The sequence below is a fragment of the Chenopodium album genome, chromosome 8 (assembly GCF_948465745.1).
Source record: "Chenopodium album chromosome 8, dcCheAlbu1.1, whole genome shotgun sequence".
Lineage (NCBI taxonomy): Eukaryota > Viridiplantae > Streptophyta > Magnoliopsida > Caryophyllales > Amaranthaceae > Chenopodium > Chenopodium album.
In genome coordinates this window covers 57982221-58054309 of record NC_137841.1, presented here as the reverse complement: position 1 = coordinate 58054309, position 72089 = coordinate 57982221, and the positions used below count along the sequence as shown (strand labels likewise).

Sequence of the window (72089 nt, the reverse complement as noted above, 5' to 3'; positions counted from 1 at the left end):
ATCACTCGGCCATTATGCCGAGCAAATGCTTAAGGGTGAGCAACTCGGCCACCACGCCAATCAGTGATGCTTGTGAGAGGGAGCTTGCTCCTTTCACTCGGCATTCATGCTTATCAACCATGGTCTGAGGTTGTAGGCAGTAGCCATGATCGGCATTCAAGCTTGTAAGTTTAAGACAAATGATGTTGAATTGATATGCTCTAAGCAACCATGGTTTGCATTTTCGTTCGGCGTCGATGTCATCTCAATGTACCAGGCCAGCTTGCTCTTAAATTGTTGTACGACCATCAAAAGCCACTTATTTTTTTGAGGTCGAAGCCTTTTAATTTAACTCGGTGGCGTTGAGGCCTTTTATGGGCTTTAATTTGGGCTCTTTTCTCACGGCCATGGAGACGGTCAGTCGTTCCCTTTATTTCACAAGAGCTTAATTTGCTCACATGAGATAAGCTCTCTTGCTGGCTGAATGTAGAACAAAGCTAGGATGGTAAACTCTTGCCTTTTGTATACATACGTATATATGTTGGATACCCAACATTCTATAATTTTAAATGCATTTCATTGCTAGAGAAAAAAGATTGAGATACATAATATAGATTAATAGTATGATGTGTAATTACCTGATTGAGAGCATGCTTCATACATTCCTTACTGCCGCATGCATTTCATATATATGCAATACTTCATGAGTATGCTGCTATTAAAATTAAAGTAGTATATAAAGTATTATATATACATATATTATTGTAGCCATGCACATGTATATATATGAATACATATATTTAGATGAATGTAGTTGGGCAGCTTTCTTTTTCTTTTATTTTTTTTTTTTTTTTTTGTATTATTACAATAATACAACTATAAGTCATATGCATGGCCTAACAATTTTTTGTGGATGCATGCTAGCTGCCCATTCATCTTTTATACACGCGTAGGCTTAAGTATTGAACTTTGATTTGTATACGGTTTTAGTGAAGTCGTCCACTTGTGTACACAATTTTTTCTTGTTCAATATTCTTGGCCATTCGGCTTATATATATATATATATATATATAATTTTTTTAATTTGTATGGTATTGAGTCGTCCTTTGACGCTATCTCTCGGACGCACTCATGAAATTTCAAGTATTTTCTCAACTTGTAAATTTCTAAGGGCTTGTACGCCTAGGAGTGTCCTTGCCCTATTTAGGTAAAATATACCTTGGGCGATTTTTAGGAAGTCCTGATGTTCATCCGTCCATCCGTTATAAGGCCGGATGGATGAATCGACCGTGTGGTCTTCATAGCAGAGTAATTTAGCTAGGGGGTGCCCCTGCTTGACATTCTACTCGGCCTGTATGAGTAGCTATACTTGTGTAAGCAAGCTTTTCAATTTGGCTCGTACAGGCTGCTTGGCTGCCCTGTACGAGTAGCTATGCTCGTGTAAGCAAGCTTTTTAATTTGGCTCGTAAAGGCTGCTTGGTTGCCCTATACGAGTAGCTATGCTCGTGTCCACGAGCTTCTCAATTTGGCTCGTACAGGCTGCTTGGATGCCCTGTACGAGTAGCTATGCTCGTGTCCACGAGTTTCTTACTTTTCCTCATCCATTTGACAAGTCATTTGACTATCTCGCGGGCACACATCAAACAATGTAGGCTGACGAAAATTTTATTTGAATTTTTTTTTATAATCATAATAATGATCATGACTTTGGGTTTTAGTGCCACCCAAGTCTTATCTTCATACAAGAGTTCGTCTCATTCTCTTCAGAATGACGATGATCTAAAAGAATTACAACTTTGCCCTCACAATGGGTTACATTTGTAAGGAAGAGTTCTACTTCATGATTTGGTGTTCGGATATGGCTAAGTGTCATTCCAGATGTGTCTCCCCACAGACGGCGCCAAATGTTTCAGGCGTTTTTTGGATAACCCGAAAGGGGGGTATGGATTCCCGCGGGAGACAGATCCGGAACGCTACACTCGTACGGCCCGAACACCTACAAAACAACGGAACTCCGGTTGACCGGAGATCCGCCTCCGACGATCAAGTTAGTGACCGGAAAACGGAATTTTAGAGAGAGAAAGTGATATGAATTTTGATGGATATAACCTTCAATCGCAGTTGAAAGGTTTGGAATCTTGAGTCTCGGTCAAGAAACGCTAAGCAACACGAGCTTAAAACCTAAACTAGGCCAAGAATACACAAGCACAAGCTTACGTAAAACTTTATAAATTTCAAATCAATCAATCATACTTTTCGTTAAACACCATCACGTATTTATAAGCTAGATAATTAGCCTAAAAATCGGTAAAACAAATTCTAATCTAACTAGGAAACTAACTCTAACTTGTAAAGATAATATTTTGCAAACATGATCTTTAAAGTTAAGCTTATCTTATACTAACCGAATTAAACTAACAAAAATATCCTAATAAATTCGGTCATCTAATAATAAACTAAAAATAACAATAAAAATAATTATAATAACAATATTGATGCCTTGGAACCGCATCATACTCCCCCTCTTGAAAAAAACTTGTCCCAAGTTTTAGCAAATCATGGAACCAAGATATCATCCAAATTAATCGAACATGAGCTAAAAGAATATGTCTCCATCCAACCACGTCATGCTTATATTTTACACCAATGAATGCACCACAAACTTCAATTGAATGCTCCAAAATTTTAATTGATGACACACCTTTGTCAATGCAATCAATATAATGGAAATAATACGTGAAAATATTTGTATCCCAATTATCACCATAAAAGGAAGTTGTAGAAATTTGACTTTTTGCTACCAACTTAGATAGTTCAAATGTAACCTCCTCGTCAACAAAACTAGACAAATATACACTTTTGTGCTCCATAATTTCTTTTTCTTCTACTAGTTGTTCATGAGATTGCTCTAAAATTGGATTTGTAAGATTATCACTCGGTAAAGATACAATCTTTTCCTCGTATATAGCCTCAACAATTGGTTGCTCTAGTTTCTCTTTCTCATAAGACATATCTTGTACACCACATCTCACGTCACGAATTTGAAAACGAGCATCAATTCTATCCAAACATTCATTCATTTTCTTGATTTCCATCATAAATGCTTGAAACGAATTTGATATGAATTTTGATGGATATAACCTTCAATCGCAGTTGAAAGGTTTGGAATCTTGAGTCTCGGTCAAGAAATGCTAAGCAACACGAGCTTAAAACCTAAACTAGACCAAGAATACACAAGCACAAGTTTACGTACAACTTTATAAATTTCAAATCAATCAATCATACTTTTCGTTAAACACCATCACGTATTTATAAGCTAAATAATTAGCCTAAAAATCGGTAAAACAAATTCTAATCTAACTAGGAAACTAACTCTAACTTGTAAAGATAATATTTTGCAAATATGATCTTTAAAGTTAAGCTTATCTTATACTAACCGAATTAAACTAACAAAAATATCCTAATAAATTCGGTCATCTAATAATAAACTAAAAATAACAATAAAAATAATTATAATAACAATATTGATGCCTTGGAACCGCATCAGAAAGTAGAGAGAAGTGAGAGCATATTTTGGGCATTGTGCCTTTGGGAATTGTGTGTTGTGCTTTCCATCATGAAATGATGGGGTATTTATAGGGAAGTGGGAGATCATGCTCCTAGGGTTTCACAACCTAGGATGATTGACTGCCCTATACGTGGTTGACACGTGTATTAGGGTTTCCTTCATGTTAGGCATGTTTCCTTAATGGGCTTTAAGCCCTTCATTTTCTAATATCTCTCATTAGGCCACGTGTCATGCTCTTATTGGCCTTTATTTAGCTGAGCAGGATGCCACGTGTCGGCTTATAACTGGGACATTTGTTGGCCTCTCATTTGTCTATAAAAGGGGGTAAAAATACCCCGAAACAAAAAGACTCCTAGGGAATAATCACCTCCTAGAATACAACCAATAATCACAAATTAATACTTAAACAAATTTCGAGCAATATAACTTTAATTAAAACCCCTTAAAACTTCATTAAAAACATGTTTTTATGCTTAATTAAACAATAGAAATCCAATAGGAACAAAAGCCTCAAATTAATAGATCATTAGAACCCTAAAATCCCAATTTAAACAAATTTAAACCCTAGGTTTTAAAATTATAAAATCTGAAAATTTATAACACAATTATAATCTGAAATTATAACTTTAAACTATCAAAAACATGCTTTTGATACTAAAAATATAATCTTTATACTACAAAATCAAAACCCAAAATAATTAAATAAACATTAAGCAAAATAATGAAACAAAGGAGGAAGGAGGAGAGGGAGGACAGCAGCCACGTGGCTGCAGGTGGCACGCCGGCGGCAGCCGGTAAATGGCGGTGGTGGCTGGCGGTGAACAGTAGCAGCCGAGGAATAGTGAGCCATGCTCACGTAGGGAAGGAGAAAAGGAAAAGAAAGAAAGAAAAGGAAAAGAAAAAGAAAAGGAAAAGAAAAATAAAAATAAAAATAAAAATAAAAGAAAGAAAATAAAGGAGAAAGAAAATTAGACTAACCTTTTATGTGGGGAAAATTTTGTGGATGTGTGGGCTATTATAGGAGAGAGAATTCTAGAGTATGAAGGAATATTGGGCCTCATGAAAATTATGGGTCAAATAAATAAGTAAAGTGGGTTAGACTTTGTTTGTTGGACATGAATTGTAGAATGATGGTTCATAAAAAATCATAATGTAATAAAAATAATTTTCCACCCAAAATAATTTGAAACTTTTTAAAATAAAATTCTGAAAAATACTAATAAATATTATAAATAAAGTAAAATTTCATTTATAATATATTTAAAAATATGGGGGATTACTGTAACACCTCCGATTTACTAGCTAATAATAAACAATAAATAAAGGAAAAATAAACACCCTTTAAATAAAATTGCGGAAGCATATTCCTAAATCGGAGGTATTACCGCCACACTCGACAACCTGTCAAGTGTTAAGGCTTACAAAATCCCAATAATTACAACTCAATAAACTAGGTGAGCTATTTATACAACTTTATAAACTTGTTATAAACAAACTAATCGATCACTTGAGCTCCTTTAGCTACGATCACTTGTTCAACCTGTTTAGACAAACTTGACTGCTCACCATTAAGGACAAATTCCAAAATAGATCGTTGCAGGGCCACCATAAGAAAAAGACATGGCCGCAAACACAAGTAACAGAACAAAAACAAACACACACGTCAGCAAAAGCTGAGTAATCACCACATATCAGAATATAGTGTATAATATAATAATTAACATTAATATATCAATTAAATAATGTAGTTCGAAACTACATTACACATTGGACTCTGAAAATAACCTCTGTCAACTCAACCTCGAATAATAACACAATCCTTCACTCAATTAACTCATAACCAATTAATGTGCCATGCTCTTTGTTTTATACCTAGCATTGGACATGGGTAATTCGAATAAAACCAACAAGTATAAAAACTTGAATACTCCCAATAACCAGAAAACACCTTGAACCAGACCACATACGGGCCAATTCCCACTGTAGGGAACCATAGAAAAATAATTAATAAAGATTGTACCTCATTCTTAACTTATGATCATTATCTCATTACCAACATGTCAAGGACTAAGGTCTATAACGCCGAGCCTCAAACCAATAACAAAATAATTTTCAACCTTTTGATCTCATACATCAATCAAGTAACCATTTACAAATTAATTAATAATATCTCAATAATGGCACAGGTTCCCAAAAAAACATAAGAATTCGATTCAAAAACTTCTCAACTCTTAGGAAAATAATACTAGTTCCCAAATATAATCAAATCTCAACCCAAAAATAACACTCTGCATTAACAACCCTAAAACCTTGATAAAACAATACTCCCTATAACAACAACATTAAAAACCCTAGCAATAACACAATCAATCAATGCGACAATTAAATCATATAATACCACACACTAATCAAATACAAATAAATCATGATGATCATATATAATTCACAAATTATAAAATTTATACATAACAATACGGAGTACAATTAATACTAACAATTTATAATCAAACAAATCAAAAAAATTAATTAAGGTAGTGTGATTACCTTTAAACGAATCACAATATATAAAAGGGATGAAATAGCTCGGCAACAACACTATTCAAGGCCGTCAATCAACATTTAGACCAATGTGATGTTGGGGATTATAGAATAAACCAAGAAACATTATATAAAAAATAAAAAAAAATCAAATTTGGGTTTACTGGTTTATGAAACTAGCGCATAAGATAAATACTCCAGGGTTAATAAAACTAGCGTTTGCCGTTTGTTTTAATAAAATAATAATGTAGGGTTAAAGGATATAAATAGTTTATCATAAAAATATTCTAACCAACATAAGATATATATTTTAGATTTCATCAAATAAGATAAGAAAATTAAATTTTAAAGTATACAACTCTAATTTTATAATTTGTAAAATCATAAAATATACGGGTATTACAATTACAGATCAAAATTTGGTGTCTAAACCAAACACATGGTATTAAGTATCAAGTTCCAATCCGATACCACATTAACCCTAAACCTGATTCCAAACATATACACTTTGCGAACCAAACGCCCAAAATAAAAGGGAGAAATAAAGGGAATGGTTAACCCTTAAGGGTAGGATTTTTCATCATCTTTCATCTTCCATTGAAGCTGCTCATGAGGGGTTTAGAGTTTTTATTTTTAGGGAAGGAGATGAAGATGCAGAAACATGGAAGAAGACAAAGTTTTGCTCACCAACTGTAAACTTTAACTCATGGCAAGGCTAATATCGTTACTTGAATTTTTCAGACAAAAATATAGATAATGTGACAAAATTTTCCTTATTATTCACGATTAAATAAATAGTCCAATATACCCTTTGGTAAACAAATCATGTTATCATAGTGATAAACTTGAATCTACTTAACACATATTGAATATTATTATTCTACTATATTGACGTAGGGTGGAGACTAGGTCGTTATCTAATCTTCCCTAGAGCCAAACAAAATTTTTAATCACTTAACAAACCCTAATACGAATATAGAGGTAAGTGATCAAGGGTTGAACCGCTAGGAATGGGGAGCAATTTGCTACGGTCTATGTCAAGCTACTTCGAAGTGTTAAAGGGAATGTAACGTAGGTAACCTTAATTCAACTAAATAAACAAAGTAATTCAATATATCAAAACACTAGGGATTAGGATCCACATGTACTTGCAATGGACACACACTAATCGGGTTGGAGATTGATTAATTCGAGGAAAGATAGACAATGCAATCAAAAGAGCTCAATAAGCTATCTCCTAGAGGTCTAACTAGCGTCAATTACGAAAGACTCTAACTAGGAACGTCACTAACCAAACTTGATCGACAAATGCGAGCTACAAATCAATTGTCCGTATCAAAGTAGACTCACAATGCAATCTAGTAAGTCAATCAAAGTTAGCTACTCTTTAATTAATCACACACATGCACAAAATCAATCAACCAATTTAATCACAATGCTAAATCAATCAATTTCCCCCAATTAGTATTGATCCATCACTCATACATGCTTCACCATTTCCCTAGCAAGCAAACTACTCAAAATCCATTAAAGAAATCAAGATCAAAACTACACTAATCATCACAATCATCATCATCATATCAATCAAACAAATTGAAATCAAAAACTAAAGATTGCATTAAAGTAAGGAAAATCCTTATAAACTTTGATCAAATCAAAGGATATGTGCTTGAAATCAACAATCATCAATCATCAACCTTGAGTTTCTCTCTCTAAAGTCTAAGAACAAGTATTTCTCTCTCTAATTGCTTCCTAATTGTTCTCTAATTGAATTCTCTAATCAACTTCTCTCTCTAAAAATAGAAGAAAAATCTATAAATAGTAAAACTAACAAAGAGAAATTAGTTAGATCATCCAAGATAGACCCGTAGAGGCGCGGCCATCTTCAAGGAAATGCGCGGCCGCGCAAAAGAGGGTACGGAAAAGAGACCGGTGCGGCCGCGCGCGCCCGCACCAGGGAGCAGGACAGCTTCCTTCCTCTTCATATTGACGCTCCTTGTGCGCTCCACTTGGTGATCTTGATGAACACGGGACATGGCAGATTACAAGAGGCTTCTATATATGGTGGGTTCAACACCAAAATTGGTGCCCCCACAGCTTGAATGCACGCCCTAAGGAAACTTGGAACTTGCACATCTCCATACTTGAGCTTCAAATGGAAGACGCTAAGCATCCCAATCAATGAAAAACCCAGGAAGGAACCTCGGGAATCCTTGGACAACGATGTTTATCCTGAAAATGAAATAAAACGAACAAATAAAAGGGAAAAAGGCAAAATAAATCAAGAAATACAAGAAAGTGGAAAACCAACTAAGGAAAATGTAAACTAAAGAAAGGAATAAAAAGAGCTACAAAAGAGAATGAAATTCACCCTAAAAAGGATAAAATGAGTGCCATAAATGACACTCATCATATCTATAACATAATACTAAAGGTGAATCTAACATGACACTTGTCATGTTCTGACTAAAAATTTTCCCGCCATTTTTTACTTTCCTTTTTTTTTTTTTACAAATCTTCGTAAATATTAATTTATATATATTAGAATATTTAACCTTCAATTTAATTGGCAACTATATTATATACAAAGTATATTCTATATGCATTCAATCAATAACACATAATACTAAAGGTGAATCTAACATGACACTTGTCATGTTCTGACTAAAATTTTTCCCGCCATTTTTTACTTTCCTTTCTTTTTTTTTTTTTTTACAAATCTTCGTAAATATTAATTTATATATATTAGAATATTTAACCTTCAATTTAATTGGAAACTATATTATATACAAAGTATATTCTATATGCATTCAATGATAATAATATTTTAACCTATCTTTCATTATTTTATAATAGGTATTTTTTTCTAAAATAAACAAACATATAATATATTACAATAATAATGCACTACTCCATATCATTTTCTATCATATTTTTTTCTTTTGAATTTTTTTTTTTTTTTTTTTTGCTCCAACTTGGATTGAGTCTTTAACTTTTATTACAAAGTATATATTTGTTGATTTATTTATAATAATAACACTAAAATTCAATAGATAAAAATAAAAAACCTTGATTATTAATTATCACAAAAAAAGTCAATTAAATTTGTATAAAACATTATATCGGTCAAAGTAAGCTAAAAAAACATTGTGCCGGTCAAAACATGCCAACAAAATTGGGATGTTGAGGTATGTACATTACACATGTTCCTCTAAAAAAAAAAAAGTACGTTGCACGGGTTATAATTAACATAAAATTTAATTCTTATGTAAAATCCTATAATCATTAAATTTGTGTATTTTTTTTTTAAAAAAAATAAAATGTTAACGATCAATAACTTTTGACATCAATATAATATTAAAATCAAGTTTTGTTTTGCTTTTTTTTATTATTATTATTTTTTAAAAAAGAAATTCAAGTATCTATTTCAAGTTTTTGTTAAATTAATATTGTAATTAAAAATTAGGTTAAGTAAAAACCGTGCATTGCACGGGACTTAAACTAGTATCTTTCTAATTATCAATTGGTGTTCAATCCCATCATGCCACGAATATCTGCATCAAAAAGTTATTACTATGCATAAGAAAGAAAGAAATTATAACAAACTATTGTTAAATAGTCATAATTTAATGAATACATCGATTGTATGAGAGGCAAAATTAAGACCGCTCACAAATTAACTAACGACCTCAACCGTACCATATGTTCATCACAACTAAAAATTAAGATATTTGCAACCACCTCGAACGATCGTTGAAAATAGGAAAAACATTTGCGACCGTCGACGATCGTAACATGATGGTCGTTGTTCACTTGGACACAAACATACATTTTTACGACTAATTATTAGTTTTATTGACGGTCGCAGAGAAACGATCGCAATATGATCGAATTCTAATACTCCCTCCGTATTTTAATAAGCGTTACACTTCCTTTTTTGGCAAATAACTACATTTTAATATTATATATCTCTCCTCTCGCGGTCCCTACCTAAACCAACTGTTACTTTTTTATTATTTCCTTACTCTCAAATTCATTACTTTTCAATTCAATAAACTATTTATCCCACTATTTTTTTTTAAATTTTTAATACTCTAACTACCCACTTACCTCTTATTTTATTTAAGTCAATTAATTTGCCTAAAACTATGTGCTGGTTAAAGTGTAACACTTATCATAACACAGAGGGAATAGTGCATGCTACTATTTAATAATTGAATACACTACATCCATCTAAGTGCCTTACCCCATTTCCCTCTCCAAATATACATTATGTACACTCGATATTCAAAATAATACACACAAATAATCCCCATAATAAACTCAGGCCAAAAACCTAGTTTAAATTAATTTGGTAAACGGTTATTTCTAAACATTAGGAATGTAACATAGTTATAACAAAATTATATGGCGCCATCCCAAAAGCATAATGCATATGTAATTATCAATTCCCACTCAAATGTGTTTTGTTGTTAAGTTAAATTCATTAGGCAATCTATCTCTATTACATACTTCGTATTACATAAGCCAAGGGGAGAGGATAAGTAAAATGTTAATTGGTTTCTAACTTATAAACTACCTAAACTATTTCGAAAAGCTAAACAAAAAAATGTACAGTAAAACTTTTCACCAACCCCGTTACCCCTACCCCACATCGGCTCATGAAACCCTCTACCCTACCCTTCACGTGCCCCAAAACCCGCACCCCACCCATTCTTTAGCCCCAAACCCTACACCTCCTCCATTATTGAAACCCTTTCAAACGGGGTTGGGGTGGAGGAGAGTTGAGTCGGCCAGTTGGGTAGGGATTGGGGGAGAGTACGGTTGGGGTCAAGGGTGTGCGAGAAGGTGTAGGCTTAGGGTGGGGGAGGTGGGTTGACCACAGTGGTTGGCAGAGGAGGCAACTGAACTTAGAATGAGTTTTTTTTAAAAAAAAATTTTTTAATGTTTTTAAAATTTAAACAAATTATTTAATTTTTTTTCTTAAAATCAAAATTTTTATATGACGACATGTACAATGGACAACTTGTTGTCTTGTTTAAAGTTAACCATCAAGTTTGCATTATTTTTGACAAATTTTTCCTTTTGTTAATTAATTTGTCCATTATTTTTTTTTAATACATTAATTTGTCCATTAGTCTAATATATTTTTTAAAATGCTTGTTTAAGTGGTGTGTTGCAAATAAATAAAAATGGAGGAAGTAGATATTATGATAGGATTTATTAAAACAATTCAAGTAAAATCTTATATGACTATGTTTTATCTTAGGTATAGATCTTAAAAAAGGACAAAAACGAGTGTGTAAATAGCGTAAAAGTCAAATTAGACGGAGTAAAAAATAGGAAAAATACAGTTTAATAATCCCAACTATGGGCGATTTACCTACAATAATCCCAATTATCGTTTATTCTACAATAATCCCAACTATTAGGTGAGTTTTCCTCCAGCAGTCCCAATAACCGATTACCTGCTGAAAGGGTAAACTTTTTTTTTTGTTTCTTAAATGACACATGTCAGTACATGAGCGGCCTAATATTACAATAAAAAAAATAAAAAAAAGGAAAAAAAAAAAACAAAAACCATCCCAGCCACCCCTAGCCCCCCGGAAACCGCCACCAACCCTGAGCCAAACCTCCAGACCACCGGAAAATGGTCGGCGAACCCGTAGACCACCGGAAAACAGCTGGCGGGCCCTCCCAATTGTAATCCCCCGTATTTTTAAATATTTTATAAATGAAAATTTATTTTATTTATAATATTTATTTGTTATTTTTCATAATTTAATTTCAAAAGTTTCAAATTATTAATCTGGGTCGAAAATTATTTGAACAAATTATTTTATGCACCTTTATTCTACAATTTATATTATGTCCAATCACACAAGCCTAACCCATTTGTTTACTTAATCGACCCATTATTGTTATGAGGCCCAATCTTTCTTTTAAACCTACAATAATTCTCTCCTATAAATACCCCATGAATCTCCAAAAATTTCCCACACAAAAAGGTTAGTCTTATTTTCATCCTCCTTTGTTTTATTATTTTGCTTAATGTTAATTTAATTGTTTTGGGTTTTGATTTTAGTATAAAGATTATATTTTTAGTATCAAATTATATTTTAATGGTATAAAGATTATAAATTTCAGATTATATTTATGTTATAAATTTCATATTTTATGAATTATAAACTTAGGGTTTCAATTTATTGAAAATCATGATTTTAGGGTTTTTATGAATAATTGATTTAGGGCTTTTATAGTAAAGATGTTTTGAAATTTGGTGATTATAACTACTGATTAGTTTAACTTAATTCCAGATTATTTTGAACACGTAGATTCGTGTTTTAATTTTTAGATTTTCGTTCGTTAATATTAATCCCGTTTTAATCCCGATCAGATTCTGAAATCATCCGATTTTGATGAAAAAGTAGTGTTTTCCATGTGTTTTTGATTTTCGGGCAGTTTTTGATTTTAACGAAGTTTTTTTATACTTAAAATATTATCCTTGAGTTTGATTAATAAAATTAATTATGTTTAAAGTTAATTAAGCATAAATATATGTTTTTATTGAATTTTTAAGTGTTGGAAATAGTTTCTAAGTACTACTTTTGATGTTTTATAAAGAGGGTTTAATCACCCATTAAAAAGGGAGATTATTAGGGGTTTTAAAATAATTTTCAGATTTTTATTAGACTATAAACTTGCTGTAATTTCATGTATAAGAGTGTATTTTAAGGTTTTTATGAATAAAATTTAAAGAACTATATATAAGCCTTTAATTTTAAACTAAAGGGAAGGTTTTAAAGTGTTGTTTGATTTGGATTTTAAAGGTTTTAAAGTAAGTTAGTATTGCTGTAAATTTGATTGATTGGATATTGATTGAGATGTTATTATTTGGCTTAGGAGAGGAGTTTATTGAAGGTGATTTCTAGTTAGTAAAGTGGCATACCAATTTGTTTGCTCAAGGTACGTACAAGTTACGAAACCTTTCTTTTAGGTGCATGTTTAAGGACGACGGATCGAGAACTTAGTATCATGTATAGGGATGACTGAGTTAAATTGTTTGGTTATACATTGTGAATTTCGTATGACGTGCACTATTTTATATTGCAAGTATTATTTGTGCTCTAATTATGCAAGGTGTGCTTAGAGGCAAAGGTATATGATTGGTGTAATGATTAATTTATTACTCATTCATGATTATGCAAGCAGGATGAGTAAAGGAAGAATTTAAGTCTTTTAAGACGAGGTTAAGGTTTTGGGGTGCCTTATGCACTCAAGGTGTTTATACACCGAGGTAGTAAAGGAATAAATAATAAATGTTGCTTGCCACTAATAAATCAAGAATTGAAATTGAAAAGTTGTTTACTTGATTGAATTGATATTGGATTGATTGTATTGTTATGCATATGAGTCATCACCAAGTCTAAACCTGTAAATCACGTAAAGTGCAAGATGGATGAGCAATAAAACTCTGGATTGGTGCACTTCTGGAGTAATGACAATCAGGGGTTGGGGTACATGGGGTATTAGCCGTGTACTTTTCTCGAGGCCGTCTGATCTACGAGTCTCTTATTTCAAATATTTTTCAAAACTAGGAGTTAGGTGAGATCTCATACTAACTACGGTCACGGAGTCGCGCCCGTGGTCGTTGGATGTTTATTGATGTTTCCGAAAGGAGACATGGGGTTTTTTTTTTATTGATGTTCCAAATGGAGCATGGGTTGGACAACCTTGTCTATTGCGTAATCCAATGAATAAAAATAATGATTTACCTATTATTAATTAATGGAGTCTTAGTAATATAAATAGTTGAGTCGTGTGTTGAGTCTATAATTTAATGGTGCATGATGATTGATTATTAGTAGCATGTTATGGATTTCTTAATTTATTTTGCAGCTTGTATGTACTCAGCTTTGCTGATTTCGTGCTTTTGTGTGTGTCTTTCTTTGGTCATGGCCTTCGCCTTTCAATGACCCTGTGACGATCCAATTTCTACACTTGTAATATTGGGGAGCAGAATTACCACAGGTTCTTACACATGCATCATTCATCAGGGTTGTGGGATCTTGAGTAGAGAGTTGGTTGTTTGCATTTTATTTCTTTTGCAAGTTTGAATTTATTTTAATTCGATTTTATTCGACACTATTTCTTTTGGGTTTGAAATTATTTGAACACTGAATTTAATCACTTACTACTTTTATTGGGTTTTGAATAAGGGCCTTAATGGTTCCAAGTTGTATGACTTAATTTGGTTTCATTAGTTGGTTTTGAAACTTATTTAGTTTTTCCGCTGCTATTTTCTGATAAAGCCTTAACGTTTGAACACGTGGCGGTAGCACGCCAGTAATTCTCTTGAATATTGTTCAGGGTCCTCACAGGTTTAAAGAGAGAATTATTGGGGTGTTACACCAATCCCCAACAGCACCAACCACGATCCACCCCAACCCCAATTGCTCCTCCCGCACGGCTAGCGACGCCAACTACTCCGATCCTCCCTCACGGCCAGCAACGCCTACGCAACCACGACCCCTCCTCACCACCTACTCGCTGCCAGATCGGCACCAGCTTGCCGCAACTACAGCCTCACAAACCCACATCGGCAATCGCAACCAAATCCACCACCTCTAATCAAAACCACCGCGCTATCCTCCGCCTCCAAAATTGACCTTAATAGCCACCTTCTCCACCCCAAACGCCACCTCCACCTCTCGCCTCAAGCCCCAAACACCACCTTCTTCGATTTCAGACGAATTTGGGGGACTTTTTCAAGCATTTATGTCGGTTATTTTGGTGCGATTTGGGGCTGCTGGTGGTTTCTCGGGCAAGGGTTAGGTGTTTTGGCCGATTTCGGGGGTGCGGCTAGTCGTGGGAGTCGTTTCCGACTTGGGTGGCCGGTGAAAGTGGTGTTTTAGGGTTGTGGCAGGAGGTGGAGGTGGTGGTTATGGCTGGCAAGGTGGCTGCCAGAATTTCTTTTTTGTTTTTTTTTTAATTTTTTATTTTGGAACCACTCACACGCTGACACGTGTCAAACAACCTACAATAACAGGTTATTGACTTTTGTTGACCGGTTTGGGACTACTGGAGGAAAACTCACCTAATAGTTGGGATTATTGTAGAATAAACGATAGTTGGGACTATTGTAGGTAAATCGCCCATAGTTGAGATTATTAAAGTGTATTTTTCCTAAAAAATAACGTTGGAAGTGAGTAAGCTACAAAGCACAATATTTATTTGATTTAAAAAAAAAAAGATAAATTTGCCACCAAAAACAATTTGGGTCCAAAATAGGAGCGCCAAAGAGTAAAACCAAGTCAAAAACCCGCATTCAAACGGGTCGGGGATTCGCATTTGTCAATTGAAGGAAAACGCTGAAATTGTCTCATTTCTCCAAAAATTCCCCCAATTTCTCCTCTTTCTCAACCAAAACCACCATTTTGACCTTCAAACAACAATTCAAAATCCCTGATTAATCATCGAATTTACAAATCAAAGCTACAAAATCCCCCAATTTGTTCGTAAAATTTCTATTCGATTTCTTTGGTAACCGCCATTAACGATTTCTGCAAGAAATTCGGATCATTTTGGTGAAGAAAAATGTCGTGGCTGAGGACGGCGGTGAGCAGGGCAGTGGAGGTTGGAAACAAGAACAATATCACTCGCACCGTCAAAAATTACGCCGATTCTGTCGTTCAGCATGCTGGTCAAGCTGTTGCTGAAGGCGCCAAGCTCCTCCAAGATCGTATTGTTAGTTTTCCCTCTTTTTTTTTTTTTTTTTTTTTTTTTTTTTTTTTTTTTTTTTTTTTTTTTCTGCCAATTGCATTTTATTGGAGTTTCTTAGCTATTTAAATGATAATGTGTTGGTGATTATTGTATGTTATTTTTAATTAGTGCAGCATTTGGAAATTTCACTTCTTAGGTTATTGAATATGTGTGTTTCGATACTGAATGTTTGTTTAAGGCATATGGGACCGGAATTATCCGAAGCACTGCTGTTAAATATACTTGTAAAGTTGTACTACCTCCGTTTCATACTATGTGCAACAAAGGCCTTGAGACGGGCTCCTAGACAAAATTTGTTTGTGAGTATTAAATGGAGAGAGAAAGAGATAAATGCATGTGATTAGGAAAGAAAATATTTGTTGCACGTAATGTGTATCATCAATTTTTGGTAAATTTTGCACATACTAACATTATAATTGTATGAGTCTAAAAGATACCACAATACCGTAGCACCTTCTCGTTCTACCTGAGTTCGGGTTAGTGTCCCTAGTGCTGAATTGGTAAACATTTTTGTTGTTGTTTTTGTGAAGCCATTGGGGTTATGTTTTGTTAATGGTGATTCATGACGTTGATTGTATTGTTGGAAATCAAGCCTATTTGAGTCCAAGTGAATGTAATTGTTTGAAGCCAACTTTCGTTGGATTAAGAATGTGGAATATGCTGAAAATTGATGGAGGAGAAACCCTTTTGTTAACCATTTTTGTTTCAATAATCGAATATAAGCAAATTGCTATTGGTATCGGTTTTAAAATAGGCATTTTTAGGCTCTTAGGGTGGAAATTGGTGAAAATATGTTTATTGTAAATCTATACAACAAGCTCCAACAATGGCGCATACTAAAGTAAGGGCCTGTTCTTGATTAAGTTTTTATTATTTATTTGTTTATTTTATAAGTTTTAATCTTTTAAAATAATTAACAGCACATTAGCTACTAATGGAGTTAAGTAGACAACAACATCAAAATGAACTAGGATAGAGAATAACAGAAAGTTTATAAACAACGTTATTTTAATGCAAGTCTTCTGGGGCTCACAATGACATTCACTCATTTTTTTGGTGGACTAGAAAAGCGAAGGCATTTTCTTAACTCTACATGAATCCAAGGATGTTTATTGATGAGAAACCTAATGCACTCTTAGGATGTGTTATATTCACCTTTTTTTCACTTATATGAACTTATTCAAACTTACTTAAATTTATTTGAACTTAACCGAACTTATTATCTGAACTTATTAGAACTTATTTAAGTTGTAAATTAAACTTGGGTAACCCTTATCTTATTTTTCCTGTGAACTTAATTGAATTTATTAGACCTGAAATAAGAGAAAATTATGTGAACAAAACAGGCCCTTACTCCTCTAAAGGTGGTGAAATATTTAATGTTGATTGCTTTTGGATTTTAATGTTGATCACAAGTGAGATTTAAGTTTAGGAACTAATCATATTTTTCAAACTTGCTTTTGGATTTTACGCATTTTGCTTTTAAAAATTTAATCTATTTTGGTGTGTAAATGAGTGCATGTGCTTGCTTGAATACCACATTAAGCTAACTTGCGTAATTATAGTCGCATCTCAAAATAATGAATAAGGAGTAGTAATTTTTGTTGGAAACTACGTACTCCGATGGAAGAGCTTATAGTTAGACCATGAATCTTGACTAGTATTCATGTGGTGTCTTATCTGAAAAGTGTGAAAATAAAAGCGGGTACATGAATACATCAATAACATAGTCATGTGGTATTTCAATATTAAACTTTTGTTTATATTTTGTTTTAATTAAACTACTTTTAAAATATCATTTTGGCTCATGTCATGGGATGTGACAAAATTTTACACTGATTGTCATTGGTCTTAATCCCCACTTATTGGATTAAAGCTTTGATTGATTGATTGACTGATATAAACTACTTTTAAAAAAACAAAAGTTTCGGTAACATTACCTAATTGTGGTTTGTGTAACATTTTTATATGAATTTGCATAGCTATGGATTGATTTAAGTAATTAAATGAAAGAATTTAGCAAGGAGGAGGCATTTAGCTGATATAAGTTAAAATCACAAGTAAAGGATAATTTCACTTTTCAGAGGTGGATTCTCTTCCAAGGCTCTCTCTCTATAATTCACAATATTCATCGTCTCTAATTAGCTAAATATATATAGCTCTCCTTCTAATTAACTATCTTCTTATTCAGCGCTACTAACACATAATGCAAACCAAAATTTTCTACCCCCTAAATATTGATTTGTAGCACTTTTTTCCTTCTAAGGGTTCCACTTTTTCACCTCCATCTATTTTATACCAGTTGAAATGTCATATATGCCCCTATATATTGTCTTCATCATCCTTATTCCATTTTCTTAATATCCGCGTTCAATTCCTTCCTCACTTCAATTTTCTTCTTTTCTTAAATTTTCAGTATCTTCAACACTCATTTCCCACTCATAATTATCATCAATATGTTCTTTTTTTCTCACAATGCTCAGCACAATAATATTAGAAATCAAATATAATGATTGCCTCACAACAAAAATATAAAATATGAACATTAGAGTTTTCATTCATTGAAAATTCAAACGTCTCCCTTATTCAATACTCTTCTCAATCATCAATTATAAACTAGTTATTTCTATCCAGTAACCATAATCTGCAAACCTTTTAATGAACTAAAAACACCCAAATTGAAACCCTAATTTTTAAAATAAAAATGGGTATAAAGTTAACTTAAGTAAAACCCTAGATTTTCAATTGCACATCAATCATTAATTTAAAAATTAAAGAAAAGTACATGTTAGATGTAAGCTCACTCAATTTTGAGTGCTCATTGTAGCTAAACCTTTTAAAGTGTGAATTTTAGAGTTAGGTTTTTGTAAAAACAATCTCAAATACAAAAAATTCTTCACAGAACAAAAGTTTTTGTGAGAAAATTGAAATGTGGGTCCCATAGATGAAGAAATATGGGAAGATATTTAGATGAGGTTGTGCTAGTCAAACTTTTATTGCTTTTAAAGTACTAATTTTTTTAATAAAATATGTCATTGTTTCAAAAAGTGCCTCATCTAGTATTTGACAATTAATCTTAGAGAGTATGATATATCTCTTCATTGTGAACATTGGTGCATTGCCCATCAAATTCAGGTCCGTAATGCGAGGATTGTTTGCCAGAGAACTCTATCTGTAATGCAATTGGTCTTTAATCAACTGGTGGGAGCACACAAAAATGGAGCTTTGCAGACAAATGTTCCATTTTTTTTGTTTAAAAAGATACTCTTTCTGTGAAATTAGACAAGAATACTTTGTTTTCTATTAAACTTAGAGGTGCATAGATTTTAATACTTATAACCCACACCACTGATGTAAAGGCTGATAATTTGATTAATGATTTGCTCTATCTGATAAATAAAAGGTTTAACATTTTATAAACTCAATATGTACTCCTATGTGTATCTGAAATTTGGTTTGTGTACCTCAAAACAATGAAGATGTCATTGTGTAAGTTCTTTGTTTCATTGAAGTGGGATCCTATTGGGTGGTTGGAGTTTACTTGGTGTTTCTGTGATAACAAATGGTTATTTGTGTAGCATATGCTATTGTCTTAAGTATAATTTACCTGTTTTAAGTTTCTGAATCTTTTGCTTTGAAGGCTTTCTAAATCTTCTAATAAAACTCAATTTCAGGGAACTCGGAACCATAAAAGCTTTAAGCTTGCTGTCAAGAGATTGGAGGAGGCCTCTGTCAGCTGCAAAGGGCCAGAAAGAGTTCAGCTGTTGAGGAGATGGTTGAATCTTTTAAAAGAAATTGAGAAGCTATCGGGAGATTCGACTGAAGATACTGTAATGACTCTTGAGCAGCATCTTGAATATGATGAAACCAATGATAATGCGAGGAAACCATCTTTGGTAAGTAAATCTGTAATAGATTAACTTGCTGGAATTGTAATTTAATTGTGATTAAGGAAATTAACGGCTGAAAGCTTGAGTATTTGATTTACTGATGGTTGAATTACAAAAGGATAGGCATAACTTGAGGTTATGAATCTCACAGTAGCTTGAGGCTACAAGTCTCTCATGTGTTTTCTCTAATTTCTGGATAAATCCTACCAACAGCTAAACTACACTACTTATACTCAAGAGTTAGATAATACATGTGACAATGATTAACTAAAATGGAAACCCACAACATTGATGATTAAAGGCAGCTTCTAACTTTCCCTCACTTCTCTTTAATTAACCTTGTCCTGTTGCTCATTGTTGCTTCTCACAATTGACCCTTGCTGCCTTTGTGTTGCTCTGTTTTGCGCGCCTGCTATACACCAAAATGGGTGGCTGACTTGGTTCCTTGGGTTCATTGGCCTTGTTGACTTGCTCCATTACAAAATCTGTGCTAGCACACACACACACACACACACACACACACACACACATATATATATATATATATATATATATATATATATATATATATATATATATATATATTTCTTTTCTAACTATAGTCTTTTGTAGCACAGTTGTGAGGTATGAGGAGTGTAGGTGTGACTGTGAGGCAGTCCCTCACTTCTTCATGATTGCCACATGTATATATAGTTACATTCACATTGCTTTAAGATGTGTGCAAATTTTGGAAATTTTGTCAAAAAGTACTTTTGGTATAGATTTGGAATGAAACTTGTTTGGTAAGATTTCTTTTTTCTATGATATAACTCTCTCTGACTTGTTCTTGTTAATTACTATCTATATTTTAATCTTTTAAAACCCTAAATTGTCCCTGAATTTATCACCATGTGAATAGTTGACCATTGGAGCCATGCCATCACCATTTTTCTATCCTTACATTTTCTGATTAGACTCTAGCACTTTTCCTGCTCACCCTTGTTTGGAAAAATGGTGTTCATTTAATGGTTGGAATTGATCATGCTTTCTTAGGCCGTGCTGCCTTAAATATGACGAAAAACGAGAAAGAGTATGTAAAAGGTAGTTATTGTAGAACTCTACAGACTGTAGTTAATTTCAAAAAATTCTAATAATATTACACTTGATATTTGAACTTTACATGATCCCATTCTAACAGAAGTCCTCTAGTATTATGTAAGCTACATTCATTACGCTCCTTTTCTAGCCCCTCAAATTATTATACAAGTACAAACAACCCTCAATGTTTACTTCCCCTTTTTAACCTATCTCACCTGTCTACTCGAGTAGAACAAAGTGAAAATTCAAGACTTATAAATTAGCCTATGTTGTACATGATACAAACACTAAGAGACAAGGGCTTTAGATGGCACTCTTGGAGTCTTGGCTAAATATTTAACAAGAATATATTGAGAAAAAGTATATTTCATCTATTCTTTTATAATTGTAACATTGAGGGTTTCATGCTTGTCATTGCACATTTAGTATCTTTAATATCTTTTAGTGAGAATTATAAAAAGTTGATATTTAGAAAATAGAAAGTATAGATTGAGATGTATCTAACATGATTCCTCATGAATATATATTTTCCCAACTTATAAATCACAGTAGAAGGTGAAAGGTGTCAAATTCCAAACGTTGCGATTAAAAAAAGAACAGAGGAAGTATATGATTAAAGATTGTGGGTACTGTTTTAATTGTGAGATGGAAATAGTAGATGTGATGAAAGGTAGTTTATATTTTAATATTGAAATGTGAATAAAAGTAGGTGACTTGAGAATTGAGATGTTTTCCTAGCCCAAAAAAGAAATAGGTTATATTTTAAAACATCTCTAAATGGTAAAATTGGTAAAGCGGTGAGTGATGGAGGTAGTGAGAATTCAAAGGAGCAATGTGTTTTTTTTATTATTTTTTTTAATATAATTTTGGAATTTTTTATTTTATATTTTATTTATAATTATTTATTATTATTATAATTATTATTATTATTATTATTATTATTATTATTATTATTATTATTATTATTATTATTATTATTATTATTATTATTATTATTATTATTATTTTTATTTTTTATTTATTTATTTATTTATTTTTTTACATAGGTTTGTTTCCCTTATACTCCTTATTCCCAACTAAATTAATGCTAATTACGAGAATGTGGGGTTTTTATATATAGGCTTGCAAATTTTGAGGGCATGCTTCTTTCTTTCCCTTCTAACTCCGGTTCCTTTGTAGAATAGCCCTTTTTTATTTAATTTATTTAATTCTATTTTTATCTCTTTATTTATTTTTTATATTAAACCTCTATTTAGTCCTGTGCTTGGTCCAGTTGAAGCTTGGTTCTTCCATCTCTTATATTGATGAATATATTCTTATCTTTAAAGTATAATATAATGGTCATCTTTGATTTCTCGAATTGTTTCTTCATGATAAGTACATTATATGTTGTTGCTTTGGTAGATAAAAAATCAAAGTCACATTGTGTATCATTATTTTCTCTTAAACTGTAAGTCTAGTCACTTTCTTGTATGCTAAACTAATACTTGCAATGTTAACCTTGGTTTACTCACCTTGTTTATCAAGTCTTGCATCAGTGTAATGCTGTTAACCTCGTTCTCTTTGTGTGTAATGCGGTGTAATTGTTCATAAAGGCTTGACCTTGTATTTCAGATGGTTAACTTTTCAGAACATACATCCTTTCAAGTTTCTAGAATTTGTGAATTTTCTGCTTTATACCCTTGAACTTGTGTTTTTACTGGTATTTGTATATTTCAATCCATTATATTTATGTTGAGTTGTGATAGTATTATTGTGTATTCATTTTGAGCATCAATTCTGACTGTCTTGCTTCCTATAAATGGGCAGGTTCTGTTTTATGATTCTGATGATCAGTATGAACCTATGAACTTCCGGGATGTTTTTCTTCACAGTCAGGCTCTTGAGGGCATAACTCTGTCAATGGTATGCACTCAGTAAATTTGCTGTATAACTGTTATATGCCTCTTGTCTCTTATTCAACTCAGACTAGGTGTGTTTATATAATTAATTTTTAACTCCTTGAACTAAAAAGCTCCTTTAAACTTGGATTTATGTTGTCTTTTAGAACAAAAGTCAGTAGATTATTGAACTTTGCTTTTCTTGATGAAAGATGTTAACAGCTCAACCTTTTTTATGATCCAGATCCTTGAGGCACCAAGTGAGGAAGAGGTCTCCTTACTTTTGGAGATGTTTGGGTGAGTTGTTAATCTGGAAAATTTAAAAATCTTTTGAGTTAAGTCAACCCAGATTCTTCCTAGATTTAAACTGTGTATTATTGATTTGGATAGACATCATTTTCTGTGGAAAATATTAGGATTAAGACAGAGCAGTCAGGAATTCATGACTAAAGCCTGTTCTCTTCACTTGATTTTAACTGAACTTTGACATTATTTTACTTGCTCCATATTTATTTATATAGATGTTTACATAGTTGGACTTATTTTTGCCAATGTATTTTAATTGTTACTCACTCACTATTGACGTGCTCTATGAATTTTTAAATCTTAAAAATAGATCTTTATTGGATAAGAAGCAAATGAAATTATTTTGTATTGATTGAAATTGATTTTTTTAGGTGAAGAGAACAGAGTCTAAGCTATATTAAGCTGTTTTTAGTTTGTATTATGAGTTACTGTGTGGTGAGTGTAATGTGCTGTACTATACTGCATTACAATCGGACATTTACCAGCTTTGTATCTGCTCTATATCTAGAACTGAAAAGCCAAAGTCAAGTACGAAGTACTATTCTTTAATTACAAGTGCATATAAATTTAGTTTTAAAAAGCCCTTAGGTGCCAGGTGAATTGAGGTGCAGGTTAATACGCCTTGACCTTGTCAGGCGGAGTGCTGAGCGCATTACAGAAGGTGACAAAAAGCGCTTGACTTTGGCCACCTCAACCAACTCGCAATGTGCAGAGCTTGTGCTGCCCGTGACAGAAAGAGTAGATTAGATTTAAATTTACAATATCACGAGTAATATATAATTTCTGTATTCTTTTGAATGTATTCAAATTTAGGATTGTGTCTCTAATCCCTATATCCATAAATTTCAGAATTACCATGTTTAACTCAGATCCGCACTTGTGTTGGATACTCGTACCTGTGTTCATGGAATATAGCCTACTTGTGAATATTTCAAGTATCTAGGATGAAGTTTACAAAGAAATGAAGATATTAGGGTAATTGAGATTTCAAAAGGAGTCAAGTGAAGATGGGTTAGATTGAGGGAGTTAAATATGACATGAAGAAAGGGGGATTGTAGAATTGCAGTTGCATATAACACTAGATAGAAATGATTGGAGAAAGAGAATCTTTTTGGGTTCCACAAGTGATAAATTTTTGTTCATGCAGACAACCCCATCCTTCTGGTAACAAAGCTATGATTTTGTCATTGATATAAAATTATGCAGTATTTAATAAGTGTCTGAATGGAACTGTTTGTGAATGATTAAGTATGTTTTGGTTCTTACTACTTTGAATCATGATAGCCTATATTTGATTACTTCCATTAGGCATTACATTTATAAGAATAGGACAGAATTGCCGGGAAAAAATCTGTGACATTCTTTGAAGAAAATTTCTAAGATTTTGAAATAATTAAGGATCACTATGAGAGTATGAGGATGCTATTACTCATAGGCGGCTGAATGTTACATGCTTTCAACTTTAGCAGTGGATCAAATTTTGTTCTAGTGTGTCAACCAAAGGCTATCTATGTTACTCAGATTCAATTGGCTGTGTCAGACTTGTGTGTGTGTGTGTGAGTGTTTGACTTGGCTATGTAATAAATATTTTCCATGTTCTTGGTAAAAAAAAAAAAAAAAGTCAAGTTTCCACACCTATGTTATAGTGAGTACTGAGTAGGGTCTACTTTTGGGTAATAGAGGAATTAAGAGTCTTTGTAATATGGAGGAAATTTTTTGATTCTAGGTCTACATTGCTTAAGACTTATGCGTGCTACTATGCAGTCAAATTTTTGAAAACTTGGTGATCATATGAAAAGTGAGAAGTTACTGTCCACAGGGATCTTGATGTTACCCAGATTTGAGCTAGATCACAATGCCAGTATCATTAGTCTCATCTTATACCCTTGGCAGTGATGAGCTCTATACATTCAGGATGCTTTAATGAAGGTGGTAGATGTTTGAGATGGTAATAGGGATGCCCTTGCTGCACATCAGAAATTGAAGTGTTCTCAATTCTCATATTAGTGCTTAAGTTTTAGCTTCCATCATCACAGAAACAATGAAAATTTATCCACAGGGCTTTAAATGATTGTGCTTCCATCTGGTTTGGAATTGATTGGTTAGTTATTTGTCAATTTCATGTTTGTAAATATTACCAGTGAAGCGTTCTGCTTGTGAATATATAGTTGCTTATAACTACCTCTTCCACCCCTGCCCTCACAAAAGTGCTTGTGGGTTTCCTTTTGCATGAGACTGCAAGTGGAACTCATTTAGCCTCTTCTCCTTCTTAATGACAGTTATAGAAAACATAGAAACCAATATTGTTTCCTTTGTCCTTATATTTGCAAGAATATCCCTATGGACACAATTCATTATTCTCATGTAGGTAGTACTTATGCAGAGACATGTTTGATCAGCTGAACTCATGATTCTATCACCAGCTTTTCATGTATCTCTCTGTCTTGTATATAATTTTGGTGTTTAACTTAATTTTTATGCTCTAGCATTTTGATCATGAAATTTGCTTGCTTGTTGTCGGAGATGATTTGAATAAAAAGCAAATGAATGCAGGCTCTGTCTCACTGGTGGAAAAGAAGTCCATCATGCTTTAGTAAGTAGTATTCAGGATCTGGCACAAGTTTTCTCAAGCTATGAAGATGAAGTATTGGTAAGAATGCTGATTGATGGTAATCTTTTTTCTTTTCAGTGATTGATTTAGATATATTGATTAATGTGTTACAACAAATTTTTACCAGTGACAAGCCTTGCTCTCTTTAGTGGCTGACCTGATGGTAGAATATTGATTTTCTACATATTTTACTTCCTGGGTCTGATGCCAGGGAAATGTATGTATGTTTTACTTTCATTATTTTTCTGCTTTGCAGGTAAAACGTGAGGAGTTGCTACAGTTTGCTCAAGGTGCAATTTCAGGGCTGAAAATAAATGCAGAACTGCTGAGGTAGTTGATAAACTCAGGCTTTTCATTTAACATTGCATTAGACTGGCTCATTTATTATTTTGATTCTTATAGTAGTAAATAGGTAGTTCTCTGGATAGATGGCAATATGGCATTTATCTCTTGTCAAAATTGACAAGGGAAGGTTTGCCCCCTATACAACCTTGTGTGGGACCCTTCCCCGGACCCTCGCCTAGCGAGGACACCAATGTGCACCGGGCTGCCCCTTTTTTTTTTTTTTTTAAGCTTATTCGTCTAACTGTCAGAAAGTTATACTGAATAATAATGGGCTAGATACCCATTAAGATATACTACCTGGAAACTGCTAATGTAGCATGCTGGAAACTAGTTAGTTTTTGATTCCTAATGTAATTCTTGATAATCTTCTTATTGCTAACTGTGATCTAAGGAGTTACACTTTTCTTCCGTCCTCCCCCCAAGGTGGCTGTTTGGGTATTGTCCGTGGAACAAATGCGAAGGGTGACAAAAGTTATTGTGCTTGGCGCATGTGCTTCTACAACTCTAAGGGGGAGAATTTGGTTGGTGGGATAGTAATTGTTTGATATGGGGTTGGAATCACCTGAATCCTCAGTGAGTCAGTGCTGCTAGGTAGAAAAGGAAAACCAAAGAAATGCCAGAGGTGGATCTGCTTAACATACATCTTCCCTTGGGGTTGATATTGGATTATAGATCTAATGGATTCAGTAAATTGAATAAAAGGGAAAAATAAAAACAAAATACAAGTAAGTTTTGGTCCAAGCCTTTAACCATCTCTTCGAGTCTTCCCAAAAACCAACTTGTTTCATTGCTGTCCCTCATGGCATCATTGTCGGCTTGTCGCTACCCCAACCGGCATGATCTCCACCTACCCACCACCTCATTCTAACCTTTCTCTTAGTCTCTTCTGCCCTAACTTCTTCTATGAATCTGTGGAGTTCTGTATACCCCTTCAAATCTACCAGTTTCAGCTTTCCCCACCTAAAAATATGCAATCTGCGACACTCCCCAATTAAAATATACTATTGCCCTCTCTACCAAAGAGATGAAAAATGCAGATGGAAAGATTGGTGCTAGAGTCGCAATTTTTTTCTTTGATCATTTAGCCTTGCACCAGACCTTTTTCTTGCTTGTGGTAGAGATTATCATTAGAGGTTCAGTTTTGAGTGGCATGAGTGATTAGTTGGTTATAATGGAAAAAGGAGGTTGTAGTTGTCTGCAGAGGGGAGATAGGAAGAAGGAAGAAGTAGAGGGAAAAAGTTGGTTACCTTCTTGCTTCTAAAGGAGATAGTTAGGTGGTGAAGTGATAGACAGAGCACAGAGGGAGGTGGCGGCTGTTGAACTTTGACTAATACCTTTAGGGGTGTGAGGTTAGGGAGATAATATTTGTTGGTTTGTTTCCTAATTATTTAGAGTTTATATGGTCGAAAAATTAATGCTGTTTCAAATTGTTATGACATCCGTACAACCTTCTTTAAAGAGTAGGCTGTTGGCATCCTCTATTTTATACCTACTACTTTCATTCTCAAGATTCCTGATATTTAGAAGTCGACTGTCATTTGGATTATTTTAATACAGTCTTTCTTCCTTTTGAAAAATTTAAGTGGTAGCAATGTAGAATGGTGCATGAATGCATGGGCTCTCAGAAGAACTGGCTGTGTTATGAAACTATTGAATTACTCTGGAAATAGAATACTTTTATTTGGGGAAAGATTACATGATATATTTCAAAGTTTTCTTCAGTGTATCCTTTTATATATATTTTCTTAATATATAAAAAAGCTATGCTGATTGATTTTTACTTTAATATATATGAATGCAGAGTAGAAAATCAAGTTTCAAATCTCAGAAAAAAACTTGATGAGATGAAAAACTCGCCAGAGCTTTCAGGTCAAGGTCCTATCCAGCCACCTGTAACTGATTCTGCTACTGCTACGATAGAGGTATTCCATTGTCAAGTCTCTTTCAATTGCAAACTGATGATCTGACATGGTACTTGATTTCTAATCTTATTTTTTCTCCTTCTTGTTCCTTTCACCTCTCAATCTTTTGTGATATAAGCATTTAGTTAAATGATTTTAGTTGCCTTGGGTCAAAAAAAAAAAAAAAATGATTTTAGTTGCCATGATACTATGCCATTATTAGAATTGGTAGCTGTTCCATATGTTGTCAAACTTTATCTTTCACTAATTTTGTACGATTTAGTGTGAGGGAATTGAAAAGCTTTGATGCTGTAATCGTGTGGATACATCGTCACTTGTGCTTTTCTTTTGCCTTTGATTTGTTTTTGTCACGATTAAGGTTCTTTTGTCTCTCTGTTTTATTGTTTTTGTCATGATTTGTTTCCATGTATCTTTCACTAATTTATCCAATTCGTGTTTGTATTGATTTCTTTTGTTAAAGTCTTCTCGATCCTTGTGTTTTTTACTCGCACGTTTTACCACTCTGTTACAACTTTCTTGAGTTTTATTCTTAGCTCTCTTGTAAAACTCTTTTAATTTTTTACTTGGATGTTCTTTCTTTTTCTCACTTTACACACCTTTTTTATACTCCTTCAACTTATTATCTTGTTATGTCCCTTTTTCTATATCGGACGGTTCCTTATGATGATTCATATTAGTCGACCCCAAATCATTTTGGGCCTAAGACGTTGTTGTTGTTGTGGGGCGGGGGGGGGGGGGGGGGGGGGGGGACTGGGGGATGACTTTGTAAGTGTAGGGCGAGTGGAAGTATTCTCATCTGTAAAGTCTTGATATTATACAATAGGGAAAAGTGATATTTGGCATAATCATGGCTATTTCATGTATTTATTTACACCATTATACAAGTGCAAATCTATTCGTAAATGCTGTCTTGTATGAAAGGATATATCATTCTAGCATCAGGGATCGCCAAACATCATGATGTCCATATGTAGGTACAGAATATTAGTAGCAAGGTTGGAAAATTGGATTTGATTGTGAAGGATCATGTTGTAGATATTTTCTGATTTAAAGTGTGTTGGAAATATATCTTGGCAGCTTTGGCTTGAGTTGGAATGATAAAATCTAACAAAGTTCATGTGTAGGTCTGAATTAAAATTTGATCCTTTACTAGGTATTTACCTAGTAAAATATCTTTTGCCCTAGTTTTATCTTTATGCGGTGACAACTGCTGATGAGGCAACCCTTGAGAGTTGAAAGTTAGAGTTACAATGTGTTAGTGGGCTTCTTTTGGAGCTCATGGATGGCATATTGCTGGCACTCTGGCAGAAATGAGTGTGAAGTTTATCAGACATATTTGATTCTAGTCATCTAACAGTAATAGAGTCAATAAAGTTGCTTAGTGTATATGTACCATGTTTTAATGTGTTGAATTACAATTTCATGGAACATGCATTTTGGATTTTTAATTAATTTTTTTTTATTGGACTTGAATTTTATGCACTTTTCATCTTGGATGTGGATTCAAGTTGTTTGGATTTGAAGTGAAAGAAGTGCCAAATGAACTGAATTTTTATTTCCCCTTTGCCATCCACGTTGTATTCATACCAATTAGTAACCCAAATGGTACATACATAGTAAATTGTACCAAGTATCAACTCTCTTATACCCAAATACCCAAATAGAAAAAGATAAAGAAAACCTAACTTCATCTGTGGTAATTTTAACTGTTTTATCTTTTATAATTAATACTCCCATAAATTCTGTTTAAGCAAACCAGCATTGAATAATCCGGCGTGGACATTTTAGATTTTGTTTTCAATTTTGGATTGGATTTGGACATGGTTTCAACAATGGAAATCATTTTTGGCACCCCCTTTACTTGGTTTTAAAAAGCGCGCCTCATGTGCGCCTCACTCCCAGGCTCTGGGAAATGTTCTTTAGCTAGGCGAGGCTCGGTCACCTACGGAAGGCGCGCGCCTCGTGCACCTCAAAGCGCCTTTGGTAAGGTGCGCCTTTGCGCCTCAAGGAAAATAACTAAGATTTAAGTTATAAATTGAAGAATGGTGGACATTTTTTCAAATTCAGACTACCTTAGTTTTACATATATCATTATTTAATTTATTATGAATCTTTTTAATTGGTATTAAGTACAATCTAAGTAAAAAATAATTTGAAATAAATATATAAATACATGCGCCTTGCATACAAAAAGCGCGTGCCTTCGCCTTGCGCCTCGCGCCTAGAAGAACCATTTGCGCCTTGGTGCGTCTTGCGCCTTTTAAAACTAAGCCCCTTTACTATCTTGCGTCTTTAACCTTACAATATTTACACCTTTCCATTCTTGCTCTCTTATTTTATATACCTTTTTTTTTCACCCATCGACTTTTTAACTCATTCTCTCTACCTTTTGATTACACCCTTTTTTAAAATTTTGTTAATCTACGTGTCTACGTTGTGTAGAACCCAAAAAAAAAATGATAAAAAAAAAATACAAAGGTAAAATACTTCTTAAGATAGTTTCCCACAAAATAACTTTTTTTTTTTAATTGTGAAATTTAGTTGGACCCATGCTAGGCCTCTTAACTGGTTCATTAAATTTCAAGAAGGTTGTATAGGGGTGATGGGTGTTTTAATTTAGTAATTATAGCTACATATCTATTAGAAATTTTTATATATTATTGCTGAATAAGCATATAATAAAAAATGAGATGAGTAGACTTCTATATTCCAGAGAATATAAATTAGCCAAAAAAAAGGGTCTATTTTTCTTTGCTTGTTCGAAACACTTGCTATGCGTTTTAAATTTAAAGCATAAATGCTCAACCTCCACTATCAATCACCTTAATAAGGTAAATGGTTTCATGAATTTATTTATCCTCGCTCATGTACTTGACGTGATTTTGACTTGAAAGAATCAAAACAATAAATTAATTCGTGATTGATAATATGACAATTTGAAAGTTTGTTGTCAAAAAGATATAAATTGAAAGTTGAACATGTAGATATTCTTGGATTGTTTGTAAACTTTTTTTTAACTCATCTAAGCATTAGGCAAGGTTTTTGTAGTTTAAAATATATGTGTGGTTATCTTATTTTTTTCTTATAATTGTGTGAATTTGGTGAGTGGTTTTGGTTCAAGAACAGTTATGGAATATTCTAAACTTATGGTACTAAGTATATTATCATTTGGATCTCAAGTAGAGCCCTTGCTCTCAATGTTTTTGTTATATTTTGCTAGTGGTGGGAGTGAGACTACCTATTTCTTAATATTGCTTGTTTTGGTGTAAGCTTATTAAGGTTGTGACTCTTGTGAGGGTACTGGGGGTTGGTGTTAGGCCATGTGGCATGTGGCATGTAGCATGTAGCATGTAGCATGTGGATTAGCCTAGCTCTTATGCTAATGAAGATGGAAATTTCCTACATTGCTTTGGTGGAAACGAGTTAGAGATATTCATGTAGATGTATGTGTTTAGATTTTATCAGCTTACGATCTCTCATATTCTAGTTACTTATCGGTCTTTGCTTTATGTGTTGCAATGTTAGGTTGTTTACTTTTGTAGCTATGTGATATGGTCCCAATAAGATATTTGTTCATTATTTTCATCTAATGATTCATTTTAGGGCTTAAAACAAGCACTTGCACAAATCCGCCTTTGTTCTACGCTGGAAGGTTTGTTGGTTAGGAAGCAATCATTACACAACGGAGACACCCCTGAAATTCATGCTCAAAAGGTGTGTAATCTTTTTGCTGTTAATGTTTTTTGTGATTTTCTATTCATTGCAGTCTTTTGATGCTCTCTGTTGACACTATTGTCTTGCTTATTTTATGGCATTGTTGTAAGTTATTTTCAGAGAATCAGAAAGTTTTTTAGTTAATACTTGTTAATAGTTTGTCTTGACTCACAACTTCAGTTTGTGCACTGCTATTTCATTTAGAGGTCTCTCCTTATAATTTGGATTTGAAACTGTGATTAAACTGTACAAATGTTTTCTGTTCAATGCCTGAACTATTGGATTTGACCGGAATACGCAATTTTTTGGTTGGATTTTGATTGGCTTTGAACATTGGTACAAATTGTGAAACTTTTCTGTCTCCAACTCTTTCCTTCTTCCTCTCTTTTTCCCTGTACATAGCTTTATGCCCTTTATATATTCCTTTCTTTTAATCCATCTCTTTTTTCTAAAAGGATTCCATTTGGCCTTTTGTTAATTACTTAACCTTATAGAACACTGCATGGTAGCTTGAATACCTAGATTGCATGAAAATATATAGTTTAAATAGCAAATGAACAATAATATTCGATGCACAGCTATCCTCATTGAAGATGGGATGCAGTCTAAATGTTCACCTCTGATCACAATATAACAATTGAGGGTGAAAAGTGAAAAAAGTATGGCCTTTTGATTTTAGAGCATGTCATGTGAGCTTTTTGAGTTGAGATTAGACATTTTGAACTGATGTAGCTTTGTTTATACATGTTGAAGAGCAGATTGATAAGCTCAAAGTCTTATCTGAGTCTCTGGCGAATTCTTCTACAAAATCTGAGAAGCGAATTTTAGATACCAGGTAAGAATTGGTATGTTAGTATGTACCCGATGTTTCGTAATTTACTCTTTCTTATTCTTTGTAGATTATTTGGTAAATTTTTATTTTTTTGGCGCAAATTTTGGCGCAAATTTTATATTCCAGTAATCCAGTCTCACTTTGAGACATTATACTTCCTTTTTTTTTTTATTTTTTTTTTTTATAAAATAAATGTCCTGAATTCACCACTTGTTTATTCATTGCTCGGTCCTCTTCAGCTTAATGTGCAACTTATTTTTGCTAAACTTATCTTCTTTTTGCTGGAAAAAAATGTCTGAAACCTATTTAACATGCTGAGGAAAACTAAGCCTTAATCAGGGTTTTGTTGCACTTTCCAAAAAAGGGTGAATGCTTTCATATGTTTATCCAGTTATCCTTACCAATCGGTTTGTACTTTTCTGTTTCCTAGGTGACTTGTTTTGTTACTTTGGTATTTGATTTTGCTAACTATTAGCAACAGAACAGGGCTTTGTTCCGTTTTACATAAACTTACTGTTCTTTGGACCCTCTTAGAACTGCAACTCTTGGGCCTATGGATGAACGTGAACGCCTTGAACCTTTGCTTAGGATGGGAAATATCTGACTTGATCTCAACCTTCCAGTATGGAAAAGTATCATAAGAGGACATGGGCACTTTCCATGTTTCTGTACCACTTTCTGCCGTTTTGTGTGTTACTTTGTTATATGCACTCTGTTGTTCTCTTTTACTTGACAACAGACCCTTGAGATAAGTTTCTGGAACCTATGATACCTTATCCAATTTTGACTTGGCACATTGCCAACACACAACTTTGAACATTTTTATGTTTAAATGTCGAACGATTTCCCTTAATATTGTTAAAATAGAAATTAATTCCCATTATGCTTCGTTTTAAAAACAAATTCCCAAAGTAGTGTCCACGTAGGATTGGTTTTCGGTTCAACTTAAAACCGCTAACGGTATTAGCGGTTTTGCAATTTTTGTAAAATAAAGTCAAAGAGACCTGTTTTTATTGAAAGGCGGTCTCTTTGAAGTTATAAGTGTAATTGCCAGCGCTCTCTTTTCTTGTTGTGGGCTAAGAATTTACAAGGACACAAAGAGACCTGTCGTATTGAAAGGCGGTCTCTTTGAAATAATTTTCCTGTAGACTATGCCTTGTGAATTAACCAAGGACGCAAAGAGACCTGTTATTGTTAGAGGCGGTCTCTTTTTTAAAACCGCTATTACCATTAGCGGTTTTAAGTTGAACCAAAAGCAAAAAAAAACGATCCTACGTGGACACTATGTAGGGAATTTATTTTTAAATCAATGTATTATGGGAATTGATTTTAATTTCAACAATATTATGGGAAATCAGTCAAAATATACTTTGTACATTTTAAATATTCCAAGAACATTTTCATAATAACATTTGTAGTTTATATTAGAACAAATCAGTCAAAATAAGCACATGAATAGGGCAATATATCATGCGACAGTTAAGTACCATACAACAGCAAATTATACAAAAATATTATTTTTGCAACGGTCCTGAAGCTACTATAGAATAGAAGTTATTCTCATTAAAGTTCTTGATGAGTTGACGGGTAAGTACACTAATTTGATACTCCACAACAAAAGGCATAGGACAGCATTGTCATGCAGAAGATTACATACACAATAGTTCATTATATGCAAGTAGCCAAGTGCGGTGTGTTTTTGTTTATGCATTTATTTCTAGTTTGTTGCTGTGTCACTTACTGAAAAAGTGTTACCAATTTGTCGAAATTCTTCCCCTGTTGTTATTAGGTTATGCATGCTCAAGTATTGAACTTACCATGTTGTAAGGGTTATTTGTTAGCATAGCAAATGATTACTGACCTTATATGTTTGCCAATGTTGACAGATCCCAGAAAGAGGAGGCTCTGAAATTTCGTGTGTCTAAAGAAAGTGAAAATAGTGAGATGGAGAAGGTACTTTTTACTATAGCCCTGCAAAGCAGTGGTTGTTGATCATCTTCTGTTTTTTCATTTTGCATGGTACCGTCACTATAGGGGTTGGAGCTTGGGGACTTTAATGATCTTGCTGTTTCTTAATTAGCTGTATGAGGCTTTTGTATGCAGATTTGCATTTGCCTGTGTGAAGTTCCTTATGTTATGCTTATATTATCTACGAGAATTAATTAGAATCTCTGAGTGGCACTTTACCCTGTAATTGAGGATTAGCGGTTTTTTCCAGTTATCATAACACTTTATACCATCGGGAAAAGAATTCTACTTTTTGCTTGCTTCTATCTAATTTCTCTCACTTAAAATTTTCTTGTCTGTCCAGGAATTAGGAACTGAAATTGCAGAACTTGAGAAGAAAAAGTTAGAGCTTGAAGCAGAATTGAAAAAGGTTCCTTTTTTTTTTTGTCTTTTGTGAGCTTTTTGGTTCTCTAATCCAAAACATCTGTTCGATTTAGGTTTTGTAGAAAAAACAGAATTCAGTGACCGGAGTGCTTGACTGTTGCTACTACTACAACGACAACTAATATTTTGAAATAATAACAATAAAATATTACAGCAACAATTACTAGGTTTACATGGACTATTTTTTATTGTAATTATCATTTGTGCATATTTAAGAATTACAAAACTTCAGAAAGCTTAACAAAATCAGCAAGTTTAAGAAAAAGGTTATTATAAAAAAATAAAAATTAAAACCTGATAAAGAAAAATGATAAAGATATATGTTCAAAATGAGTACTCTGTATTATGAACACGTCTTTCTTAAGGAGGTTTTAAACCCATTTATCAAAGAGACCTGCTTAGGTTCTTTGACAAGAGTTGTATTTTCAATCATAATTTGTCAACAAATTTATGGATAGTTGCAACGAAATGGATGTAAAGGTTGCACTTTATTTTTTGTTCAGATACTTTTAATGTTCTATTCAACCTTTTTATGATTTTGTGTGTCTATATTTGCTATTTGGGGGGTGGGGGTGAAGGGGAGGGGTGGGGGGGGGGGGGGGTTGCTAAAATTTAGTACAAGTAATCTTTTATACTCATAAATGCTTACGGGTGATGGTTTCGGGTATTTAACTTTTCAGCTTGGATCTGATATGTCGAGTTTGTATATTAGATTTGAAATTTTATCATTTTCACCTTCATTGTTAAACATCCTCCAGATTTCCAAACCTTAAAATTTCCAGACATAAAACATTATCTTATTCCTTCATCAGGTGTTGGCAAAGAAAATTGTCAGAATTATCAGTTCTCAGGGAAAAAAAAAATCTTTATTTTGTTTAATTCTGTCTCTTTGTTATTTGACAAGATTCTCTTTTTCTATTTAATTGAGACCAGGCTCTTACAAATGTGCTTGCTTAATATGTCTATGGAGGACAGGGGCTGAAATCTGTTTAATTAGAGGAACCCTTGGGACTTCTTTTGGTGACACAAGTCACATGAGCACTCTTTGGTTTCTTTGAGTTCAAAGAAAGAATGAGTAATTGAGCTTCATATGTCTAATTCTTTTTTTTTCTTTGATCTGAATCCTTAATCCTAATCCGATATTTATTTCTGGTTTATATAGATTGAGTCCAAATTATTAAAATTAGTTCAGCTTGGATTGGTTTTTGGATTATACCCAAATGATTATAACTCCTACAGAAGCTTTACAGTTTGATTGTTTAGTAATCTCGAATATGGTGTAAAAGAAATAAATAAGTTTTTGACCATCTTTGGATAGGCGTTTTAAAAATGGGGAAGTGAAGATAAGGGGAGGGGGAGGTTAGGAGAAAAATTCCTTAGGAGTATGATGGGAAATTGGGAAGGGAACTATGCTTGAGCCTTGAGGTACTTTTTTCTTTCTCCACCCCCCCCCCCCTCTTACCAGTTCACAAGTGTACCACTCTATCCTTCATCAATGGCGGAAGAATATCCACTGACAGATCCCCAACACCTCCACTTTATTCAACTATTTTGATGTTCACCTTTTGAATCCCTCATTTTCTATCGCTAGACCATCCTCTCTCACTAAAAATCGTCCTCGACCACCTAGCTCTTTTTAGTTGTTCGGTGGTTATCGCTCCTCAAAAAGTTTCTCTGACAATTCTTGAATTTCATTTCAAGTTTTATTTTGGGGTAGCAGTTTGAATTATATGTATTGATATAGACATAAAGGAGAGGTTAGAAGAGAGGGAAATGAGAATTGAGTGGGGAGAGTGTTAGTGGAGTAGAGATGGGAGTACTAATTAGTAAGAATAATTAGGGGTGTCAGTTCGGATAATCAGATTGGGTCTGATGTGGTCGGGTCGGGTAAATTTTTAAAGTTGAGTTATACTAAATTATTATGCCTACGCGAGTCCAAATCTGAATTGGATATTTTTCGGGTCGGTTTCGGATCGGGTCGGGTCGGGTGTGCTTTTGACACCTCTAAGAATAATAGTGTCTTTTCCCCGTTGTTAAGGCCTGTGTTTCTATCTTCCTTCTATATTTTGTATGTAATACGTTTTGGAGAGATTTCTTTCTTAAACTATGAAGGGAAGCAATTCCTTCCATTTTCCTTACCCCCATACATTGTATCTAAATAAAGTAAAATACACCCTATCCTTTCCCCCCTCTAAATCCCTCTTTCCAAACAAACTGTTTGTGCTTGCTTCCTATATTTTCAGTGCCCGTATATGTTTCCATTTCATATTAGTTTCTTGTATTTATATGCTATATTTACTGTCAGCTTTAAGTGAAAATGTGGTTCAGGTGACTGTTTCCTTGGTTGCTGCTCAAAAACGTCTTCAAATTTCCAGGGAAGAGAAAGACCAATTTGATGAGGCTAACAATCAGATTCTAGAACACCTAAAAACAAAGGTTTGATTTATATATATTTTTGTTATTGTTAAATCCCCCCAATGCTCAACAATCTTGTGAGGAAAAGGCATTACATCATATTGATTGTTATTCTTCTCAGGAAGAAGAGCTTACTAGATCAGTTGGATCTTGTAAAGCAGAAGCTGATGTACTAAGGACATGGATCAATTTTCTTGAAGATACCTGGGCTCTACAATGCACTTTCGTGGAGTCCAAGGAAAAGCAGGCGAAGTATGTGTGTAAATTCTGTTGAACTTAATTCATGGCTTAAAAAAAGTTTTGCCTTTCACAAACCTTCAACAAATTATGCTTTTACTTAAGATAATAAAACTGTAATTGACTATTTTGCGAGTCCTCTTTTTGGTGAGCATTTGTTTAATGCATAGCATCTGCACCCCCCATGCGCACCCTTATCTCTGTGGCTTTTTACGTTTTTTTTATTTCCCCTCTTAAGCCCTTCTTTTACTATGATATTGTTCCTTTCTTCATGTTTATTAACTAATAATATCTTATTGACTTTTTTGCAAGTGATGAATTGGAGAAACATGAGGACTTTTTTGTGGACTTGGCCATTGAACTTCTCTCTGGGTACAAGGTAATTTTGCGCTTTAGTTTGTTATGTTTACATGCGGGTGCCTAGGAATTAAGTATCATTCAACTTATGCAAATACTAAATTATTTTAGCTCAGTCTTCGATTATTAGTGTGTTTATTGTATTACACATGTATTGCTTAAGTTTGAAGCCCCTTTTTTCATGTGTTTCTGCAGAAAGAACTGGAGCCTTCAATTGGTCGTATTAGCCAATATGTGGAGAATCTCAAGTCTTTAAGTGGAGGGTAATGTTTAACACTAGTTGTTTAGCTCCCATTCTTGCTTGTATATCCCTACAATTTTCTCCATGAGGATCAAAGGGAATTGGATTCTGATTGTGTAGCAATTCTGACACAGGTCTAAGGTAACATCACATGGTGATGATGAAGATTCAAATCCCAGAAGAAATTTGGAGGAGGAATACCTGGATTATGAGGCCAAGGTTTGATGATTTTCTCAGTGTTGACTTTAAATTATTTGAAATTTGGGAATTGTTGGGATTATAGGAACATAAATATTTTTCCTAGATGGGAGACTTTATCTGATGAGACTTTTTCCCTCTATTTGCAGATAGTGACCACCTTCAGTGTAGTGGACAACATGAAAGAGCACATGTATTCCAAAGAAAGAAAATTTTCAAGGTTAAATTTTCTTATTTTCCTTAATTCTGCGTTGTAAATAATTGTCACACGGCCAAGGGTATATATTTTTTTTTTGGTAAAACTTGTCAGACTTTCTTGAGCATAAATATATATGGATTGTTATCAAAAAATCTTACACCTGAAGAATCTGGAAAATCTAACAATTTTCAGACTATGGAAGTATGTATTGATCATGAATGTGTATATTTCAATATTCTCAAGTGGGAGTTTTTTATTCTATTTCATTCAGGAAAGATGATTCAAAAGTCAAGGAGCTTTTTGATGACATTGAGAAGTTGAGAAGGGAATTCGACTCAATTGAAAGGCCAGTTCTGCAGATGGAATCCCCAAGCAGGGAGCCAGAGACTCCAACTAGTGAGAAACCCCAGGAAATTATTTCTCAATCATCTATAGAACCAGCAAAAGGTTTGGAAAGTGAGAAGAAGCAAACTGAGCCTTCAAAAGCAGGAAAAGAGCAGGTGGATGACCATGAAGCAGAGTTGGCGAAATTGGAGTCTGAATTTGGGAAGGTCGGTATAGATTACACATCCGAAGAGATTGGTGGCTGGGAATTTGATGAGCTTGAGAAAGAATTGACAAATAGCGAGACAGGAAAAAGGTAGATAGATCGATAGTTACCACTCTGTAAAAATCATGTTATATGTGTGCAATAAACCAGACCGGCTGTGCAATTTTTCTGCTACTTTTTTTACTGACCATGTCATCTCCCTAACAAGCATTGTTTTTAGCTGAAAGGGAAATTACTGTCACTTGTAACCTCTGTGCTTGCTCCCTTGTAAAGTCTTAGGCACTGTCTTAACTCTTGATTGTATTAGCATTTGATAATCTTTTTGTTCTGTATCTTACTGTCCCATCCTTGTACAAATCATCGTGAAGTATCGTTTTGTGCTACAGGGGGATTTGTCGACCATAAAGCTTGCTTTTATTAACTTGTTTTCTGAAGCTTTCCAACTACCAAAATTAGCATTGGTTTCATGGTGGTGGGGAAGAAATTGGTGGGGGTTCGAGATTTCTTTGTTACTCCATTTGTGAATTGCTCGAAACTGTTCCCGGTATCGGAGTAGGAACTTGTTACACCTTTTGAATGACAGCATGATTGCACAGGAGGGCTCCTCTGCTTAGTGGTTTTGTAGCCCCATTGACTCCCAAGTTTCTTCTTCTAAAGATCCTTTTTGGTGGGCAAAAATAAAAGATAAGAAATAGAGATGCACCATGTTTCTTGCGTAGAACTGTTAAACTTCCCACTAATATTGAATCGAACTAAATAAAGCCTTGGCCTTTCCTGATATTGTGGGGATGGTGGGTCATTTACCTTCTTCTATTACGGCTTTCTTTATTTGTTTTACTGTTACTGTAATACTGTAACCACCATAATAACAGCTTTATTTCATATTATAGAGTAGACAATGTGATCTTAATTTAGGGAAATGCTTTGAGCTATAACTTTGCACTTTTTATATTGTTTTTAAAGTCTTTTAAGGGATTACAATAATAATAAAAAATGTTTTTTTTTAATGTATTACTAATCTATGATTTTCTTACAATTTTATCTCACTTGGTGTTGACGTGTTGTAAATGCATAATTATTACTTATGTTTTCCTATTAGTTTTGTACAGTTAATCCTAATATTGAGTACATCGCACTAGTAATAGTTTAACAAAAGTATTTATAGAATTCCTCTACCTAATTTGTGCATAGGTCATATTTTTGCACGTGCAAGAGAAATTCTATTGAATACTTGTCTTAATTTTTCCATTAAATACGCAAACTTATGATTTCTGATCATATAAAATTTTAAAAGTTGAGTATGACTTGAGGGACGTTGGGGCGAGCCGAGATGGCTATGAGAGTGTCCATGGAGGCTTTGGGTATGGGCAGAGGGACGCCGGTGGTGAAGCTATTATGGATTTTGCCCAATCATATGATTTAATTTTGGCTAATACTTGGTTTAAGAAGAGGGATTCACACTTGATAACTTTTCGGAATGGAGCAAATGCAACTCAAATAGACTTCCTGCTCACAAGGAGCATAGATAGACAAAGTTGCATAAACTGTAAGGTTATCCCAGGGGAGAGTGTGGTCACCCAACACCGGCTATTGGTAATGACTATTCGTCTGAAAGAGAAGGCGAAGAAAAAAGTTAGACAAGAAGAACCAAGGATAAGATGGTGGACCCTAAGGGATGCAAAAGCTAAGGTTTTTACAGAAAAGGTAATTGAAGAAGCGGATTGGGATGGAGAGGTGGATCCGGACATGACCTGGTTACGAATGAAGAACTGTTTCCTAAGAGTGGCCAAAGAGGTCTTAGGGGAAGTAAGGGGAAGAACTTCGGTACAGAGAGATACTTCGTGGTGGAATGAAGAGGTGAAAGCAGTAATTAAGCAAAAAAGGGAATGCTATCAAGCCTTAGGAAAATGTAGGAGTGATGAAACCTTTGCAGCGTATAAGGAGGCTAAGAGTAAGGCAAAGGCAGCTGTTCGCCAAGCAAAAGAAAAGGCATATCAGGAGGTTTATGAAAAGCTTGATTCCAAGGAGGGAGAAAGGATCATTTATAAGATGGCAAAGAGAAGACAAGAGGCAAGGAAGGATATTGGCATGGTGAAGTGTGTCAAAGATAAGAACCAAATGGTCCTAGTGCAAGAGGAGGGCATCAAGGACAGGTGGAAGGGGTACTTCGATGAATTATTTAATGGAAGTAATGGAGTTGTGATAGGAGATACCTCTATGAGTGATGAAGAAATCAACATGGAGTATGTGCGAAGGATTAGGAGAGTAGAGGTGGAGATTGCACTGAGGAAGATGAAACCTAAGAAGGCGGTTGGCCCTGATGGGGTACCGATAGAGGTGTGGAGGTGTTTGGGTAAGATTGGTATTGATTGGTTAACAAACCTTTTCAACAAGATATGGACGGCTACAAGGATCCCACAAGATTGGAGGAAGAGCACCTTGGTCCCGGTTTATAAAAACAAAGGAGACGCTCAAGATTGTTCTAACTATCGAGGAATTAAGCTTATGAGCCATACTATGAAGTTGTGGGAAAGGGTGATTGAACAAAGGTTGAGGGCATGCACAAGCATTTCAGATAACCAATTTGGTTTTATGCCTGGGAGATCTACTATGGACGCAATCCATTTGATAAGACAAATGATGGAGTTTTATAGGGTAAAGAAGAAAGATCTTCATATGGTCTTTATTGATTTAGAGAAGGCATATGACAAGGTGCCAAGAGAGATACTTTGGTGGGCAATGTTGAAGAAAGGTATCCCACGAAGGTATGTAGACCTAGTTAAGGATATGTATCGGGATGTGTCAACAAATGTGAGGACATGCGGAGGGTTGACAAAAGATTTCCCTATTACAATCGGATTGCATCAAGGGTCTGCATTAAGCCCTTTTCTTTTTGCAACGGTTCTAGACGAATTAACTAGACCAATTCAAGATGAGGTTCCATGGTGTATGCTGTTCGCAGATGATATCGTTTTGGTGGATGAGACTAAGGATGGGGTTAATGTCAAGTTGGAGCAATGGAGGCAAAGGTTGGAATCTAGAGGGTTTAAGCTAAGTCGGAGTAAGACTGAATATTTGGTATGTCGTTTTGGCACTCAGAGGGGGACAAGCAATGAAGTGGTGAGTTTGGATGGAAAGGATTTGACCATGAGTGAATGTTTTAAGTACCTAGGGTCGATCATCCAGAAGAATGGTGACATTGATCAAGACGTGACCCACAGGATTAAGTCAGGGTGGCTTAAATGGAGAGCGGCCACGGGAGTGCTATGCGACCGCAGCATTCCCTTAAAGTTGAAGGGAAAATTCTACAGGACTGCCATAAGACCAGTGTTGCTCTATGGTACAGAATGTTGGGCTTCTAAGAAAGAGCATATTAAAAAGATGGAGGTTACGGAAATGCGCATGTTAAGGTGGATGTGTGGAAACACTTTAAGAGATAGAATCAGAAATGAGGTTATTCGCAAGAAAGTAGGTGTGGCGGGCATTGTAGATAAATTAAGGGAAAATCGTCTGCGTTGGTTTGGACATGTAAGACGGAGACCCGAGGGTGCACCGGTGCGAAGAGTGGAAGAGTGGGACCATGGAGGGATTAAACGAGGAAGAGGGAGACCAAAGATGACTTCGTTGGAAGGAGTGAGGAAGGATATGAAGTGCATGGATTTACGTGAGGATGAAGTTTTGGATCGTAAGGGATGGAGGAGAAAGATTTATGTTGATGACTACACGGAATAATCAAATTTGGTTCATGTTAGCCGACCCCACTTTTGGGATTAAGGCTTTGATTGATTGATTGATAGTATGACTTGAGGGTAGTTCGGGCTAGCTTACGAAAAGATTGCATAAATTTAATAGAGTCGCTTGGATTTATTCAACTCAACCACAAAAAAACATTCTTACTCGTTATGACACACGTCTGTTATAAGTCCGACATAACATGAGACTATGAGAGACACAACAATGGGTCATGGGTTGTATACACATTTTCAAATTTGGCACGATCTTAACATGAACCTAATGGTCAGTTTGTTCCTTTTTAATCTATTAAATAAAATATGTATAGAGTACTCCCTCCGTTTTTAAATACTTGCTCCATTTCTCCATGCGCGGAGTTTTAGGAGAATTTGGGGAAAGTAATAAAATATGGAGGTAGTGGGGTTGGTGGAAGAATAAAAAATTGTAAAAGGAAAAAGTAGTGGAGAGAATTAGAGGAGAGAGAATATATGTTGGGTCCACTAAGTGAGAGAAATTAATTATATATTGTAAAAGCTTTCTAAATAAGGAAATGAAGCAAGTATTTAAAAACGACCGAAAAAACAAAGTGGAGCAAGTATTTAAAAACGGAGGGAGAATAAATTACTAAGTGACCTACTAACACAACACGTCCACTGCATATCAGCTTCATTTATGCAAGATCAGTATGGCTCAACTTTTTCTTAGCATGTTTCAAGTATGCTCGTTCGAGTACAAGTCCCGCTAACACAACATGTGAACCTTTATTGCCAAATGTGTACATAATAAGATGTGAATCAAATAAATTCCGGGATTTCAAGCAGTATCATCACTCCTTGGTTAATCTAAGCTTATCAAAATAAAATTTCCTCGGGTTATGTCATCTCCAACTGTTTTGTATTGGAAAAGATTGTGATCTAATTGATCCCAAAATACAAGAGTAAATCTTGTACTAAATAAATATGGAGTGCAAAAATTAGGTGGAAAATAATAATTAACTACTTAATATTTTAGATGGTGATATATTAACAAGACATAACAACATACACCAAAAATGATAAGAAAAAGAAAATGTCCCTTCAAAATGTCAAATAGCTACACAAGTTCCTTTTTGTTAAACAAAAGAACAAAAGTATAACCAGAAAAAAGGGAGAGAAAAGAACCCTGAGAAAGAGGACTCCAAATAAGAAAGTTCTCGAGCTTTGCATTGAATTTAATCTTCCTAAACTCTCCACCATTATATGTCGGATTTTTAATCTTCATCTTTTGAGGTTTTAACTGTTTTAAAAGTCAACAGCTAGAGTGATTGTTGTCACCATGACACTGTGATGAACTTGTGTAAAATCGAGCCAATCATTAGTTATACTGGAATGTCAATCAGTTTAGTTGATACGTAATAAAACATTTAATTATGCAAGGATGATACTCACCATGACACTATGTGATGAACTTGTGTAATATCGAGTCAATCATTAGGTATCCTGGAATGTCAATCAATTTAGTTGATAGTTGATATGGAGTAAAGCATTTAATGATGTATTATGATACACTTTATTTGGAATTTAAAGTTGTGGAAAAAAAAATTACTAATTTGAGTTTGAACTTTTATGAAAAAAATTCGGTAATTATTATTTGATCTCACCTTATTGTCCAAAATAATAATAATAATAATAAATACCGAGTAAAAAATTACCCACCTACAAAGGTTGCAATAGGTGGATAGCAATTTCAAAAGACGATCTAACACTTAGTATTAAATTAATCAAACACAGTAAAAATGATACTCTATGAAAAAGCCTAGATGTGCATATTTTATACTCTTAAAACATTAAAGGAGTAAAAAGAAGACAAGAAACACTCCATGATTCCAGTAAAATTTGTAGTAAAAAATAAAAACCTATAGCCTTAGCATATTATTATAATCTAAATTTGGTTTTATTAGGCCATTGAAGTTCAAATTTTGAGTCAATAGACTATATTGGCAATCTAGCAAAAATACATAGAAATATTATGATATAATTAATATGATAATCTCAGTTACATTGCTCCAAGAGAATCATGCTTTTTTCTTCCTTTTAATTTTTTACCCCCAAGAAAGAAAAAGGTGTTGAGTACTTAATTTTTAATTAAGATGCTTTGTCAGCCAAAACATATACATTAAGCATGTATTTCTTTCTTTATTAACTCTCCTTTTTATCATCTTTTTCCCTTTAATTCTCCTTCTTTCTTCTTGCATTTTTTAAGATTGTGCTTAGGAACATTCTCATCTTTTGAGTAAGTTCTGATAAGGCCGTTGTCAGCCACCATATGAGCAAAGGGAAATGCAGAAAACCGATAACTTTATCGATTCGTCGAGCCCCTGATTAGGAAAATCAAGTGACATTAGTTTAATTTGATGTATAATGATGAAATTTTATTCATATTATATGGTATGAATAAAGAACCCAATTGAAGAAAAAGTAACATCATAAGTAGCAATTAAGATAATCAAGTACTTTATTTTAAGTGATCATTCACCTTCTAAAACAAGTCATGATTTTCTTCTAAGTGAAGCAGGACCCAGGAGAAGTCCACAGCTGAATAAAAAAAAGGGTATTATGTAACGAGGCAAAATTATGTTTTTAACTGTATTACTCGGATTCTTCGTTTTACCTCAAGTACCTACGTTAGATTTTCATTTTTCAACACTGAACATAGATAGGGCACTTTGAAACGTCATTTTTGGGCCAAAATTATGAATAATAGTTACAAAATAGTCGAGTCAGACACTAGGACACATACTGTAGCAACGTAGGTTTTACAGTATACCACTAAAAACTGTAGACAGATAAGTCAGAAACTGGGCCATCATCAGTTTATCACACATTAGAAAAGTTTCTTCTGCATGATGCTCTGAATTTTATATGTGGAGTTTTTCAGAGTTTTCACAATACTTCTGAGTTCTGACACTTATAAAATAGATCAAAAAAGAGGGTTAAAAACACACCCTTTTCTTTTCATCATTTTGGCATCATCCTCCACTTTTATTTAAACAAGAAATAAGCATTCTATTATCCTTTTCCCCTCATTCTTCAGTCTTTCACAGTTTTACCACTTCACATCAGAAAACTAAGTGATAATGGCTGTGGACTACTACTCATACAATCATACTGAACATAAAGTTGAAGTCGAGGAAGAAGAAGATGAAGAAGACTACATAGATATGGAAGTGAGCGCGTTTGCTCACTTCTTTTCGCTCTCAAAGAATGCTAACATGTCTTCACCACAGCATCCTAGAGAATTCGAGTTCCAAATGTCGTCGACAGTGAATGTAGAGAGGGAATCCACCACATCCCCTGCTGATGAGCTCTTCTACATGGGGAAGTTACTCCCTCTACACCTTCCGCCTCGATTACAGATGGTTGAAAAACTTCTTCAAGACTCAACACCAAAGAATTTTAATGAGTTTTACAGCACTCCTTTGGGAACAAATGCTGCAACTACGCCATTAACAAGCACTACTCCTTTCGAGTCCTGCAATATATCTCCCGTTGAATCTTGTCAGGTTAGCAGAGAACTTAATCCTGAAGAGTATTTCAGTGTTTATGCAAATGGCGAAGACTTTCATAAAAATTTTATTGGTGATAATAATGTAAAGAAGTCTTGGACTAGAAAGCTGAAGACTAAGATTAAGTCATTGTTTGGAAAATCAGATGAGTTATCTGTTTCTTCCTCAGTAGCCAAAAACAAAGAGGAGGGCTCGATTTCGAGGTCAAAGGAGGATCATATAGAGAAACAAATGAAGGGAAGTAAGAAAATTTCATGCAAACAAATCGATCAAGTTGTTTCTCAGGATAGATTTGACAGACAAAATGATGCTAAAGAAGGTAAAATTTGTCACAGGAGATCATTCTCTGGTGCATTTAAGCGACGTTCATCAACAGCAACAAAGTTATCTTCCTCATCTTCACCAGGGTCTTCTTCCTCTTCTTCGTCTTCCTCTTCTTCATCAGGTGTTTCGACAAGTAACTCAAATGGGTTGAAGGATAATTTTCCACTGCTTAAGAGAAGCAGCAGCGCGAAATCAGAGATTGAGACCTCATTGATCCAAGGAGCCATTGCTCATTGCAAGCAGTCATCTCAGCAAGCACTACAATCTCGAAAAACATTGAGTGAAGCCGGTTGTCATTCGTTCCCTTCTTCGAGGTTTGCTGTTCTTGATGATCAAACAAGCATATGCAGGGGTTAAGATAGAAGAAAAAGTTCTAGGAAAAAGGGGGAGGGGGTGTTTAAAACTTATATAAAAGATAATCAAGTGAATTATGTTAAGATACTTGTATGCTAATCTAATATGGTTTTGGCTCATTGCATAATTAGCAAACTGAGTGTTAATTTACCTTTGATTTGTGATTTTTTTTTTTTTTTTCCCTCTTGTTTTATTCTTCTGTCCTCTCTTTAATAGTCAACCAAATATTCATGATTTTCAGTGTACTTGACACAAATTAATTGTTCAGAGATTCCCAACATACATCATCATTTTTGGGTTGAAATAAATTTTAAGTACAGGGTCTGATTTTTAATTATTTCACTGTCTTGGAGTTTCAAGGAAATAGAAGTTTAAAACCAGAGTGATTGAATTAGATTGAATGAGCATATGGTCAACAAGATTCTTGTACTCCTTACAGCTTACTTGACTCTGCAATATCCTTTTGTTGTTTCACATTTGGACTCGCGTCGATCTTCTTGCTGCCTACATACCGGCCTTTTGCACAAGTAATCCTAACCTTAGCACAAGGCATACATTCGAGTCTGTGCATTTATACACTTATATTTGCACACTTTAAGTCCGAGATATGCACGGTGCTGGCCTGTGTGCTGCTGGGCTTATCATGCCTCATTCCGAAGTCAGGTAGTGAATAACACAATAAATTAGAGGTGGTGCTGGTGGTATACTAACAGCTACTAGGCAAGATCTAGACACTATGTTACTTGTGTGAAACTCCTGTTCTAGTTTCATCAAACCATGCCAATAAAGATGGTGGGTCATTTGCCTCATTCCATTAGTCACTTTTGGTTATTTTTACTGCTACTGTGAAACTGTAGTACCATAATCTCAGCTATGTTTGAATGAAAGTAGATTTTCCATGAATCATGGATTTGCATTCTCTTCAAGTTGGGAAATCAACTGTCCAGTTATACACGAGCCAGGGTCATACTCGTACACGCCCTCTACATTAGCACTCCGTGTACGCAAGTCTATACACAATCATGCTATGGGTTTCCTTTATACCTTGTATCCACAACTTCTTGCCTTTTGAGGATATCAACTCAGAGGAATTCAAACATGAAGAGCTAAGTGTGAAAAGTACTTGTGAAAGGAAAATGATAATTATTCTCTACAGAGATAAGACACTAACTACATGTGATATAAACAAATATATTCAGGTTACATCAACAACAATGCGTGATCATGATTAAAATTCACCTAAGGTTTAAGTTGATACAACAGAGAGATACATAAAAGATCAAAGATCCAGCACCGTAAAGAATGGCAGACCACCATTCTTGCATAATTAACAGAAGAATATTTACCAGCGTCAAGATGGGGTAGACAGCACACCTAGCTGACCACTCTTGTAAGTTGCAACTACACCCGCTCTTCTAACTCGATACTGCAGTCCATCATTGACAGAGCACAGAGACAATAAAACACGATTGATCACCATATTTTACAGTTATTATTAATATAAATACAAGTCACAATCCTCCCACAAATTGCCTGATAGTAAGACAGGTTTCTGGCCTTCATAACTATTGCAACAGGGGGTATTCCTCATTGTACGAACAGAAAAACTGAAAAAGGGTTAGAGGGCATAAAATCGATCTGGTTCTGAATTGGAAAACTCAGAGTGATACAATGAATTAGACCCGCTTCTCTTTGCACTTCTATCTTTTTTCTTCAAGGACCGAGACCGCTTGGATATTACCACATAATAGGTCATTGTGCCCAAAACCCCAGCCATTATCACACCCCCAACAACCGTAACAAGTGTTGCAGCCCACTCATGCTTTCGTCCAACAACTATGTAAGAGGATGCCATGAATGCAACAGAAGTGCAAACTGATGCCAACCACATCAGCTTGTTGATAACTTCCACAACTCGTCTCTCTGCTTTTGTCTCACCTCTGACAAGAGTGATCTGAACTACCACAACTGCCAAAGAGGTAAAAAGTGCAATCGCATTGAAGATAAAGAATATCTTGAAAGAAGCTGTTCTAGCAGCTACAGCCATCCCATCATCATTATCACCACCTGGAACAGTGAAAATTGCTGCAAAAGCAACAGTCGCAAAAAGCACAGCTACTACAGTTACCGAGTTAGTGGCATTGTTTATCCCTTCCCTGTGAAGTTTTCTGAGCTCCTTGGCAATTCCACTAACATTTTTGTTGGTCTGCCTTGTTTGTTCGAGCTGCCGATGCACATCTTTCTTAATCTGGCTCACAGTTTTTCTTAACTCATCCCTAGGTTGATTCAGTTCATTAGCCCTAAGAGCACCATTCCTAACAAGGTAATCTTTGATTTCTGAGGATTCTTCAGAGAGGGGAAGTCCTTCCGCAATGTCAAGTGCAGTTTTGTGATCACTGTTTAAAGAATTAACATTGATGTCTTGAAGCTGTAACAACTCATTTACAATCTGCAGAAGATCAACAGAAAGGTTCAGCTCAGAAACTGCGATATCTAACAGAATAATGGCATACAAAAATAATTTAAGCAAATATATATGCCCTGCGACATCCCCCCCCCCCCCCCACCCCAGTCCATGTCATCCATATACATGATAGAGACTTGACCATTTGGTTTTTACAAGATGTGAGCACATGATTCAAGATTTAACGATAGACTTAATTGTTAAAGATGTCATATTTCATGTCATCATTTACCAAATAAATAATAATCAAGAAAAAATGTAACAAAGGAGAAGATGAGGTGGGATTCAATCATGGATTTTATGTATGAGATAATAAATATTTTTTGCTCAAACAATAACACAGTCTGGGCAGTGGCGATTCCAGAAATTGTTCGTTATGGGTTCAAAGTCACTAAACACATAATACATACCTAACATACAAACTTTTTTTAATAAAAATAATTATAAAAAAAAAAAAAAAAATGGGTGTGCACATGTTAAGAAAAATAATAGTATAATACTCCCCCCGTCCCTTAATACAATGCCTCTTTCTCTTTATTATGTGAGGAATAAATGCTCAAAAGAGGCATTGTATTAAGGGACGGAGGGAGTACCATTTAAAAAAAAAAAATACAATTGAAGTCGACGATGATGAAATTCTTCAAAAAGAAAAAATAAAAAAAATCATGGACTAGAAAATATAAATTTAAACAATAGATTAGAGAGAGAGGCAGGGGGATTTTAGGAATGGATTATGTTAGAATGTTGTCAAACTTCAAAGGGTTATCATTGGGTTAATAGGTGATTGTCAAAAAAACAAAAACATTGGGTTAATAGGTGATTGGGTATTTGGGTATACGGGTGAGCAAAAGGGAATAATAGAAACATATAAAAAATAACCAAAAAAGGAGCTTGGTAATATTCGAACTCACGGCCTGTAAGTTAGGTAAACCAAGCTCTATCCGCTGCGCTACTGCTATAGAGAACAAGTATGTTCGCGTTTTATTTTACATATATAGTTTCCCTGTTTTATTAATTTTAAAAACTGATAAGTTTTTCTCCAAATCCAGTATGGGTTCAGCTGAACCCACTGAACCCATACTGGAATCGCCACTGAGTCTGGGGCATTGCCTGGGCCCAATAACTAGCTTGATTTTAAAGAGCATGCAAAACTGGCGAGGATTTTATACTGTGAAATCATTATTCTGGAGTCTGGAAACAAATGGACAAAAAATTATAACAATGATTCTCTACAAGTTCAACGGTACAAGAGGCAACAAAAGCTGCAACTGACAGCTAATAGATTAAACAAGCCACCACGGCTGTGGATAAGATGTATAAGGGTTTAAGATAAGTACAAAATTTCGAAGGATAATAATGACACAAGTAAAAAAAAAGAAAAATATCCAGCTAAATACTTCGTAATATAAAATGAGAGTATGTGCATTAAAAAAAAAAACTCAAATACTATTACTGATAGTTTCAGGCTTTTACAAATACTATTACACATACATTTCTTGAGCAAAAATACAGAGTACTATTAATAACCGTTGAGAGACTATAGAGTTAGTCCTGATAAGCCAAACTAAATTATATTGCTGTTCATAAGCCAAACTATTTGTTCCTGCATATGAGTTCAAAACCTGATTCCAGTAACTAAGGTTAGCTCTTTTCCCCCTCCATCTATAAGGATGCACAAATCTATGTTGGGATATTGTTATCAGTTATTTTTTTATAAATGCCAATATTCTTTCTGAGGTGTCTAATTGAAAGTAGACGACCTAGTACCAGCTGTAGCACTAAGTAAAGTTTGGTAATAGACCTACCAAATAAAATCAAAGAAGCAAGATTACAAAAGTATCAAAGTTTAATTAAGAATACTAATACCCTGCATATATAATTTATGTCTCTCTTTTGTTACTAGTTTTTGGTTTCACTGTCATCTATTCATTTAGCGGTGGCCAATTTACTCTCTTTGTCACAATCGGTTGAAAAGTTAGTCCCTTTTAATCGCTACATTTTGTGTACTTCATTTCAAGTCTCTCAATCACTATACAGTTCACACCCCAACCAGAATCAGGATTTAGTAAGTGGCAAGTTTCGGACGATTTTCAGCATACAACCGTAGGCCTTAGATGCTAGCAATCTAGCATGTCAAAAGTTCACAATTAATTTTACAAATTGCCACCTGGAAGAATAAGGAGCTTTCAATATAAAACTAGTGATAACTCTAGCCCCTAAGTGCTTTAAGCAGAAGAGGAAATTCATTTAATAATAATATACCTTAGTTTTGTCATGCAACAATGTAACCCAAAGATGGACTCTTGGCATATTGAATGTTCAAGAGCTAAAGCTTTTTGCCAAAAAGATTTTCTTGTTTCCTTGTAAGGTTTAGGAAAGACTCTTGAAAAAAAGGCTAAAGAAAGGAACTCCTTAAAGGCTTGGTAAGGAAAGAAAAAACTTAAAGCACATGGCGACCGCTTTCACTAGACAGTAGGAAATATGAAAAGATTATTTGAAGGGGGTAGAATTTTTAAAGTTTTTTATTTTTTTATTAATGTATCAGCTTCATGCTATCAATATAAAGGGAGAAAATAAAGCTTCAACTAGGGTATTATAAAATCATCTTGTCAAGAAATTGAAGATAGAAAGGTCAGATTATAGGTAGAAAAATTCAACACGTTCAAGATTTGCCAGTTTCATAATCAATAATCTCTACTATTTTTCTATATTGAGTTAGCTTTGGAAACATCCACAACAAGATTGTGTATCAAATCCAGGCTAAACCTGGCCTATGGTCACTATATCCAATGCTCCAACAATTATCTTTAATGATTGATACCTTTAATAAAAAAAATATATACTTTCCAAACATTTCTTTTTCTTTCCTCTTGCCAGGTTAATGAGAACAAACAAACAGTGAACAACTGGATAGCAAAAGGAAGATGTTGTTCCTAGTCTTACTTACCCATATAATGGCTTAAGCAGCTATTATAATTTGATAAACAAAAACCTCAAATTTTTCGTTGACATTTAGTTGTGATACAGGAACTTACATTTCCAATCTCCTAAATATGTTAGCCACCCTAGGTAATATGGTATGGACAAGAAGATGATATTGACCATGTAAAACCATACTTTTTCAGAACACATAAGCTTATAGTTCTATATATGTTCATGTCGTCATATCTATAAGACATTAAGTAAAACTTAGTTTAGGCTATGTTTATTTCACCTTTTTTTTTTTGTTATTCTGATCTGAGCTTATTTTTATGATCTAATCTGAAATAAGTAAATAGTACCTGAAATAAGGTGAACTATACAGGGCCTAAGTCTATGATCTCAAATTCCTTCGGGAATATGACAATTGAAAAATGACCAATTAAATTTGCAGCATACTAGGTAGAAAGTCACCAAATGACAGAAAGAGATAGCTAGCCTATCTTTCATTCCTTCAAATCAAGTACTATATGGAGAGGTAGACAAGCAAATCTAAGGGCGATATTATATACCTCTGCCCGCTTTTTCCTGGTAGCCACATGCAAAGCTGTATTACCAAATTTGTCTGTGCGCATAACAATGGCTGCATCTGCTTCAAGAAGTGCTCTCACAACATCACAATTATTCCCTTTTACAGCCATATGTAAAGCAGTCTGACCTTTTTTGTCAGTTTTCCTAGCCAATGTTGAATCCTTATCAAGCAATGCTTTTACAATGTCCACATGGCCCCGGCGGACGGCAAAATGAAGCGCATTTTTCCCATTGGATTTACATAAATCCACTAAGCTGCTATCCCTCGACAGAAGCTCATAAGCTACAGCTGTATGTCCTCTTGTAGCTGCAGATATCAGAGGAGTAGCATTTGATGGTCCAATTGTTTTTATTAGCCCAGCATCATGGTCTAACAGCACTTGGACGATTGCTGCAATGAAACAGATGGAATAAATGACCTAGTCAATAGCAAAGCATAAGTTACAGTAAGAAATTAGTAGGTTATAGGTATCAGAAGACCTAATAACTACTACAAGATAAGCTTAAAAACTTGACTTTATCTGTGCATTATATTTCGTATTTTTCATTTTTCAAAGATAAGTAATTGGAGCGGATTCAACAAACTAGCAGAAGGAAAACCAAACATGCTTGGTGGAGGTAGTGGGGATTCATCTTGCGACTTTGAGGTCACAAGTTCAAGCCCCGCCATATAATTTGTTTGGGAGTAGGAAATTCACTTATCTTCCCCCTCTACTCTCAAGCGCTGACCTATGTAACTGGTTAGTTGACCTATGAGCGGTGTTAGAAAAAACTAGGATCTAGTCATACTTCAAAACCTAATATTGAAATTTGTGAGTTATAATCCCATAAGATTAAATCCAACTATACATGCAAGCAACATTTCCTTTAAGTCCCTTACAAAAAAATTCACCTTTAAAGATCAAAGGCTACCGATTCCATTTCAATTTTAAATGAACTTGAAATGTCTGAACAGAAGAGCTAGCGGCCCCCACCCCAATGCCTCGCAAAGGCTTTTTCAAGTTTGCCCATCACATGATAAGAAGGGGCTTAAATTTTAATGAGCAAAATAACAACATTAGTGGCTTAAGACTTGAGAGGCCAAACCAATAGAAGTTAGAATTAAATTGCCTTAGACAAGCCTATTAATCAACAACAATAGGTAAACCAAGAGCACTTTTTTTAAGAATTTCACATGCCTACTACTAACAATAAAAGGAAAGAAATAAATTATAGAAGAAGTTTAGCTAATCACCAAGGTGTCCTTGATTAGCAGCAACATGCAAAGGATCAAATCCTATACGATTCTTCTGAGTAAGAGTCTCCTTATTGGCATATTTCAACAGCTCTTTAACCACATCAAGGTGTCCCTTTTCAGCTGCAGAAAAAAGTGCTGTCTCTCCCAACTCATTAACCTCATTCACAACCAAAGCTCGTACCTCAGCAGCCTCCACTTCAAACTCAGCACCGCTTAGATTTTCCCCTATCTGTGAATTTATGTGCCCACCCAAAATCTGCTTTACAGCTTCTAAATCACCTCGCTGAGCAGCCAAGTGCAGCTCAGTGTCATTGTGGCGACCAGTTACCTGCTTCACATACTTCTTCTTGCCTGCTTGGTCAATGCGTTTACCAGAATTAGAGAGAACCAAAGCAGGGGCCGACGTAGAGGTTGGCGATGGAGAAGGGGACGGCTCCATTGGTGTTCGGTTAGGTGTGGGTGTGATATGACCCATTTCCAAGTCTTGATCTTCAACTGTATCAGTAAATGTATCAGTAATAATTGATGCATATCTACAACCCATAACAACCTAATAAAAAGAGGTGAATCACATTAAATCGAAACATTAAACAACTCTTGGAATGTTACTTCATGACTTTATTCCCTGGTAATCGATTACTACAAACAACATGAACACGGTAATAATACCAATTCTGCCCTAAAATGTTCCAAGAAGATCCAGAAGTATGCAATTTACTCAATAACTACAGTTGTATATCCAATTCATCAATTATTTTCAGTAGAAATTATTTCCAACAATAATATAATCCCCAGTATCATACAAATTAATCATGTATACTTATAAGCATCCACTCTTCTCGAATTCCGTAAAATTTTCATAAATTTCATCATCAAGCATCTCAAAACGAGCTTAATTTATCCCAATTTTAAAACCAAAGTAATTAATTCAAACCAAACCAAAATTCCCTCAATCATACAATTCTACTGATCTTACATAAGAACTTCACTTAAACCCTAATTCAAAATCAAAATTCTCTCTTCAAGATTCACAATCAATAAACACTAATAACAATTAATCAATCAATCTAAAAATAAAAAATAAAAAATAAATTCCAACAAATATAAGAGATGAATAAAATAGTATTACCATGTTGAATCGATGAAGCCATTGAATATGAAGAATAATTAGCAAAAAATCATTGGATAAAATGAATAATCATGTCATTTCAATGGAGTGAAGAAAAAAGAGTAAAGTTGAAGCTTTTTTTTAGAGGAGAGAGATAAATGAGTACGATAGATTGAGTAACGACAGAAGAAGGAAGCTGCAGAGAAGTAGAGAACCCAACCCCAACAACTGAGAATTTTTTTTTTTTTTTTTTTAATTATTACGCAGTACGAGTATTATCTTGATTGAAAAATTAGAAATATATCAAATAAAAAATTCTCTTTGATGGACAAATTTTGTCGATTATTTACGTATCAACCCTAGGGATGGCAGTGGATCGGGTTAAATGGAAGACCCGCCCCATCCCCGTCCAAGTGGGGCGGGGATAGAGGGAGGTTTGGCGGGTGATGAGGCGGGGATGGGTATAAAATGTGTACCCGACCCGCCCCGTACCCACCTTATACCCACACCATATTTCTTTTAGAAGAGTTTAGAATTTATGAAATTTATATCCCTAAAACTCAATAAGCTTGAATAGTGAAAGTTCCAATTTTCTTAACCTAATTTGATATAATTGTCATTAATGTGATACAATAGAGCATCATGGCAATGCGTTTGGGACGATTTTGGGGCGAGTATGTGGTGAGTATGAATATCCAAGTGGGTGATGGGGCGGGGATGGATCCTATATTGTACCCGATGGGGCGGATATGGATGTAGATATTGTACCCGCCACGGGTGGTGGGGCGGGGATGAGTATAAGATTTTTAGGCGGGTATGGGTCGGGTATGGAGGTACCATCATCCGCATCCGACCCGCCCCCATCTCTCTCTACCACTTTCTCACCCCACCACATCATTTATACCATAGTACAATATACTTTCTCCAAAAATCACCCCACCCGTGGTATAAAAAAAAGTTTGCCACCACACTTTCTCTTACCTATATGTATTAATTATACAATTAATTTAATTATAATTTTTATTTATTATTAGAAATAACTAATTAATGTTTGTAAAGTTAATAAATTAAATAAAATAACCAATTTAGGTACTCTATTATATTGGTCCACTAAGTGTGAGAAATGAATTAAATATTGTATTATGAGATATAGTATTATGTTGGTTGACAGGGTAAAGTCGTATCCCCTAATCAAAAGTAATTCCTAAATCCTCTAACTAATGTAGATAGGGAAGTAGGGTCGAATCCACAGAGAAACGAGTCTTTCTATTCCTAATTAATTAATATAATCTAGATTATAAAGTAACCAAAATATAATAATCGAAGGAAACTAAACTACTAAGAGTAAAAGTGGGAAAGAATAAAAGTAGGAGGAGAAACAATGAATAAAAGGCCTAGGGCATAGGTTCACCAATAAATAATATTCCAGGGTAAAACATAATAATCAATCATCAATGCATAAATTAATCAGATCATAAAGGGCTTTCGCTACGTATTACAATCACAGAATTAATTTACCGGCCTATTGAAACTAGACCTAAACATCAATTCTCATCTGTCGAATCTCGAATCAATATTATCAAACTCATGCATAAAAGATCAGGCCTAATCTACTCACAGAGCATTAAATCAATCAATAGGAAATTAATCTAGCATTGACAATTAACAACAATAAATTACCCTTCATATTATTTATGGATCCCCAAAACCCTAGAAATTAAACTACTCACACATAATTAAATATAAACTAAACAAAGCAATTAAAGGAGACATGATAAAGAGCAATAGATTAAATAAAGGATGGAATTAAACCAAGAGTTGTAGAGAGAGAAACAAAAGAGAAAGAAATACTAAGAGTTTAATTAAGAGGAAAGAGAAAGAGAAAAGAAAACTAAAACTAAAAAACTAATCTAAAACTAAACTAAAAAAAACTTATGAAAAGAAAAACCTCCCCTCCGTAATACTACTACTACTCCTCTTTATAAGGAAGAAAGAATCATATCCTCACTAAAACTCTTATTTTATTATTCTTCCTAACAAAAGTCTAATACTACTACTTCTAACTCCAAACCCTACGTACTACTACTTTTCAACAAAGGAAAGGCTATTGGGCTTTAAGAACAAAGCCCAATATTAGTAGAACCCCAACTCATGAAGGCAGTAATATCACGCCAGCAACAATGCGGTAGAAATATGCGCACCCGATCGGGCCAGGCTCCGACCGATCGGGCCCGGTTACCATAGCAGCGAGTTGGGCCTTTTTGGCTTCGTTTGCCTTTGGCCCGAAGCTTCTTTATTTCATACTTGATCTGCGACACTAATTTGGTTCATGATATTAATTAAACATTGAAACTTTGGACCTCTTTATTGAATCAAGCCCTTAATCACCGAACCAAATTCCTTTAACTCGGCCTTGGGCTTAAATTATTCGATCATAAAATACGATCAAACTCCAATATCTTTGTAGTGGTCTAATAAGCTCTGAAATTGTCACAATTCTGCAAATTCCTACTAAATAATACCAACTCTACAAAAACACTAGAAAACGTATATTAGTAATAAAAATAGCTCCACAGATCTCAAATAAGCACAAATATGACCGTGGGATGGGGAATAAATATACATATAAAATAGACTCATCATTGGTCCACTAAGTGTGAGAAATGAATTAAATATTGTAAAAAATTTCCAGAAAAAGGAAATGGAGCAAGTATTTAAAAACGGCCGGAAAAAGGAAAATGGAGCAAGTGTTTAAAAACGGAGGGAGTATTACCAATATGTAAATATATTAATTTTTTTATAGACCAATACACTGTATGTAAAAATTATAAAATTTGACATTAGTAAATAAAGTATAAGTCGAGTGAGTCTAATAAAATTTCACATGACTATATTTTTTCTTAATTATAAATCACCAAAGTTACTCAAAGTGAAATATATGAATAGTGTATGTTCTAAATAAAAAAAAATGTATGAATATTGTAAAAGTCAAAGTGTTGCTAGTAAAAATCGGTGAAAGTGAAATCTTATATTTTTTTTTTACTTATTAAAAGAACACACGAATTAAATTAATATTTTTAAAAATAAATAGTGATTCGATTTCATATGGGAAGAATTATAGGAAACAAAAACATCAAGACTTTAGCTTATGTGATAGAGCATATGGTATATCAATTGACTGTTGTAGTGTGATTGAGACTACACTTGGTAGGGAGGACTTGTGTTCGATCCCACACAACAACAATTGGGAGGGGACTAGGACCTAACCGCCCAGAATTGATCCTCAAATCCGGATTAGCCCAAAGGGTGAAACGGGTAGAACACCAAAAAAAAGAGCATACTGTATAATCTAGGCTACTCTATAAATATTTTTAAGAAAATCTTTTGTGAATTCAGGTTTATGGTAGTATAAAACTACAAAATAATAATATTGTTATTTATGTAATACCCTAGAAATTTATTTCCTTGAAATAAAAAAATCTAAATTATTACTGTTACTGTGATAACGCCTAACGCTTTTCTATAACCCTTAATAAAAGTGGGAAGTTAGTAACAGTATTTTTTGGGGTTATTACACTTACACCCCCGAAATCAATGGATTGCCGAAATTACCCTTTATTCTAATTGGTTGATGCTTCATGCTTGACAGCTTGAGTGATTTATCACCAACTTCCCTTAGCTCTCTTTCTTCTCATCTCAGAAAGAAGCTCAGACTTTTTATGGAAACAAGGAGAGAGAGAGCTAGAGAGAGAAAATATGTTTCCTTCAACAACAATGGCGATTAGCTCAAAATTTCCATTGGAGCAGTTTCTGAGGTTAAGTTTTTTCTTTGAATTAGTTGATCGATTACCACTCCTCTCTTGTGAATTCGATTCCTCCAGTTTTGGCCCGCCGTCTCCGAGGTTCCCGTTCAGTCTGAGATTGTATTTTAATTTCCTCCATTAAAGCAGCTTCTTGAGGTAAGATCTCTATCCTTTTTATAATCATATTTCATGTTTGTCCGTGAATCTAACATTTCAATACCAGAGAAGATCATCTCTTTAAGGGTTTTGTTTATTGTTAGATTCACGCACAAACTCGCAATTTGTCTCCTCTTTCCTTTATCTTGTTTAATTTGCCTTTTTCAATTGACCCTCTTTTAATTTCAATTATGTTTTTCCCAGATTAATTTTGTTTACAAAATTGGATCTTTGATTCATTTTGGTTGGTTTTAATTCATAATTATGAATGAATTTTAGTTTCATGGATTATATTTGTTCTTTGTTATTAATTTATTTGATTAGAGAAAGATGGTAGGATGCTTCTTGATTATGAACAACTAGAGAACAGTAGAATTTAGAGCAGAGTGTAAGTTTCTGTTTTGAACTCGATTCGTAGTTGTATCACTTGTATGCAATCCGTTATATGCTTATTGATTATTGATCTTATTGTTGATGTTATTAATGATGTATATTGAATTTTAGTATTATTGTGTTTTCCTGTGTTCAAGTTGAGATTTAGCTTACTTTTCTGTCCCTAAAATAATGGCAAAATAAGAGATTGGGCTTGATGAATGATGATGTATATGTCTATATGATACTATCTTAACCCCCGAATTTAATGGAATTCCGAAATTGCCCTTTGAATTCTCACCGACTTTCCTACTCCCTTTGCTCTGTTTCTTCTCATCTCAGAAAAAAGGTTGAGAGTATTAAGGGGAACAAGGAGAGAGAAACCTAGAGAGAGAAAATACGTTATCCTTCAACAACAATGGCGATGAGCTCAAAACCACCAATCATCGATCCCTTCGACGATGAACCAAACTACCGTTTTATACATTAAATTAAACTAACATATATCTAAATAAACTAAACTAAATTAAGATACTTTATGTTAAAATAAATTAAACTAAAACACATTATATTAACATAATATTAACTAAACTACATTATGTTAAACTAAACCAAACCAAACTAACATTGTTTTTTTTTTTAAAGATCAAGGGAGCAATTAATTAATTATAAGATTAATTTTAAAAAATATATACTTAACTAACATACATAATATTAAACAAATATATCAAGATTAAACTAAACAAGAGAAACATATCATAACACCATACTATTAATATAAACCAAATCAAACCAAACCAAAGTAAACTAATATATCATCTTAAACTAAACCAAACCAAACTACCGTTTTATATATTAAATTAAACTAACATATATAATTCTAAAAAAACTAAACTAAATTAAGATACTTTATATTAACATAATTCTAAAAAAATTAAACTAAAACACATTGTAACGTAACTAACCTTTAGATCTGCACTTCTTTTTAACAATTAAACCAACAAAATTGTACAAATCCTACAAAAAATTAAAAATAAATAAAATAAGTAAGGGTTTATAAGTAAACAAAATTAAATTGAAAAAAAATGGGGGAAGCAAAGGACAACTTACTGAATTTTCAGCCAATATCAATGTAGGTGCTTTAGTCACGGCGAGGGGACGGAGGAGCGGCGCAGAGGCTGCGTTGTGGTGGTTAAAGGTTAGCCGGTGGTGGTTTTTTTGCAAAATTAAAAAAAAAAAAAAAACAAAAAACAAAACTTAGAGGGCAACACTTACCTAGACGCGGCAGTTGCTCGCCGGAAACAACCACGACCGTCAATCGGCGGAAACACTTCCTCGAAAGCTCTCTCTTCCTCCTTCTCTTTCTCTTTCTCTTTCTCGTTCTCGTTCTCCTCTCTCTTTCTTTCACCCTTCTTTCTCTGTTTCGTTCTCGGCGGTGGGTTTGCGCCGACGGCAAGCGTCACTGTCGCTGGAGATAACGCGCCGCCCTCTTTCTCTCTCTCCTTCTCTTTTTCTCTCTCCTTCTCTTTCTCTCTCTGCTGCTTCAATTGCTCTTTCCCCCCTTTTTTTTAGGTCGAGCCAGATTTTTAATTTTCAAAAAAAAAAAAACGCATAATTTGCGACGGAATTTATTTCCGTCGGAAAATTTACGACGGATACAGCCTCGTAACTCAACTTTTCCGTCGCTAAATTGCGACGAAACATATTCCGTCGAAAAATGTGAACTTTGCGACGGAAAACGGGGTTCATCGCAACAATTCCGTCGCTATTTAGCCTATTTCTAGTAGTGAAAACCTCTCATCTTCTTATGCTCTGCTTTATACAGTACATTTATATTTAGATTAGAGAAATTGGCAACACATTATTCTTTTTAGCAAGCATGATAGATAATGAACTTGGTTATTGCTTGTATATGTAATGCCTTTTTGGTTAGTTATTGGCATGCATTTTCTTATGGCTGCTCGCACAGGCTCTCATGGGAAGACCCACAATTTTCTGTAGAATGCTTATTGTGTGATTTCTTATAGTATGCTACAGTTGTCTTTTGGAACATTTAGATGTGTGGATATGCTCTACTTATAATTTGTGTTGCAGCTGGTTGTATTAATGTGATTAATAATTTAATATTTAAATCGAAAAATGTATCTATAGTAGTTAACATTAGTATTATCCAAAGAAGAAATTAATATTGGAGGTAGTATAGGATATCGATAAAGAAAGTTCAACAATACAAATTTTTAATTAGAATGCATGTGTGCTTTTTTTTTTTTTTTTTTTTTTTTAAAAAAAATTAATTTATTTTTTTGTGAATCCACTTGCAGCTCCACCACTTGGCCCTGGTATCCATTCTATGGTGGATGGGGTTGGTCACTGTTTTCATTTTTCACCTCAGACCCTGTTGTTTGTAGATGATTATTAGAGCAGAAGATAGACAACCAAAGGACTCTATGAAGTTAATGTATTTGTGTCTGACTGATGTTTTGCTACTCAAATAGGCAAATTACATTGTATGTAGGTGTAATTATTCCTGAAATCCGATTATATCCAAAGATTATAAAATACGAGTATTTTTTTAATTCCACTGTTTTGACTTTTATTGCTTTGAGATGAACTCCTAAAAGAGGATTATAAGCATACTAATCCATACCTTTCGCAAGGCATTTCCAATGCACTCATATGTTCTTATTTTCGTTTTTCCCTTGCATACATACGAGTATTTTCCATGCAACTTATCTTATTTGTAAAAATGCTTACCTACTTATAACACAACTATTCCAATTATAAATAATAATATAAAAAAATAAAATTTATATAAATAAGGTTTTGAGAGTCAATTTGGACCTTTGAGAGTTTAGTTTGTAGTCAAAATTGGCATAAAATTAACAAAAAAACTTCAGCTTGCATAATAAAAATACCTCATGTGTTGAATTGTTCTACCCATAAAATAAAAGTTAGAGAGGAGGATGGGAGTAAGAAGGTAGTGGTGATAAGGATAAGTTTAAATTTTAAGTATGCCTTTTGGAATATCTTGACTTTATAGTATGCTTTAAGAGTAACATTTTAGGGATATTATTACAGAGAAAAGTATTAAAGATATAGAGTAGCATCCACTATATCCACTGTATAGGTATAAAACTACTAACCTTATTAATCAAATTTCAAATGCTCTTACATCTATCAAATTATATGATCAAATTAAAAGATTGATGTGATTAGTTATTTGATATAGTCAGCTAAGCTAATTAGATGACTAGATGTGATCAACCTAACATACATAGTATGGTTATATCATGTTTCTTAAATGGATTTTTTTTTTAATTTGTATCAGGATTACAACAACCAAGATGTTTTTCACCAGAGTTCTATTCAACGTGTCCTTTCACAATTTTTATCTAGGCTTATTATATAATAGTCTAATATTTGTATATTCTTGTAAAACTATTTAAAATTAAGGTTGATTATTGTCTCAATATTTGACTTCAACTTAATCATAGATTTTTCTTGTAAGCACACCATAAACAAGTAAGATGGAGAGATGAGTCAAAAGAAAACATATACTTCGTATAGTATATTTTGTTTTAAATTTATAATCATATATAGTATATTATTTTTAAATTTAATCATATATAGTATATTTTGTTTTAGATTTATAATGATGTCGTCTTTAAGTAAGATGTTCAAAAGAAAACAACATACAATTCAATAACGACCCTAACACCTTGATTATATGTATATATGTTTAAATTTTGATAAATTAGTATGTTTTGATTAAATATTTAAACAATTACAATAACTAGGGACACCACTAAAATAACTTAACATTTGTAGCACTACAAAGTACACAAACATTTTACAAGGATCATGCTAGATCCATCAATAAGTGCTCTTTAAAAAAAAAAATTGTCTATATAACCATAGTAGTAATTAGCTTTAAAAAGAGATGGGGATGGAGGGATATGGGAAGAGAGAGTGAGAAGGAGAGGATGAGAGAGGGATAGAGGGAGATAAGGGAGAAATAGGAGTGAGGGAGAGAGGGGGGAAGGAACCCGGGAAAAGAAGGGTCAAGAGATAGAACGCGGGCCGAAAAAATGACAAAGCGTGCCGGAAGAAAGAGAGAAAGGGAGTACCGGAGAGAGGAGGTCTAGAAGACAGTGAAAGAAAGTAGGGCCATGAGAGAGGAGTTAGGAGAAAAGAGAAAGAGGACTAAAAGAGGGAGAGATGAGTCAAAACAGGAAGCAGTTACACAAAAATAGATAAAAGAGCCTAGAGAGAGCGGGGAGGTGGGAGAGCAAAAGAAATATGGGGGACCGAAAGAAAGAGAGAGATCGAGAAAAGCTAAGAAAGATAAAGAGGCCAAGGGTTGAAGGACAACAAGTGCAATACTTCGTATAACTTTTTAAAGCCTTTTTAAAGATAGAATAAGGACAAGAAGGATTACAAAAGAAAGAGAGATTAAGAGAAAGAGTTTCGGCTAAAAGAAGAAATGAGTTAGACGGAACAAGGGAAAGGAAAGAAAAGACGGGCTGAAAAGGAGACAGAGCAAGTCGAGAGGGAAGGGGAGAGCGAAAGGGAGGACGAGATAGAGGAGGTCCAATAGAGAGGAAAAGATAGAGGGACTATGAGATAGGAGTAAGGATATATATATATATATATATATATATATATATATATATATATATATATATATATATAGAGAGAGAGAGAGAGAGAGAGAGAGAGAGAGAGAGAGATGCCTAAGAGAGAAAGAAAGAACGAGAAAGAGGACTAAGAGAGGGAAGGAGAGGTCAAAAGAGAAAGAAATAGAACGATAAGAGACAAAGGGGCCTTGAGAGAAAAAAGAGAGAGGGGGGCTAGGAGAGAAAAAGAGAGGTGGAGGCAAAAAGAAAGAGAGATGAAGAAAAATGGGAAAGATAAAGAGGTCGAGGGGAGAAGGAGGATTGAGAGGGAGAGAGCAAATGCAACCTATAATTTTAGAGCCTTTCTAAAGATGGAACATGAACAAAAGAGATTAGAAAAGAAAGAAAGATGGTGAGAAAAAGAGCTTCGGCCAATAATAGAAGGAATGAGTAAAATGGGATAAAATGCGGCCTATATATATTTCAAAGCCATTAAAAATAAAACATTTAAAAAAGGAAACGAAGAGACAAGACCAAGGGGAGAGAGGGAGAGAGAGAGAGTGTGTGTGTGTATAGTGTCACTTCATTCCAAAACAACTTAACTCATCTCGCTCTTACTTGATTCTTTTCTTTTCTTCCTTATTAACATCTTTTTGTAATCTCTAACTAATACTTCGAACATCATTCATCAACTTTTGCTAGCCATGATCGATGAAGATACCGATCCAACCAATCTAGATGAATGTTGTACTTAATCATTGCCCTTTCTTTGCAACTAATAACCTTGATGTTAGAAGAACACCCTTCAATATTGTCTTACATGAACAAATTAAAGTCAAGAATGAGAGAAATAGTTGTAATGTACAACTCACACAGGTTTTAGTGCTTAATAATGTGCTTAATAATGAACGCTAAAACAGAATTACGTATAGAAATGTTTGTCAATAAAACAGGAGCTAAATAGCATGTAAACTTATGTATTTTGTGAAGGGTCTTCCCATTCACCTAAATTCTTCATCTTCTACTTTAAAAGCAACATATTTTAAAATAGTCAACACATTGATCTATTTGCCAAATGAGTGCTTTCTCGTAAACTCATTTTCAAAACAACAATACAATTCTATATCTTTTACATTTAATTCATTTTACATAACCTTAATCTTTAATATTGCATTTCCTTTTTACTACTCCTTTTTATCACAGTCATTTTAAAATAAAGCTATTCGAAAATTATTTAGGTAATAAGAAATCGTATTGCGCTTTAAATTAATATCTTAAACAATGGTATAATTTAATTCAAATCAATTCTAGATAACCTCACTTTTAATAATTGTTTTTTCATAGATATTTCCCCATAGAAAGCTTATTACTACTCCTTGTTACAAATTCATGTTTCCTTGCAATTATTACCGAACACAACAACGAATATTACAAAACCCAAACACTACCACGATATTTACATATCTTACCGTCGGGGGGGCACGCGCGTAGCGCGTGCTCCAACGACTAGTATAATCAAATATAACACAGCAGATGACTAAATCAAAACCAATTAAACAAACCAACACTTCAAACCCAAGGTATCTAAAAACTCAATTCAAAACCAAATTAAACATAATTTGGAACATTGAAGGCCCAAAACCAAACCAACTTACCAGCAAGTACATTACAAAACCAACAATTAATAATTAATAATATTAGATCACCAAACCATAATCAAATCAACAATACTCCAACTCACATAAATGCAAGTAGCTCTCAAACACTCATCACAACATATTTTGATAATTTAGGTTACAATCTTGGGAGAAGACGTACTTAATTTTTCCATGTATCTTACTTTTTTAAAAAATAAATAAATAAATAAATAAAAATTCCATGCTTGACTACCTGCAAAACCTTTTATCCTGTCTGATTGATCACCATAATGGGTCATATACCATGATATATGAAAACACACTTACCTAGTGTTGGAAGTTCTTGAGTGAAACACAAATAAGGTGAGGAAATAATAGAGAGAGTCCCACTTTGATAATTTACCAAAGCTTCATGTCAATTATTCTTTGGAGTAGTTTTGCACTACTTGATTGAGAAGCGGTAATTGGGTTATGGGCTATTGTTATTGGAATATTTTGTATCTATTACAATATTCGTGGTCTATTCGTTTGAATTAAGTTGTTGAGAATGCCATTAATAATTCGGGGGTTACGCTCATTCATAGTCGATATTAATTCCTAGCCGTTACCTCTTTGATTACCCATTTTATTAGGTTGTCAATGGCACATGATACTCCTCTTTATAAAAGTTGGCAGTTTCACTTTGTAATAGATGTTGGCCATTGCTTTCTTCTCTGATCTACGCACATCCTTGGCTTCCACAAGATACACACAAAAAAAATTAAGAAATATTATCTTCTCCTCATAAAAATATCCCTTCGTTTTTGGGCAAGTATTCTGGGTTCCAGTCGGGTTTGTGAGTGCACATAAACTCCGGCGCCGTGCTTATCCTGGAGGGCGACCGCTTCTAGTCTACTGCACCGGGAGGTAGCGCGGAATCGTCTTTTAGGTCAGTGGTTCTCCACGACGCGGCAATTAATAATTTGGTCTACACAACGCTGAGATAAGTATTTATCATTTTATATTTGCTTATTTACTAACAATCTAAAAGATGATTGATTGACCTCTAAATATTTGAATTTTTATGTCAAGTTTAAATAATGTTGTGATTTGGTTTTATTTAGACCATATTTTGTTGCGATTGTGAGTTTGTGACGATGCTGATGAATTGTATTGAAATGAGAATTATACTTTTGTTATCGGTTATCATGTGTTTTACATTGTTTGCTCAATTTATATTTTTGTCTGATTTAGTTGATATTCCTCCAATCTCTAATTACTAGGGGTAATGCTAATGATTGCAGAGAATATTGCTTAAAACTATAAAGTTGCATGCTTTTTTGATTTAATGTTGCTTTGGTAAGCCATTTGTAAATTTGACCTACCTAATATGTTATGGACTTATGGTCAACTATAGTATATATGTATGTTTATGGGATTATCGCCACTTCTTTATTTTATTTTATTTTTAATTGATTTTCTTGACATATTTGAGTGGTTGCTATATACTGTGTAGAAGAATAGCTTTGAGTCTGCTTTGTTTAAAAAATGATTGGCTTGCGGTTATATCTTTCTTTGGTCATTATCCTTCTACACATGCATGTTAGTAACAGTTCAAGGTGAGACTAATTTAAGCCATAATTACCCATTTAATTAGTTTTTTATGGCTTATTAATGTTGTACATTACTCGTTGTATGGCGGGCGGATTTTGATTTCCTCTTCATTTGCTTGATTCTGCCTACTACTAGTTTATTTTCAATGACTAATAGTGGAAATTATAATGCTATTGGATGCACTTGTATTTGTAACAGTTTGCAATCTTAAAGGAGTTGTACAATGTTTTTTAATTTTACATCGTATTTTTTTGAGATTTAGTGTTTCCCAAATCTCATTGTTTTGTGGAGTTTTTGTTGACATTTTCTAATTCCTATAATATGCTATATTTTTGAGACTTTAGGACTAGGTTCTTACTCGCGGATTTTCGGGAGCAGTCCCAAAGATGACCTCCGATCAAAGGTCATCTTTGGTCGGTTTGGGCTGAAATTTTGGGAGTATGTTTGGGACACATGAGGCTTATTTTTCAACGGTTGGATTCTCACTAGCTGCTCATATTAGGGAGTTATGATGACATCTTAAGGCCCTTATTTACAATGAGGACGGTTGGACATCTCATAAAGGTCTCACACATGTTACTTGATTTAATTCAAGGGAGGTTCATTCTAAACCAAGTCTCGTGTTATTATGTTTATCATCTGGTTTAATTCCTAGTAATTATCTTAACAAATATATGCTTTTGTGGGTGTTGACAAAGTACGTTAAATGTTGAATTTGTCAATTAAATATTTGTTGAATGAGTAATAGAAAGTAAAAGTTATAATGTCGATATTTTATGAGAATGGCATTATATTGCACATAATCAGTTACCTTTAATTTGTTGGTTCTACATTTTGTGGAGTATCTTGTTATTCAGTAGGATGCTTTTGAGCAATGTTTTAACATTTTTTTGAGGTGCATGTATGTACTCCGAGTACTACTTTTATCATGATTCATGTATGTGTTGAGTATGGAGTTGAGATGTACTATATATGTTAATTGCTTGAATCCATGATATGAAATACTCGTATTGAGAAGCTTTCTTCATAACTCAATTGATCTCATTACTTTATCCTCGGTTTAACATGTTTGTGTGAAACTTATAATTCTCAAACTTGTTTAGTTTTGTGAAGGGAAATTATGTGATAATTTTACTTAAGGAGATTGTAAGGCTTTCTCTTCGGAGAATTTTCGAGTAAAGTACTATTTTGGGAATTGACTACGATTTTCCAAAATTTATGATGGTTTATTGTTACCGCCTATGACTCTTTACTGTGTTATAATTCTTTATGTATAAAGCATGAGTAATTTGTAAATGCCTTGAATTTTATATGGTGGCTTGGGAGTTAATATTTTGAGGTGTTGTTGAATTATTATCTTTGATTAATTCAATGTTTCAAAATTCAATGTTTCAAAGATCTCTGCTCTTGTCCACCTTATATGTTATTATACCCAGTGTTACGACATAGTTGTGATTTTTTTCCCAACCATGTATTTGTTTATGCTCTATTTTGGTATTTGAACCTTGTCGTTTCATGTGGGGGTTCATGTTTTATAAACTTATGCGTTTTCTTTATAAGAAATCTATATTAATAAAGACCCCATGTGATTTTTGGAAGGAGGTTTTTATATCCAAATATTTCATTCGTTGAGAATGTGGGTGCATTGGTAAGGGTTTTGAATCGTACTTTGTTGTCCAATGTGGGGGAAGTAATAAAGAATCAGTGTTGGACTCAAAGTCTTGCTTAGTTTTTGCTTGATAAATTGCATATCCTAATTGATTCTTTATTGAATAAATTGTCTTTGAGCATATATGTGTATTATTACTATGTTTCAAGTGGTTGGATATCCAAGCTGGATTACTTGAATCTAGTAGGTTTGAGAGGCATTAATGTTAGAATTTTCTATTGTTTAATGCAAAGCCTAAAAGTGGTTAATTGAGCTAAAGATGATTTATGATTGAGTTTTCCTTACAAGTTTGTTTTGGTATCTCTATGTCTTTAGAGTATTAACTTTAAATCAGTGGAATATCATGAGTGATTGTTTTCATGGAAGAAGTCCTTGATTATGAGTTAGGTTATGTTCTAACTATGTGTAGAATTCTACAATCTTTTCCTTAGGATTGTAATGCTTGATATTTCTTCTATGGATTTTGTTGTTAATACATTTGAGTTTTGCTGAAATTTTTTTAAGGCTAAACTTGTGATTTGGATGAGTCATTGCTCAGATAAATTTTTTAAATTTATTAATTATATGGGAGCAATTTGTGTCCATTTGGTAGTCTTATGTTTCTTGGGAACTATGCTTAATCTGACATTGCTTTTTATGTAAGTAGATTAAGCAAGTATACTCTTAACTCAAGCAATGACCATCAAATAGTTTTGAGAAGGATGCATAAGTACTTGAAAAGTACAAAAGATAAGAGTTTGCACTATTGCAAGAAGTTTCCATGAGGTCTTGAAGTTCGACAATGATTTCAAACTCAAGTGGTTATGTTCGCACCACTAAGTGGTGGAGCTATGTTTTGGAAATTATGCAAAGCAACCTTGTTTTTCTATGTTTGTTTTGGAATAATCTAAATTTATTGCTCTTGTATTGACAGGTTATGAGGCAAGATAATCAAGAGTATATGGCTCTTATGAGCAAATGTGTTTGCAAATATCCCATTGAAGGGGAATTCGTTGAGATTTGCAAATCATGGTTACTTTTGATTGAACCATGCCTATAAGGTTGATGTCAAAGATGATTTGTTGAATGGGGTGATATCACTAGACTGCATTAAGTCTAAAAGAAATGTTACAGATCCGTTAACTAAAGGCCTATGAAAAAAAAAAAAAAAACTAGTTTTGGAAACATCGGAAGAGATGGGGCTAAAGCCCGTGGTATGAATTGTGAAATAGTGAACTCCTACTCACCATGAGTTCAAAGGGGAACATTAAGTCATAATTCGGAAGCACATTTTTATTTTATTTGTCCATCTCTAGATGTTTGTTTGTGCTTAGCTACAAATGAGAAGGAGGTTGAGCATAAGACTCTTAATGAACCCATATCCATATTTTGGAGGTGTGTTGTAGCTCACACTTGATGGAGTTCACCTACTTAGCTGTGGAAGTGTGACCGCTTCCTATGAGTATTTTGTGGGCTTATACTCTAGAGCACCTATGAGCATCCAGGCTGGACGTATGGCCAGTATAATGCGTCACCTTTATTCGCGGAATTTCAGAATATTATACATGTTCAATTTTGTGGCTCAAAGTGACGGGTCCCTAACTCCCTATTGAGTTCAAGACGAAAGTCACTTGGTAGGTGAGGGATCATAGCTTGATGTCCACTATGTGTTAATTCAAGTCGCGAGACATTGACACTGATACAATTGTTTTGTTTTTGCCCAAAACCAATTTTCTTTCTTTCTTTTCACATCTTCGAACCTGTGGGGGATTGTTGGAAGTTCTTGAGTGAAACACAAATAAGGTGAGGAAATAATAGAGAGAGTCCCACTTTGATAATTTACCAAAGCTTCATGCCAATTATTCTTTGGAGTAGTTTTGCACTACTTGATTGAGAAGCGGTAATTGGGTTATGGGCTATTGTTATTGGAATGTTTTGTATCTATTACAATATTCGTGGTCTATTCGTTTGAATTAAGTTGTTGAGAATGCCATTCATAATTCGGGGGTTACGCTCATTCATAGTCGATATTAATTCCTAGCCGTTACCTCTTTGATTACACATTTTATTAGGTTGTCAATGGCACATGATACTCCTCTTTATAAAAGTTGGCAGTTTCACTTTGTAATAGATGTTGGCCATTGCTTTCTTCTCTGATCTACGCACATCCTTGGCTTCCACAAGATACACCCAAAAAAAAAAAAATTAAGAAATATTATTTTCTCCTCATAAAAATATCCCTTCGGTTTTTAGGCAAGTATTCTGGGTTCCTGTCGGGTTTGTGAGTGCACATAAACTCCGGCGCCGTGCTTATCCTGGAGGGCGACCGCTTCTAGTTTACTGCACCGGGAGGTAGCGCGGAATCGTCTTTTAGGTCAGTGGTTCTCCACGACGCGACAATTATCAATTTGGTCTACACAACGCTGAGATAAGTATTTATCGTTTTATATTTGCTTATTTACTAACTCCTAGTAGCCAAACAAGGTACTAAACGGTACCAAAGCAATATGACTCACTTGACTTAATACTATGTATTAATTAATTTTTATTTTAGATAATGCATCGATGGATTTTTCAACCAAATAATTGACCTTAAATTTGGGGTAAACTACTCAAGAGTTAATCGAGTAGGCACGTACCTCCGTTCCTACGCATTATAATATAAAAGGAAAATACAACATCATGTACCTCTATAAAGTTATGATCAGATATAAAGTCACATAACTCCTCCAATATAATATGTTTATACTCAGGGTAAAAATGTTTTAAGAGTTTTAGAGCGTATTCTTTTTTTACTTTATGAATTTACATTTTAACATGGTGATGACTCATTTAGTATCAATCTAATTAAACAAACATAAATCATTCTAGCAATCAATATTTTCAAAATAATTCTTGAATAATTAATCACCATCAATAATTCAAGGTTGAATAATTAAAATATGTTGTTGGATAGAG

The 72089-nt window shown here is 34.1% G+C and overlaps 2 protein-coding genes and 1 pseudogene across 2 annotated transcripts; 2 read left to right on the top strand and 1 right to left on the bottom strand.

Moving 5' to 3' along the window:
- The first annotated feature begins 15457 nt into the window (after nt 1–15457).
- Nucleotides 15458–39416, top strand: LOC145641896 (uncharacterized). The gene is made up of 18 exons (XM_081692921.1): nt 15458–15832; nt 19543–19764; nt 22645–22740; nt 22960–23012; nt 25575–25671; nt 25889–25962; nt 27779–27899; nt 31503–31613; nt 32372–32448; nt 34332–34398; nt 34757–34822; nt 37165–37272; nt 37373–37503; nt 37801–37867; nt 38041–38108; nt 38221–38305; nt 38434–38504; nt 38755–39416. The coding sequence occupies exons 1-18, from the start codon at nt 15683–15685 to the stop codon at nt 39125–39127; spliced, it is 2037 nt and encodes a 678-aa protein (XP_081549047.1). The 5' UTR covers nt 15458–15682; the 3' UTR covers nt 39128–39416.
- Nucleotides 39417–45712: 6296 nt separating this feature from the next.
- LOC145556167 (putative membrane-associated kinase regulator 4 pseudogene) lies at nt 45713–47330 on the top strand (annotated as a pseudogene).
- A 780-nt stretch (nt 47331–48110) lies between these two features.
- Nucleotides 48111–55550, bottom strand: LOC145641895 (ankyrin repeat-containing protein ITN1-like). The gene is made up of 4 exons (XM_081692920.1): nt 55328–55550; nt 54196–54693; nt 52943–53352; nt 48111–49436 (listed from the first exon to the last, which is right to left on the bottom strand). The coding sequence occupies exons 1-4, from the start codon at nt 55347–55349 to the stop codon at nt 48606–48608; spliced, it is 1761 nt and encodes a 586-aa protein (XP_081549046.1). The 5' UTR covers nt 55350–55550; the 3' UTR covers nt 48111–48605.
- Between the last annotated feature and the right edge of the window lie 16539 nt (nt 55551–72089).

What these genes read in the sequence shown, in the direction of transcription:
- LOC145641896 (XM_081692921.1), top strand. Translation starts at nt 15,683, where the DNA reads ATGTCGTGGCTGAGGACGGCGGTGAGCAGGGCAGTGGAGGTTGGAAAC. An exon ending in GCTATGAAGATGAAGTATTG is followed by an intron (nt 25,672 to 25,888) that starts GTAAGAATGCTG and finishes TCTGCTTTGCAG; the next exon opens with GTAAAACGTGAGGAGTTGCT. An exon ending in TTGAAGCAGAATTGAAAAAG is followed by an intron (nt 34,823 to 37,164) that starts GTTCCTTTTTTT and finishes AATGTGGTTCAG; the next exon opens with GTGACTGTTTCCTTGGTTGC.
- LOC145641895 (XM_081692920.1), bottom strand. Translation starts at nt 55,349, where the DNA reads ATGGCTTCATCGATTCAACATG. An exon ending in TGCTAATCAAGGACACCTTG is followed by an intron (nt 53,353 to 54,195) that starts GTGATTAGCTAA and finishes GTTTCATTGCAG; the next exon opens with CAATCGTCCAAGTGCTGTTA. An exon ending in CCAGGAAAAAGCGGGCAGAG is followed by an intron (nt 49,437 to 52,942) that starts GTATATAATATC and finishes GATCTTCTGCAG; the next exon opens with ATTGTAAATGAGTTGTTACA.